Below are 72,089 nucleotides of genomic sequence, written 5' to 3'. Positions count from 1 at the left end.
AGACTTTTAACTTATTTCTTATTTATTCTGTGGTTTGATTTGTCTAGTTGTGAGAGAGCAAAGGAGATCTCCACTATTATAGTTTTGCTGTTATTTCTTCTTTTCAACTCTCTTAATTCTCCTTTAGAATTTGATGTAAACTTGGGAATATATGTTTAATTTTGATATTTTTATTATTTGCCAAGACACCTTAGCAAGATAGTTTCCTTCCTTTCTCTTTAATTACATCAATTTTTGCTTTTGCTTTATCTGAGTTCAGGATGGTTACCCCTGCTTTTTTTTTACCACCGAAACATAGTTCTGTTCCAGCCTTTTTACTCAGTATGTATCCTCGTTTAAATGTTTTTTAAAACAACACATTGTAGGATTCTGGCTTTTAATCATTCATCTGCTTATGTTTATGGGAGAGTTCACCCATTCCCAACATTAAAACTACTTATTCTATATTTCCTCCATTTTATTAACCCCAAATTATACCTTTTCCTTTTTCTCCTTTCCCCTCCCAGTATTTTATTATAAATATTTGCCTCAGCATTCTCCCTTTAGAGACCCTCCCTTTTTTTACCTTTCCCCATTATTTCTTTTTCCTTCTATTTAGTCTTTCCTTTCCTTTTCCTTTTCCTCCCACTTTTCTATAGGATGAAAAAGTTTCTAAGTATTATCAAATATTCTTTATTTGAATCAAATCTGATAGAGCGATTCAACAATATTTTACCTCCTTTTTCCCCTCAATTATGTTAGATTTTCTTTGTGTCTTCCTTAGATGTAATTTCCATCATTTTACTTCAAGTTTTCCCTTTTTTTCTGTTACAATCCCTTTCCTTCTAGTTTCTTTTTTTATATTATAATAGTAAAATAAGATTATATATGTACTTATGTATACCTATAATAGAAATACAACCTTCAATATTTGCCTTTTGTGCTTCTTTGAGTTTTATATTTGAGGTTAAATATTTTGTTTAGCTCTGATCTTTTCATCCAAAATAAGTGAAATTACCTGTATGAAAAAAAAAAGATCCTAGACACTATTTTTTAAGGAAATCATCGAAGAGAATAGCCTAGATGTCATATAATCAGAAGGTAAAATAACCATTGAAAGAATTCACATAATATCCTGAAAGAGATCCCAAAATTAAAATACCAAGGAATATCATGGCTAAATTTCAGAACTATCAGAAAAAGGAAAAAATATTATAAGCAGTCAGAAAGAAGCAATTCAAATACCAAGGAGCCACAATAAAAATTACTAGTGATTTAGCAGCTTCCACTTTAAAGGACTGAAGGGCCTGGAATCTGATATTCTGAAGGCAAAGGAACTTGGAATGCAAGCCAAGAATAAACTACCCTGCTAAACTGAACTTTTTTTCAGCAAAGATGATGGACATTCAATGAAATTGGTGAATTTCCATTTATTTTTGATGAAAAGACTAGAGCTAAACATGTATAATTTTATAAACATATTTTCATATTTGTCATTCTGCACAAGAAAAAAAAAGATTACACATTGAAGGGGAAAAACACTAGAAAGAAATAAACAAACAAACAACAAAAATTAAAATACTATGCTTCTGTCCACATTCAGTGTTATAGTTCTCTCTCTGATGCCAATGTTTCTTTCCATCCCATGTCTATAACTTCAGTAGGCATTCAGCAGGCTGAAATTGCCTTGAATCAGCTCATTCCTGAAAAGAGCAAAGTCCATCATCTTGATCTTCACATAACACTGTGTATAATGTTCTTTTGGTTCTACTCACTTCACTTAGCACCAATTCATGTAAATCTTTCCAAGTTTTCTGAAAAAAGCCTGTTCTTGACTTAGAACATATAATAATGTAATATAATAACACAACATATAGAAGAAGAATATTCCATTACATTCATATACCATTATTTATTCAACCATACATGAACTGATGGGCATCCACTCAATTTTGAGGTGAAAGGGCAATTTTTCAAACAGAAAACTTGAACTTTACTTTAACTAACTTTAACTTACTGAGAAAAAAGAGGGAAGAAACAATTTTTAAGATGGCATAGTGGGCCCTAAGTGTCAGAGGAGATCATACATCAGGAAAATAAACTCAGAGACAAGTTTCTAGTAGGTCACAAATCTGACTCAAGTAGTCACTCAATATGGAATCTTTCTTATAAAACCTAAGCAGAATAGTAATGGCTTTTTCAAAACTCAAGCCATTGATTATGCTCAATGTATGCAAGAATTCAAGATCTTTATTCCATGCTGTGATAGTGTGTACAATAGTGCATTATGCACTGTATGAATTGGTCATTCTGGGATACAGTATCCTTACTTCTCAAGCTACAGGCAGAGTTCTCCTTAGGGTCTTTGTGAGGAATATTTTATAGCTATTAAGTAAAATCCATTCCTACAAATACTTGGGTTCTCCTAACGAAGTCTAATCCAGGAGACTATGGGGGAAAATTGAATGCAGATGGGAAATACCATATAGCAACTGAATAGAAGTAATTAGTGAAAAACCACTGTGACCAGATCCTACTTAAAGATCCTCTTTGTCCTTTAACCTTAGAATTACAGGGACACAGTGAGAAAACAGAGATATCATCTAAATATCTCTAGCTAATATCCCTAGTTAAAGCTGGTGCTGGACTATGGTGATTTCTATTGCAATGCACCATTGGGAGGGATCACGTGACCTGTCCCTGTCTTAAACAAAGTTAGAATATACAATGATCAGAAGAAGGATCATGAAATACAAGAGAAATCCCATTAGAATCTTATCATGACACAAAACCTGTCACCTCTGAGTAGTGAAGAAGAGAATTTTAAGTGTCATTCTTCACTATCCAGATCCTAGGCAGAAATAAATCTACTTCATCCTTCCAGCCTCCACAGAACTAAAGATGAAAAGGTTTGTATTTCCTTTATGGCTGTTAGATTCTCAGATCAGCTATTTGCAGATAGCAGATTGGATTAAAAGCCAGAACCCTACAATATATTGTTTACAAGAAGCACATTTAAAGTAGAGTGATATATACGGAATAAAAGTAAAAGGCTAGAGCAGAATCCATTATGCTTCAGGTGAAGTTAAAAAAAAATAAAAAGGCAGGAGACTATCCTGGTCTCAGATCAAGCAAAAACAAAAATTGATCTAATTAAAATAGATAAGGAAGGAAACTATATCTTGCTGAAGAGTACCATAGATAATGAAGCAATATCAATACTAAACAAATATGCACCAAATGGTATAGCATCTAAATTCCTAAAGGAGAAGTTAAGAGAGCTGCAAAAAGAAATAGACAGCAAAACTATGATAGTGGGAGATATAAACCTTGCTCTCTCAGAACTAGGTAAACCAAACCACAAAATAAATAAGAAGTTAAGGAGGTAAATAGAATACTAGAAAAGTTAGGTATGATATGTCTTTGGAAAAAATTGAAAGGTGACAGAAAGGAGTACACTGTTTTCTCAGCATTTCATGTAACTGTACAAAAATTGACCATATATTACAGCATAACAACTTAAAATCAAATGAAGAAAGGCAGAAATTGTGAATGCATTTTTTCAGATCACAATGCAATAAAAAATTGTATTCAATAAAAGCCAGGTGAAAATAGACCAAAAATAAATTGGAAATTAAATATTAAGCATTTAATAAATCCTAGTTGACAGATTATCTAATAAATTAATAAAGTAGTACATTGCATAATATACAAATGTGGTTGTATGTCTGGAGTGCATACTCATTTTTTTATAGATGGAAGTGAAAGATTAAATGATTTAGGAGATCACAATCTTAGACAATATGGGGAGAAGCAATGAAATGTCACTCTTCCTTCATCACTTGTCTCATTGCTATATAGCAAGTTTTTGTCTGATGTTATTTTTAATGCTTCCATTCTCTATGGGTACTGGCCCCACAGCTACCTTTTTTAAATCTTTTGCCCAAATTGATTACAATAGAGATTCATTAATGACTTTTAAACTTGAGTTTCTCAAGGGGCTTTTTGTTTGTGAGTTCAGTGGGTCCCCAGGCACCTGAAACACATTAGATGGATGAAACAAATATCCACTGCCATTAGTGTACACCTTGGAAGGAATCCTGTCTCTCTGCCCAGACAGGTCAAATCAAGGATGGAAAAAAAACCAGCATGTGAAAAGCCATTCTCTTTCCAATGGTTCTATGTTGTTGTTGTTTTTCAGCAATATACATCATGTCAAGATAACTGCTTTTAAAAGAGAATAAAATCTCTGATGTTGCATGATTTTATATTTGCTAAAGAGAAAGAGAGAAGACTGTTATATTCTAGATAGATAAGGAAACTCCATTCTTCCTGTTAGGGTAACATCATGGAATTGTGAGATTATGTGGCCAAAGGTGAGTATAGGCTTTTTCACTAATTGCAATGAGTCTTTCCAGGGTTTTTAGGCTAACATTGTTCACCGAGACCAGTAGTATGGACAGGAAAGTAAGACAATGGCTTGCTATAACACTACTTTTCCCTATTTTTAGGGATACAGGAACCCAGAAATCAGATCTTTGAAAGAAACCCCCCAAAAAAGAGGAGAAAATTTATCAATTACAATATATTTTAAGACAGAAAATAATAACTATTTCTGAGAAGATATTTTTACGTTCTATCATATGATTCTTGATGAGTACTCTTAGATGAAAGTAATTTCAGAAGGCCAGCTTCATGCATACATGGATTACATATTGGTCTTTGAAATTTGAGGGTTCCATGATAGCATCCCACCAAAAGTTATCTAGCCACTGTCATGCTGCACATTTCCTAAAATCTCACAATTTCATGTAAATGAGCTATCTTAGTCACTAAATACATATGCATTCCTGATTTTCTTAATTGCACAAATCTATAAATTAGTTAAAATATCCTTTCTATTCAATATCTAGCTTGTAAAAGGGCTCAAAGAGGAAAGTGTAGGGCAGATGTTAATTCACTTTGTAATTGGGACATCACTATTCAGGGAGGGAAGAAATACAATAGAGTCCACAGAGTACAATATAAAATTACTAACATCTTTCAGATGAGGCTTACAAAAAGATGGGGTAAGCAGATCAAGAAATACGTCTCTTGGTGGTGACAGTTTGGGCAAACATGCTCTCTAATGATATTTTATTGAAGCTCTGGTGATGGGGGAAATATTTCATTTTTCATCTAATCATGGGTCGTCAACCTGGATCAAAGAACCTTTCTTGTGAATGAGCTTTTAACATTGTATCCTGCATTATGTGACAAGGCCACAAGGTGACCCAAACCACTTTGGCTGTCACAGTCTATCTCCATTTCTCCAGACTCAAGGGAAAAACTCCTCAGAGTTATTGATGCATCATATATTACAAAAATGAAGAAAAATGTATCTCTATAATTAATTGGGGGTTGCTTGAGGAAACCTATTAGAATACAGAATGGAAAAATTTTAGATGGGAAATGTTTGTTTAGCTACTGAATATCATTAATTAATAATAATTGAAAAAACATTGTGGGAGCAAAGAACACAGGTGGCCCTAAAATCATGAGGATCTGAGTTAAAACCCAATCTCAGACCCTTACTGGCTGCATGATCATAGGCAAATCACTTTACCACATTTACCTCCAAAAAAATAGAAAGAAAAATAATTGTGATCAGGTGCTACTCCAATCTGAGGAAAGTTTTCTATCCTCTCGTCTTAGAATCACATATATAGATAGACTGAATGGAGCAACATCAACAAATAGACAAAATGCTCAGTAAAGGATGCTACCTAACTATCTCTGTAGCCAATTGAAATGTTGAGAGAAATGAGATGCTCCTAGAAGGTGATGATGCCTGAAAACAGAGTATGTGACAGAATGATCAGATAAAATGACCAAACCTCAGGAGTTAGAGCACTATTCCAAAATCTCCTTTAGTGTATTATCACTCAGATATATACCCAATTTCAAAAGGAAAACAAATGGGGAATTGTGTGATTAACACTTTAAAAAAACCTATATTTTGAAAATCCAACAAGTCCCATGGATTGTCCAGAATGGAATCTAGCATCGCTTTCTGAGATGATCTTCTGAATTTCATGACTATTGACTTCTTCCCATTGATGGAAGTGGAGACAGGATCAGAACTTCATATATATGTGAGTTATCTATGTGATCTCAGGGAACTTTCTCTTTTACCATGTGCTGCATATTGTTTCAGCCTCCTTTTATGCTTCTTTTCCTTTGAATGAAAGTTTCCTTACTGAAAATGAAAGCAACCCTAAGAAAACTGAAACATGAAAAAACAATTTTTCAAGCTTGGCAATGTAAATTTATGATAGGAATGGCCTACTGATGAAGGAAGTAGAAGAGTAAATATTTCATAGGGAAGAAAGAATTGTTTAGGTTGGCACAGTGGGTTCTAGGTGTCAGCAGTAGGAGTTTACAAAATTACAATTCTGGCTCAAGATCACTCTCTATGGAATCTTTTCTACAAAATCTAAACATAGGAGGATTCATGTATGCAGGAAATGAAGACCATTCTTTAATGCCTCTAATGATGTCTGCAACATTAGATTCTGCACTGTGTGAATTGGTCATCCTGACATGCAGCATCCTCACTTCCCAAGACCAAGGCAGAATTCATCTTAGGGATCTTTTTGGAAAATATTTTATAGTAATTAAAGAAAATCCATTCTTATAATTGAGCTCTTCTAAGACAGCATAGATGAAAATTGAATGTAGATGGGAAACATTTGTGTAAATACTAAACAGAATTAACTAGTGATTAGTGGGAGGAAAATGTAACCAGATTCTGCTCAGAGCAAGTTAGTTTGCCTGTCTTTTATAACCTTAGAATCACAGAGATGGAGTGAATAGAAGAGATGACATTTACAAAGATGCAAAGTATCCTTGACAATAGCTGGACTATGGTGACTTCTCATGGCAGTGCACCAGTAAAATGGAGTATATGATCTCTTCCTGTCTGAAATTAAGGATATATAATGATCAGAACAAGGATCCTGAAATATAAGGGAAACCCCATCATGTAACATGACACTATGGACCAGCTGTTAGCAGAGCCTTTGCATAAATAATCCCACCTCGAGAGAAACTAACTACACAGACTGGATGCAGATAGAAAAATATTATTTCCCTTTCTCTTTTTTTGTTGGGGTTTTTTTTTTTTATCTCATGGATTTTCCCTTTTGTTCATATTTTTCTTTCACAACATGAACAATATGGAAATATGTTTATAATGATTATACATGTATAAACAACATCATATTGCTTGCTGGTTGGGGTGGGGAAAGACAAGGGCCAAAAAGGAGAAATATTTTGAACTAAAAATCTTACAAAAATGAATGTGGGAAAAACATAATTGGGGGGAGATTATCAAATGGGTGGTAATGAGGAAACTCCACTATACCAAAAAGCACCCTAGATAATGACCAAAACCAATTAGATATTTAAAAAAAGAATGAAAGAGAGAGAAAAAATAAGAAATCCATCTCAACTTCCCTGCCTTCTTGAACTAATGGACCAAAGAGCATTACATTTCCTATGTGGCTATTCCTACTTCTGAATATGACCACCATCATTTCATAGAAATTGTTAAACATTTTGTTACGTTAAAAGATATGGGAGAAATGTCAGTTAATCAATCTTCAGGTCAATCTTCTTCAGAAGCAAAGTAGATGGTAGCATTCAGGGTGCAATTATACATACCCCACTTTCAGTTTCAAAAATTCTTCTGCCACTGCGAATAATAATAATATATTCCTTTCTAAAAGTTAGTCTTCTTTTGAAGGGAATGTTATCAGCTCTTCATTGCTTATTATATATTCCTTTATTAGGACTCCTCTTATTTCATGGCAGAAAGAAGTAATAAAATAGGGAATCCAGTGCGAGGATGTAGTGTGGGTCCTAGGAAGAATGAAAAGATGAAAAACATTAGAAGCAAGAGGAAAGCATTATGAGCCAGTTTGAAGAATGGAAAAGAACCCCCTAAAAAGTCTAATGACAATCTTTTTCTAACAGGAATTTTTCTCAGGCAACATCCTTCCATCTGTTCTTTGAAATATCTCACAGATAAAATGACCAGAGGACTTCCAGGAAGGAAAGAAGAGGGCAACTCATAAGCTCAGGTAATAGATTTGTTGTTCAGTCTTCAGCTTTTTTTCATGAACCAATGGGCAATATTATTGATGTATTTCTTATAAAAGAAACTGGAATGATTTCTCACTTCCTTCCCTAGTGGATCTTTTTGTCTAGCAAAGACAGGTTAAGCAACTTTTCAAGGTCACATAGCTAAGAAGTGTGTGAGGCTGAATTTAAACTCCTGATTCCATCTATCCACAGTGGTGGGAGCTGGCTCTAAAATAAGAGAGAAAGAAGCAGAAAAGTTGATTCACATTAAAAAATATATATGGCAATTACAAATGAGGAAAAAGAACAAGGTGTTAAAGCTGAGGATTTGCAACTGTGGGTGGAGATGACATGGCCTTACTGTTGTCCAGAAAAGAGTAAGTTTCTTTTCTCCCAATAGAAGTTGGAACAAACATGACTAGCAAACCATCAAAGTGGTAATGCAGGCCTTGTGAATTCAATTGGGATTGAAGAAATGCCTTCTGGCTACAGTTTAGTTATAAGGAATGGGCTGTGAGCAAATGGGCCTGAACCCTTAGATGTGTTCATCTGGAAGGGATGTGGGAGGAACAGGTATGCTCCCTTCCTGGCTGTGGCTATCTCCTCTCTAGGAAATTATGCTTCCTCCCTGCACAATTGCTGTCCCCGGACATCACTTGGTACTCCTCCAGCAACATATTGCTCATCTGCTCCCCTCCTTCCTAAGTCCTATTGAAGCTGTCCACCTCTGCTAAATGTTCTCTCACCTAATCATCAATGACCTAAAGTCCAAAAGTTATTGGAGCTCTAACCTTGTATAAGATTCCCCACCTCCCTTCACATCAGTACTTATGGTTATACTGTCCCTTGCTCCATCACTGTCCTTTCCTATAAGAAATTTATATCCAAATCCTTTATAGTTCTGCTTCTGCTTCCCACTACGGACCCAGAGTTGCAGATGGGATCAAGTAGAGATTCCTGATGGCCTTCAGCTTCTTTATCTACATTACTGGAGCTTGTAAATACTGATGTTTTCCATGAAGTATTCAATCTCTACATATATTACTGCTCTAAAGCTCAATTTTGATTTCTCCTTCCAACACCTACTTTCCCCCTATCAATTTCAGTATTGTCTTAATAATCACAGACCATTCACAGAAAAGGTGTCCTTGATGCTCTATTTCAAGCTCTGTCATCTTATCAGAAGATAGAATTTGCTCAACAAGAAGCCACAAGGATCTAGAGCAATGTAAAGTGTATGTGGCCTAATTACGTAGAAGCCTGGGTTTATGATGAAAAAAAGAGACAAGGGATAATGGAAATTAAAGAGAAGAAATTGGGTTTTTAGAAGAAATGCATGAAAGCAAAGAATTTCCTGTGGAACTAGTAGGTTAATTTCAAAGACAATTATGCAAATATATAACACCAAAAACCATTTCCCCTGTTTATCGAATAATTCACAAGATAATAATTACAAATTGACAACAGCAATAAAAATCTAATATTAAATAAAAGATAATAAAATTCAAACAACTCATTAAAACTCAGATGAAACTACAAAATCTGGAGGATATCTAGAAAAACAAGCACAACAATGTGCAATTGTTAGAAATAAGGAATGATCACATTGATCCAAAATATAATTTCAAATTTTCTGAGAAAAGAAACAAAACTATTCATAATCTTTGATTCACTAATGTCACTACTGAGTATGTATCTCAAGGAGGTCAGAGAGAGAAATACAGACAACATATGTACAAAAAATCAGTGGTTATTTCCATAGTCACAATAATGTGAATATGAAGTGAGAGTCTAATAATTAGAGAATGGCAGAAAACTTTAGTTAGATGAACATAAGTGTATTTGGCATATGTTATCATATATGGTCACTTTATTCCTCTTGCTTACTTTTTCCAGGTTACAAAGAGATTCAGCAAAAAAAGTTTTATCTGAAAATGACAATGGTGAAAAAGAAAATGAATCATCACAAACTTTAAAAATATTCACATTAAAAATGATTTATTTATTTGCTGAGATAATTGCGATTAAGTATTAAGTGTCTGAATCTAGATTTGAACTCAGGTCATTCTGACTTCAGGGCTGGTGTTTTATCCACTGCACCATCTAACCGTCCCAAAATTTATTATTAAGGAATGAGAGAGTAGCAAGGAACTCTGGGGGAGAAAGGAAGAAAAAATTGAAGACAAAATCCTTTTTTAAAAAATACTCAATCACTGAGGATAACACAATATTGGCATGATTTTTTTTATTTAGCCAGTGAAATTAAAAAAAAAATGGCTCGAGTACCTTCTAATCATTTATACCTAGACTGTATATCTTCTAAATGCCAACCCCATTTTTTCTCCCTCTCTTCCTCCCTTCCTCACTCCATCCATCTCTCTCTCTCTCTCTCCTCTCTCTCTCTCTCTCTCTCTCTCTGTCTCCTCTCTCTCTCTCTCTCTCTTTCCTCTCTCTTTCTCTCTCTCTCTCTTCTTCTCTCTCTCTCTCTCTCTCTCTCTCTCTCTCTCTTTTTCCTCTCTCTCTCTCTCTTCTCTCTCAGGTCCATTGAGAAACAGAATTCAGAAATGAACAACCACACAAGCATAACATTATTCATTCTTCGGGGATTGACAGATGATCCACAGATGCAGGTTCTGCTTTTTATCTTTCTGTTTCTGACCTATATCCTGAGTGTAACTGGGAACTTGACCATCATCACCCTCACTCTGGTGAATCCTCATCTTAAAACCCCCATGTACTTTTTCCTCAGGAACTTTTCCTTCTTAGAATTATCATTCACAACTGTCTGCATTCCCAGATTCCTGTACAACATGTCTACTGGGGACTATACTGTGACCTATAATGCATGTTTCACTCAATTATTTTTTGGAATCCTCCTTGGAGCCTCAGAATTTTTCCTCTTGGCTGCCATGTCTTATGATCGCTATGTGGCTATCTGCAAACCCCTGCACTATGCAGCCATCATAAACAACAGAGTCTGTAACCAGCTTCTCCTGGGTTGTTGGGTGTCTGGTTTAATGATCATCCTTCCACCACTTGGTGTAGGTCTTCAGCTAGAATTCTGTGACTCCAACATCATTGACCATTTTGTCTGTGATGCATCACCACTGCTGGAAATCACATGTTCTGATACTCATTTCATAGAGAGAATGGTTTTAGCCTCTGCTGTGTTGACACTCATCATCACCTTAGTGTTAGTGGTTCTATCTTATGCCTATATTGTCAGGACTATTCTGAGATTCCCCTCAGCTGAGCAAAGAAAAAAAGCCTTTTCTACTTGTTCCTCCCACATGATTGTTGTCTCTATGACTTATGGGACCTGCATCTTCATCTATATCAAACCTTCTGCAAAAGAAGGGGTGGCTTTGAATAAGGTCGTGTCCATACTTGCAACCTCAGTTGCACCAGTGATGAACCCATTTATTTATACCCTGAGGAATAAACAAGTGATACAAGCTTTTAGAGACACATTGAAAAAGATTGCATTGATTTCAAAGTTATGAGGCAATTGATGTTCATGAGTAAAATTAGTAAAGGAAAATCTGAATAGCTTTGAACTCTTTGCTCTCTTCTTATGACACAATTTTATTCTCTTACTAATACTCCCTTAATCACAGACCCAAATTTTACAGTTATTTTTTCTCTCCTATCCAAAAATCCTCACTGATTAAAGCTTTCTCTTCCAGACTCCATCAGTTTTATCCAAGGATTTCATTTGCTTTCAACCCCTTCACTCACACACTACATTTCTATAAAATCCAATGAACATTTAGAACCAACTATGTATAAAACATCTACTCTCAAAGATTTTTCTAGGCCCCTACTTAGTATGCAATATGCATTTATTAAATGCCTGTTGTGTACCAGTCACTGTACATTCTCACACAAATCCTGCATGAGGATATGGTGTAGAAGACTGTCAGAAAAGTCCAAAAGTAATGCATAATAAGAAATAAGGGAATGTTTGAACTGGACTATCTCTTTAACTGGAGACTTCACCAATGACTTCATCATCCAGTCAGAGGCAGAAGGTAATGATGGAGTACCAAAGTAGATGAGATTAACAAGATGATTAAATCTCTCCAACAATATGCTTCCTGGGCATAGTATAGATGTCAGATACATAATACTCAAAATGGAGTGGAAAGTATCAATTGATCTATGTTGTAAAATATGTATGTTCCAATACTGAGATTTTTGGTGTGAATTGTTATATTGGACGTGTGGCTTGAAACCTTGGAAAGTAAAAGCCAAAGTCTCAAAATAAAACATATCTTCAAGATTCAATGTCTGAATGATTCTCTGAAATAAGTCATCAGATATTATTACCTTCTATCTTTTACTAATATATCTATTTATCCTCACTGGCAACCTATGGATTTTTCTCTCTTTTTAAAAAAATATCTCCCCCTTGCATTCCAGACCCAATCCATTCTAGAACCATATTTTACAGTTGTGTAAAAAAGAAATTATTGTTAATTGGCCCAAAAAGTATTGATTATTTTCAAGCTTTTGAGTATTTCATTGCTTTTTTCCTTCCCTCTAAGATAATTACTTGAGGGCAAAGTTAACTAGATTCTTGACATTATATATATGACATATATATGATCCCCCTGAAAAAGCTGTATGATTTTAAAGGGGAAAATATTTAATTTTTACCTTTCTTTCTATTCTAACTCATCAAATTTCTCTGTATTGGACTAATTGTGTTTTTATCCTGACTAATAAAGTAAAACAGTGGCAGAACTCATATTCTATATTTGAATAAAGATATATCCACTGTGAATACGCCTGGAGACAGCTTTCTGCAACTCACAATATAGATTTCAAAACCAGGCCAATTTAGATTTGAGGTACTCTCTAGGTTTGCAACCACCCAAAATCATTATTCTTTAGATTCCATCTATATATTTAGATTTATTATTTAACCAGGTAGTACAATTAGTCTAAATCAAAAATATTTTAAAGGATGGCCTATTAATAAAATTATTAATAAAATTTTTGTATCATAAAATTGGATAATATAAGAAAGGAGCTAGAGAAACAGTCTTCATATGATTATATGTGAAGAGAGAGAAAACTTCAGAAAAATGAGTATTTCTAAGAGAAGATGATCAACTATGTCAAATGCTAAAATAAAGAAGGATAAAGATGGAGATAAGGCCAGCAGTTTTAGCATTAGAAAGATAATTAAGAGAGCTTCCCTAGATGTCACAGGATTACAGTTCTCCCATTTTTCTCCAGCAATAACAAAGAAGGAGATCAGAGTAAATAATGATTAAGAAATTAAAAGAAAAATCTCATTGGGATCATTCTTCCCATCTAGAACTGAGGAAAAAGTTATAGAATTTTCATAAAGAGGCAAAAGTAAAGAAGCAAATTTGAAAGCTATATTTTAAAAATATTCGAGTTCTAAATAATAAAATCATAATTCCATCTATGGAGATTGTTCCATATTTCTGTGAACATGGAAATGTTGATGTTGGTGGTTTAATTATAAATAACAAAAATTAAATTTGAAAATAATGTAAATATCATTGGTAAACTTGAAGAAAGCAATTTCAGTTGAACAATGAAGCCTAAAGCAAGAATGTAAGGTGCTGAAAGATGAATGGAAAGAGAGGAAGTACCAGTGACTGCAAATAGCTTAGTATATACCCATTAAGAATGGCTGTGAAAAAATGGAAAGTCATTAGTAATATTAAGACACCAGGAAAGGAGAGAGTGGATAGAGAGGGATTCAAAATTAGAAAGTCTTGGGATTAGTAGAGGGACAGTTATCAAAAGGGTTAATTTCAAAAATAAATTATGGAAAAAGATGGGCATGGAGCTAACATGGCAGAGTAAAGGTAGGGGCTTACTTGAGTGGTCCCCCAAACTCCTGCAAATAACATTAAATAATTATTCAAAACAAATTTCAGAACAACAGTACCCACAAAAAGTTTGTGAAATAACTGTCTATACCAGGACATCTTGTAGGGGAAGCATGAAAGATCTCTCACATCAGGGGAGAATGGAATGCAGTCCCATGTAGTTTCTATGCTTGGGTTCTTTTGTGCCTATTCTTTATTTTATTTTAATTTATTTTATTTAACAAGAACATTAAGGTAAGGACTCCTAACCAGGGTTTGGGGGAATTATGCCTCTACCTTCATTTCAACTCTTCCTTCAGATCAGGTACCCTAAACCAAAAGCTCCATGCTCCTTCAAGTGCCTGCAGTCAGATATGTCCCTCCTCAACTGCTTTTGCACTTTGAAGTGAAGGTAGAGGCATAATTCCCCCAAACCCTGATTTATTTATTATTATTTAACCAGATAGTACAATTAGTCTAAATCAAAAATATTTTAAAGGATGACCCATTAATAAAATTATTAATAAAATTTTTGTATCATAAAATTGGATAATATAGGAAGAGGTGGAGAAACAGTCTTCATATGATTATATGTGAAGAGAGAGAAAACTTCAGAAAAATGAGTATTTCTAAGAGATGATGATCAACTATGTCAAATGCTAAAATAAAGAAGGATAAAGATGGAGATAAGGCCAGCAGTTTTAGCATTAGAAAGATAATTGAGAGAGTTTCCCTAGATGATACAGGATTACAGTTCTCCCATTTTTCTCTAGCAATAACAAAGAAGGAGATCAGGGTAAATAAAACTCATCCTGAGGCATGTCTTAGCAACACACCTGGGCCTGCTGTTCCTAATTTGTTCCCTCACTCTTCCAGGACTGAGACTACCTCACTCGGTCCTGTCCCAAAAAGAACCATGTTCCATCTTCATTTTTCACCAGGCTATGTTCACTTTGAGGCACAAATGTATTCTGTCTGTGGGGGAAATCTGGAAAGTTAAAATTTTTCTGACCTACTTAACCATCTTCTCAGAATCCTACTCTTATTTTAAAAATTATTTTAGTCATTTATTTATTTATTATGAGGTAGTTAGGGTTAAGTGACTAGCCCAGGATTACACAGCTAGTAAGTATTAAGTGTCTGAGGCTGATTTGAACTAGATTCTCCTAACTCCAGGGCTGGTGATCTATTCCCTGAGCCATCTAGCTTTTTCTTTCTCATGGTTTTTCCCTTTTTTCTTATTTTAATTTCACAATATTAGTACTATGGAAATATGTTTAATGTGATTGTACATATATAACCTATATCACATATTTTTCTGTCTGAGAAATGGGGGCAGTAAAGGAGGCAGGAAAAACTATTGGAACTCAGAATCTCACAAAATGAACTTTGAACTTTTACATATAATTGGAAAAATAAAATACAGAATGGAAAATCTGACATTCAAATACTAGATTCTAGAGAATTCTATGATACAAGATTCTAGGAAAAGATAATCAAAAGGGAATTTATAAGGTTAAACTGCTTACATTTCTAATTAGGAAGATTATACTTGTATTTCAAAAGAACTTTCTCATTATTAGGACAGTTATAAGGTAGGATCTGAATGTTATCCATATCCCAATTCTGTGAGTTTGCATTAAGATTTCCCCTAGACTAAAACACAGTACCCCTCTGACCTCCATCTTTTAAATTCTCCACATAATTCTCAAATCCCACTTTCAACAAGAAGCTTTTTCTGGTCCTGTCTCTACCCTCTTAGATTGCCTTCCATCTCCTCTACATATATGTTATAGCTACAATTATTTACATGTTATCTCCTCCATCCAAATGTAGATTAGGATGATGTTTTTGTCCTTCTAGTTAACTACAGCACTCAGCCTATTATTTGATATATATTAAGCATTTAATAAATCATGCCTTACTAACTGATTACCTAATACATAAATAAAGTAGTACATTGAATAATTTATAAATGTGTGTGTTTGCATGGAAGGCATACCCATTATTTTAAGTGATGGAGGATTAAAAGGATAAAAGATGATATACAGCTGTTGATAACAGAAAGGTTTGGAGTCTGAAGGAATAAAGGTGAATACTCAGAAATTGTCAAGTGTGTGGATTGTAGATTTAAAATGCATTTGGACAAAATACGAGTGAAAACAAAGAACTTTGAAAAAAACTTAACTGTAGTTTGGAAATAAAAGTCTTTATGACAAAAATGTTAAGTAAATCCTATGTCTATAACCTGATATTAGATCAATTATAATGGTCAATAGAATATTTGTAGAATTTGAGGGGGATTTTTTTCTTAATTGTTTTTTAGGTTGTTCTAATTTTCAAATTTTCAAAAATATCATTCTCCCACTATGCCATCATTTGTTTAATTTTAAAGATAAAGAGGTAAGCAGTTCAGCAAAATTAAGTAAAATATCAACTGAATCCAACAGTGATAGAAGCACACTCATAGTTCCACACCCACCTGTGCAAAGGGAAAGGAATGTATGTTCTCAACTGTTCTTTAAAGATAAGTTTGTTCATCATTTTTACATAGCATTTTGTTTATGGTTGGGAGAGTATGCTTTCTATCTTGATACACATTACATATATGTGTGTGTATACATACATACATGCATATATATATATTACTGCTCTTTATATCATTTTTCCATGATTCTCTAAATTCTTCATATTCATCATTTCAATTATATCGCATTATATTCTTATATATTGTGACTGGTTAAGTCATTCTCTACTTTCTTTGTTATCAAAAATTGCTTATATGGATATTTTTTATGTATATATACTATTCCTTGACCTCCTTTGAGCATATGATGAGAATTGATTGGATCTGTTAGTTGTGGATATTGTTTTTTAAAACACAATTCCAAATTGCTTCCCAGAATAGTTGCACCAATTCATAGTTGTGAAGATCGTGTATTTTAAAATCAGCAGGAGACAGGAATTCAGGTTAGGGGAAAATCGTCAGTCTTTATTCTCAGTGAAGAAGGATCGGAGGTGGAAGAGAATCAGCGATAGCAATATGTGCAGCTGAGTCAAGAAGCTAGCTCGACCAGCAGCCACACAACCAGCAGCTCGGAGTCTCAAACCCAGCCCAATCTTTCCCAGCTTCTCTTCCTGTCTCTCTCTCTGCCTCCACCCACCAAAATCGTCATTTCCTATACAACACATCAGGACTTGCACGGAGAGTGGGCAGGGACCATTCTTTATCCAATCATGTATATTAATAGAGTACAGCCCAATTACTATCTAGCCTCATGTACTTGGGACCTCAGTGCATCAGCTCAAACCTCAGCCCATTACACATAGTCTCATTGACTGTCCCCATCTTTTATCATTTTTGGTAACTTTCTAAGCATGAAGTAAAAAAACAAAGTTGTTTTCATTTGCATTTTTCTTATTATTATAGGTTTAGGGCAATCTTATGATTGTTAATAGAAAACAACTCTTATGTTGACTGTGTCCAGTACCAATAATCTATTAGGGAATGGCTTTTGGTATTATGTATTTTGTATTACTTCCTTAAGTATATTAAACCTTTATGTAAGATCTTTGATGTTTAAAAAAAATCTCCATTTCACTGCTTTCCTTCTTATTCTAATTACAATATTTTTTGTCAAAACAAAAGTTTTTCAGTTTGATATAATTGAGACTATTTATTTTATCCTTTGTGATTTCCTCCATTCCAGTTTTAATTAAAAACTCTTTTTGTCCACAGCTTTGAAGGTATCTGGTCACTGGATGGATTTTCGATCAAGTTAAAGAAGAAAGGGTACCTAAGTTACTTGGATTTTCCATCAAAATTCCATTGTTAACTAATTTTGTTATCTTTTTTTTCAGTTCTAATCTTTTTATTTTTATACATAGATCCATCAAAAGTCAGAAATCAGGGATGCGAAACCATTCAGGTGTAACATTATTCATACTTCGGGGATTGACAGATGACCCACAACTGCAGATTCTGCTTTTTAGCTTTCTTTTTTTTTACCTATATGCTGAGTGTAACTGGGAACTTGACTATCATCACCCTAACTCTGATTGATCCCCACCTTAAAACCCCTATGTATTTTTTCCTCAGAAATTTTTCCTTTTTGGAATTGTCATTTACAACTGCCTGTATTCCCAGATTTCTATACAGCATGTCCACTGGGGACAATACCATTATTTATAATGGATGTGCCACCCAAATATTTTTTGTCATCCTTTTTGGGTCAACAGAATTTTTTCTCTTGGCTGCCATGTCCTATGATCGTTATGCAGCCATATGCAAACCTCTGCACTATACAACTATTATGAACAGCAAACTCTGTAACCAGCTCATTCTGAGTTGTTGGGTGGCTGGACTGATGATTATCCTTCCACCACTTAGTTTGGGCCTCCAGTTGGAATTCTGTGACTCTAATGTCATTGATCATTTTGGCTGTGATGCATCATCAATGCTAGAGATCACATGCTCTGATACAGAATTTATAGAAAAGATGATTTTAGCTTTCACTATATTGACACTTATCATCACTTTAGTGTTAGTAATTCTTTCCTATGGATATATCATTAGGACTATTCTAAGATTTCCCTCTGCCCAGCAAAGGAAAAAGTCTTTTTCTACTTGTTCCTCCCACATGATTGTTGTCTCCATCTCTTATGGCAGCTGCATTTTTATATACATTAAACCTTCTGTAAAGGAAGGGGTGGCTTTGAACAAGGTGGTGTCAGTGCTCACTACCTCAGTTGCTCCTGTCATGAACCCCTTTATTTACACCCTGAGGAACAAGCAAGTTGTACAAGCCTTTAAAGATTCAGTTAAAAGAATTGCATTTCTCTCAAAGCAATAGCCAACCAAAAGCTGAATACTTATTAGGGAAGGATTCAGTAACTTGTTTCTTTTCTCTTGATAATCAACCTTTATATATTGTCTAGTCAACATAGTCTTCTCGTAGTTTCTTTGCTTTTACTTGGAAACCAAGAATGACTTTCCATCTCTTCCTCACCACATCCCTTTAGTTAATATCAGTCTAATTCTCTGGTATCTACCACTTTAGCCCATTGCTCTTAAAAGTAAACTTAAGTTCATTCTATCATCACTTCTTGTCCATGGCAGAACTGAGAGAGAGGAAGAGAGACAAAGAGACAGAAAGACACACATACACATAGAGAAAGAGAGAGACAGAGACAGAGACAGAGAGAGACAGAGAGAGAGAGAGAGAGAGAGAGAGAGAGAGAGAGAGAGAGACATAGAGAGAGAAAGGACAGAGAGACAGAGAGACAAGGGTGCAAACCTGTTAACAAAGTGGGTAAATGGATTAGTCCAATTACCCAAAGGAGAAAGCACAGATTCTTTTTATAAGCATAGTCCAAAGAACAAAACTTGTTAGGTAGAAAATAATAGTTGATTGATTACAGGACTAGCACATCATGGGAGTGGTTATGTCAAAAAGAGCAGGCTAGTATTCATTTAAGGCTAGTAACCACACTACTCTGTCTTAGAGAAATGATTGGTTGATTTATGGAGTCCATTTTCATTCTATGGTTATTGATAGTAGTTCAGGGATAGCAGACTCCCAGGCTCTTAAGAGGGATAAGACCCTCCTAAATTGTTCAAGGCGAAACAAGGATAAACAATATATCTTATGGAAATATTTCCAGTCACTTTGTAGGACTACAAAAAATAGAAAACAAATGACTCCTTTTGGAATTTTCCAAAGAGCTAAAGGCATGAAGGATAATCATTTTTCTTTTAATTATACCTTTAAATTGACTGAGATAGAATGTTATATTTCTGAGCTCAACTCAAAGACCTAGAAAGGTAACTTTAGTTATCAAAGTAGTATTAATTTAATTTTCTTCAGAGAGCACTTGGTTGAAATAATAATAGAAAAATTATCATTCACAGAGTTCACAGGATTTTGAGAAATCTTCTTTAACCTCTTTGTCACCATTTTAATGTATTTTGATGCCCACATCTGTAGCAATATTTCTTGCCTAGATTCTGAACCCTTGAGTCTGTAGAATATTTTTAGGGACTCTTAGGGAAGGGATTTCAAAGGGTAGAGAATGAGGATATCATCATTGCACCCTGCCTCCACCAGTATAAACAGATCCTGGAATCAAGATCAACCAAAGCTAGCTAAGTTTTGAAACTCTTCTAATATGTTGTAGAGAACCTGATGACCTTCATTGGCAAAGTGATTTTCCTCTCTGGCAGTTCTTTATGTTAAAGAAATCATAAGGCCAGTCCCTATTCCTATTCATTTGGGTAGAAAAGAGCATTTGTGATTGTGTGAGTCTTTGATGCTTGCTTAAATTACTGTACTCCCAACAAACAGCTGGCTCTATTCTGTAAGTTAAAAATTCTTCCTTTTTGGACTTTGTATTGATCCCAGCTCCTCTAGGTGGCCACTGAACACTAGGTCTCTAGTCAGCCTGCTCCATATTTGCCCCTCCTTACCAATCTCAGACTCTGATTTCCTGGATAAATTTTTCCTAATCGATGCAATGGCTTACCCCAAGTCCTGAAAGGGATCATTATAAACCTTACCCTGTTTGTGTCATTTGCTAACCTGCCTACTCTTGGAACAGACTTATAATCGTGGTAAGGAGGTGGGAAGGGAGGTAGCTTGGGTGAAGAATCTTTAACTGACACCAACTACTTTATTATGGGCCAGCTATCTTTTAGGCTTGACTTTGTTAAGCCTAGGCATCCCACAAAAACTACATGGCCCCAGCTTATTGAAATTTCTTGGGAAAGAGGATCCGGGTATCTGCTAAATATGATCCTTTTCTAACACTTAATCTTTGGGCATCTCATCAGAGTTTCCTGAATCCTAGAAGCCTAGATTTTGAAAATCCCAAAGACAGTTGTATCCATGTCTATCACTCTTCTTCTACTGAGATAGAATCTTAGCCAATTCCCCACAGATCAGGATGTTTTATTGTCACTAGAGTTATGAGAGCAATCCCTTGACCAGCAGAAATCTGTCTCAGGGTCAAGGTAGCCTCAGCAACCTGTCACTGGCAGTTTCCTTGACTTCAAAAAGCCTATTGTCTATTCTCTCTGAATCATTAACAGCTGTCCTTTGATTTACCAAAGACTGAGCCAGGATTTCTTGAACCATAGAAATTGGCTTCTGTCACTTTTGAGTGGTACTTTTACTGGTATTGCCCCAGAACCTCCCAGAGTTTCCTTTCTTGTTTACATAAACTACAAAAAACTGTTCCTGCTCCTCTTATAGATCAACTCTAACTTACTTTGAGTCTCTTGGTTGCAAATGTGACTCTTGTTCTGGCAAAGCCCCAGAAATTTCTCCCTGTGCAGAATCATCTAGTCCAAATTTAGTCAGTTCCTCTAATACATTCCCTCTAACTTCAAGACCTGTCACTGAATCTTAAAACTTGTCTCATCAAAATCATGAAAATTAGATCTAAATGAATTCTCTAAATCAGCTACAATTCCTAAAAAAAAAAAAAAAAGTCCCATAGATATTGAATAGAAGATAGCCTGAGCCCTTGTCAGAACATTCTTTTACTAGAATTCTAACAGAATTCTCTAATGCAGAGTGAGCATCTACATAAGCAAAGGATATCTGAGGGAAAAAAAAGGCCCACTTCCTTTTGGAGTCAATAAGAGGATAAAATTAGGCAAGATATGGTGGGTACACATCTATAATTTCTTATGCTGGGGAAAGCTGAAGCTGATAGAACATTAGAGTCCACAAGTTCTGAGATGAACTAGGGCTGGAGGAAGACTAACAGACTGCAAGAGAACCGGAAAACTGATCTAACCTAGAAAACTGAACAAGTAAAAGTCTCCATGCCAATCAGTATTTGGAATCAGCCACATGGCTCGGGGCTTTAGCACTTCTAGTCTAGGCAAAATAAATTGACATTCCTAGATTGACAGGGGGTAAATAGATATAGATAGATAGATAGATAGACAGAAAGACAAACAAGTAAATAAGTACAAAGCTAACCTAAAATAAATAGATATAGGTTATGAATTAATTAAATATCTATAAATAGGCAATAGAGATGTATAAATAAATGGATACTAAATATATAAGTAAAGATTAAATAAACATATAGATAGATAGATAGATAGATAGATGAATAGGTGAATAAATAGATTGATCCACAGATAGAACAACTGAAATTAGACATGAAAACATGAAATTAGATTCTAAACCTATTCTTAACCCCTTATATATTGTCAAATTCAATAAAAAAGAGCCATCTATGATTTCTGGTGAAGTATCCAACAACACCCAAAAAGAAGAGATTCCTAGACAGAACTTTGAAATTTTTGCATGTCTATTAAATCAGTATGAAATGTCTTATGTTGAAAAAACAAACAGAACATTATATCTAAACAAAAAAAAATATCCAGAAATGATATAGATGTTGGTCCCATCTTCTTCCCATCTAATTTCCCCTTCCCCATGCATTCTTCAGATTTTAGACTTTTTCATGGGACATTTGTGAACCTTGAAAGGAGGAGCACAAACTTCAAATTTCCAAGTTCCTAGAGATTTGTCCCTGACCTTGAGGTTAAATAACCTTATGGGAAGGGGGAGAAGATATCAGGAATCTGTAGTAAGAATGAGGCTGGAGAGGGAATTGAAATGTGGCTGTTGGTGGGGAGAAGGCAGCAAAGTGGCCAGAAGTCAGGTCAGAGTGAGACAAATCATAACCTGGGGTATAAGATGAGGGAGGTTCTTATAAGAATGAAGTATGAGTTCAAACGATCTTGCATTGGTAACTGGTTTCACTCTTTCACTCTTTTGGAAGAAGTTAAATTTCCTTGTCCCTAGAGGGATTGAGAAACTTAATGCTTTTTCCCCCAATATATTTAATTACTGTGTTTAAGTCATTAAACTATGATAAAGTTTGTCAGCCAGTGAAATCCAAGCTGCTTATTGTATAATTAACTATATAAATAAAATAAAAAGAGATTGAATTTCTACTTCCAGAGACAAAAAATGATTACTCCTTAAGACTGGCCTAAGCAAAGGAACGGGGCCACATTAGTCATATCAAAGAATATAAGAACAAATATGTATATATATATATATATATGTGATTTTTTTATTATTGAAGCTTTTTATTTTCAAAATATTTGCATGGATAATTTTTCAACATTAACACTTGCAAAACCTTATGTTCCAATTTTCCCAACCTTTCCCCCATCTCCTCCCCTAGATGGCAAGTAGTCCAACATATGTTAAATATGATAGAAATATATGTTAAATCTAATATATGCATATATATTTATGCAATTATCTTGCTGCACAAGATAAATCAAACAGGAAAAAATGAGAAAAAAAGGAAGCAAATAACAACAGAAAGAATGAAAATGCTATTTTGTGAACTACACTCAGTTCCTACACTCCTCTCTCTGGATGCAGATGGCCTTCTCATTATAAGATCACTGAAACTGGTCTGAATCACATCATTGTTGAAGAGACCTATATTTGTCAGAATTGATCATCATATAATCTTGGTGTTACCTTCTATAATGATTTCTTGTTCTTCTCATCTCTCTTAGGCATTATTTCATGTAAATCTCTCCAGGCCTCTCTGAAATCATCCTGCTAATCATTTCTTATAGAACAATAATATTCCATGACATTCATATACCATAACATATTCAGCCATTCTCCAACTGATAACCATCTGTTCAGTTTCCAGTTTCTTTCCAGTACAAAAAGGGCTGTCATAAACATTTTTGCATATGTAGGTCCCTTTTCCTCCTTGAAGCTATCTCTGGGATATAAGCCCATAGAAACACTGCTGATCAAAGAGTATGCACAATTGGATAATTCTCTGGACATAATTCAAGTTGCTCTCCAGAATGGTTGGATCCATTCACAATTACACCAACAATGTATCAGTGTCCCAGTTTTTCCACATCACCTCCAGAACTCATTATTATTTTTTCCTGTCATCTTAGCCAACCTGAGAGGTATGTAGTGGTATCTTAGAGTTGTCTTAATTTGAATTTCTCTGATCAATAGTGATTTATAGCACCTTTTCATATGACTAGAAATGGTATCAATTTCTTTGTCTGAAAATTATCTGTTAATATCTTGAGTATTTATTAATTGGAGAATGACTCAAATTCTTATAAATTTGAGTCAATTCTTTATATATTTTGGAAATGTAAATTTCTGATGAAGGTATTTTATCAGAACCCTTAAATGTAAACATGTTTTCCCAGTTTATTGTTTCCCTTCTAATCTTGTCTGCATTAGTTTTCTTTGTACAAATTATTTTTTAACTTAATATAATCAAAATTATCTATTTGGTATTCAATGAGTTCCAGTTCTTCTTTGGTCACAAATTCCTTCCTTCTACAAAGATCTGAGAGAAAAACTATCCTATGTTCTTCTAATTTGCTTATATCACTCTTTGTTTCTAAATTATGACCCATTTTAACATTATCTTGGTAAATGGTGTTATTGGTTAACACCTAGTTTCTGCCATACCAGTTTGCAACTTTCCCATGTCAAATAGTAAGTTCTTATCCCAAAAGCTGGGGTCTTTGGGTTTGTCAAACACTAGATTGCTAGTTGTTGACTATTTTGTCCTATATACCTAACTTTTCTACTGATTGACTACTCTATTCCTTAGCCAATTCCAAACGGTTTTGATGACTGCTGCTTTATAATATAGTTTTAAGTCTGTCATAGCTAGGCTACCTTCACTGGCATCATTAATTCCCTTGAAATTCTTGACCTTTTGCACTTCCAGCTGAACTTTGTTATTCTTTTTAGATTTGTAAAATAATTTCTTGGGAGTTTGATTGGTATGGCACTAAATAAGCAGATGAATTTAGGTAGTATTGTCATTTTTATTATATTCACTTGGCCTACTCAGAAGCACTTGATATTTTTCCAACTGATTAGATCTGACTTTATTTGTGTGGAGAGTGTTTCGTAGTTGTATTTATATAGTCACTGATTTTCCCTTGGCAGACAGATTTCCAAATATTTTATCCTTTCAACAGTTATTTTAACTGGAATTTCTCTTTGTATCTCTTGCTGCTGGAATTTGTTGGTAATATATTAAAATGCTGATGATTTCGATAGATTTATTTTGTATCCTGCAACTTTGCTAAAGTTGTACATTGTGTCTAGTAGTATTTTAATTGATTCTCTAGGATTCTTTAAAAATACCATCATATCATCTGCAAAGAATGATAATTTGTTTTCCTTATTATCTGTTCTAAGTTCTTTAATCTCTTTTCCTTCTCTTATTGTCAAAGCTAACATTTCTAATATAATATTGAATAGTAATGTTGATAGTGGGCAACATTGTTTCATTCTTGATATTATTGGAAATGGTTCTAGTTTATCTCCATTGCATTTTATGCTTGCTGATGGTTTTAAATAGATGCTACTAATCATTTTTAGGAAACATCCATTTATTTTTTTACTTTCTAGTGTTTTTAATAGGAATGAGTGTTAGATTTTACCAAATGCTATTTTTGATTTTATTGAGATAATCATATGACTTTTGTTAGTCTGGTTATTGATATAATCAATTATGTTAATAGCTTTCCTAATATTGCACCAGCCCTGCATTTCTAGTATAAATACTACTTGGTCATAATGAATTATCCTGGAGATAAATTTCTGTAATCTCTTTGCTAATATTTTATTTAAGATTTTTTGCATCAATATTCAGTAGGGAAATTGATCTATAATTTTCTTTCTCTGTTTTCACCCTACCTGATTTAGGTATCAGTACCATATCTGTGTCATAAAAAAGAATTTGGTAGGACTCCTTATTTGCCTATTTTTTCAAATAATTTGCATAGTATTGAAATTAATTGTTCATTAAATGTTTAGCAGAATTTACATGTAAATCCAACTGGTTCTGGAGAATTTTTCTTAGGGAACATATTAATAGCTTGTTCTTTTTCCTTTTCTAAAATGGGACTGTTTAAATAATTTATTTCCCCTTCCTTTATTCTGGGCAATCTATATTTTTGTATGTATTCCTCATTTCACGTAGGTCATCGAATTTATTGACATAAAAGTGGGCAAAATAACTCATAATTATAGCTTACTTTCCTCTTTATTGATAGAATATTCTCCCTTTTCATTTTTGAGACTAACAATTTAATTGTCCTCTTTCCTTTTTCTAATCAAATTAACTAAAGGCTTATCTATTTTGTTAGCATTTTTGTAAAACCAACTCAATTTTATTTATTAATTCATTTTCTTATTTTCAGTTTTATTAATCTCCCCTGTAAAACATTTTTAGAATTTCAAATTTAGTACTTAATTGGGGATTTTAATTTGTTCTTATTCTAATTTTTTTAGTTGCAAGTCTAATTTATTGATCTCCTCTTTCTCTATTTTATGCAAGTAATGATCTAAAGATATAAAATTTCCCCTAATAACTGCTTTGGCTGCATCCCACAAATTTTGGAATGTTATCTCATTATTGTAATTCCCTTGGATGAAATTATTGGGTCTATGATTTGCTATTTCACCCATTCGTTTTTTAGGATTAGGTTATTTGTTTTCCAATTGATTTTTATTATGTTTTCCTTTTATTGAATGTAATTTTTATTGCATCATGATCTGAAAAAGATACATTTACTATTTCTGCCTTTCTGTATTTGATTTTGAGGTTTCTATGCTCTAATATATGGTCAATTCTTGTTGACCTCCCGAGATGGTTCCCCATGAATCCCGGAGAAAAAAGTAAACTTTTCTGTCTCTATTCAACTTTCTCAAAATATTTATCATACCTAGCTTTTCTAAGATTCTATTTCCCTCCTTAACTTATTTCTTATTTGTTTTGTGGTTTCAGTTATCTTGTTCTGAGAGAGGAAGGTTGAGATTTCCCACTACTATAGTATTGCTATCTATTTCTTCTTTCAGATTTCTTAAACTTTCTAGGAATTTGGATGCTATACCACTTGGTGCATGTATGGCTTCATTATCTATAGTACCCTTTAGTAAGATATAGTTTCCTTCCTTATCTCTTTTAATCAGAACCATTTTTGCTTTTGCTTGCTCTAAGATCAGGATTGGTATCCTTGCTTTTTTTTTTTTTTTTTTTTTTTTTTTACTTCACTTGAAGCACAATAAATTCTGCTCCTGCCTTTTACCTTTACTCTGTATGTATCACCCTGCTTTACATGTGTTTCATGCAAACAATATATTGTAGGATTCTGGCTTTTAATCCAGCCTTCTATCCACTTCTGTTTTATGGGAGAATTCATCTCATTCACATTCACAGTTAAAATAACTAATTCTGTATTTGCTGGCATATTATTTACTCCAAATTATACTTTTCTCTTTCCTTTCTCCCTTTGCTCCCCCCAGTATTTTGCTTCTCAACATGACCTCACTCAAACAGCCCTTCCCCTTCACAGCTCCTCCCACTTTCTTACACTTTTCCCCTACTACTTCTGTTTTACTTTCTATTAGCCTTCCCCTTTCCTTTCCTTTTCCTCTCCCACTTCCCTATAAGGTGAGACAAGTTTTTCTGTGAAACCAAATATGCCTAATATTCTCTATTTGAGCCAAGTTTGATGAGAATAAGATTCACACAATGTTCATTCCCCTCCCTTCTTTCTCTCAATTATAATAGGTCTGCTTTGCCCCTTCATGAGATGTGATTTCCCTCATTTTACCTCCATTTTCCTCTTTTTTCAGTACAATTCTCTTTTTCCCTTTGTAGTGTTCTCTTCTGTATAATATAATATTCTCTGGGAGCAGGTTTCTTGCAGGGCTTCTAAGGGCAGCCTTAGTTTCAGTTCACAGTAATAATCACCTCAAATACAGCCAGCTGTTAAAAGTTCAGATCCTTTATTGTCTCTTCCAAAATAGCCTAGTTAGTTTTCTTAGAGGCCTATCTCTCTCCTTAGTTCCAAGAGCTCTTGTTGTTAATCCTTTAGCCCTTCCAGCTTCTGCCTCTAGCTCAACTCTTGTAATGGGCTGAGGCTTGAGTTGATGCACTGAGATCCCAAGCACGTGAGGCTAAATAGTAATTGGACTATATTCTATTAATATACATGCTTGGATAAAGAATGGCCCCCGCCCACTCTTTGTGCAAGTCCTGATGTGTTGTATAGGAAATGACGATTTTGGTGGGTGGAGGCAGAAAGACAGGAAGAGAGACTGGGAGAGATTGGGCCTGGGTTCTATGCTGGTAGCTGCTGGTCGTGTGGCTTCTGGTCTAGTTAGCTTCTTGACTCAGCTGCACACATTGCTATTGCCGATTCTCTTCTACCTCCGATCTTTCTCAAATTGACAATAAGAGAATAAAGATTGACAATTTCCCCCTAACCTGAATTCCTGACTCCGGCTGATTTTAAAATGCATGGTCATCACAAATTCTGACTCCTTCATTCTGCCCAATTGAATCCTTGTTTCTCAATCTCCCAAAAGTCTCTAGTGCTTGTCCTTTTATATGCTCTTTTAGAGGTATGAATTCAAAGATTGACTCCTCCTCCGAGAGTGGGATTGTGGGAGCTCTGACTTGTGAATCTCACGGACTTGTGAATCTTCCAGACTTGTGAATCTCCTGTACTTGTGAATCTCGTGGACTTGTGAGTCTCCTGGAGTTGTGAATCTTGTAGAACTCCAATGAGTAATAAACACATTAGTGAACCAGAGAATTGCTAAGCATGATGCTAAAATTAGACAACCAACTCATTACCTTGTAAGAATCCTAACACCCCTCTACTTTCTTTTTCATGTTATCACAATAAAATCAAATTATGCATGTATTCTCTATGTATACTCATAACAGAGATGTAGTTCTCAAGAATTCTTTCCTTTTAATCTTTTTATGCTTCTCTTGAGTTCTGTATTTAAAGTTCAATCCCTATGTTTTAAAATTGTTTATATAGCATTTATATAGCATTAATTGTTTTTTAAATGTTTGGTAGAATTCACATGTAAATCCATCTGGTCTTGGCGATTTTTTCTTAGGGAGTTGGTTAATAGCTTGTTCTATTTCTTTTTCTAAAATGGGACTGTTTAGGAAATTTACTTCTTCCTCTGTTAATCTGGGCAAGCTATATTTTTGAAGGTATTCTTCCATTTAATTTAAATTGTCAAATTTATTGGCATAAAGTTGGGCAAAGTAACTCCTAATTATTGCTCTAATTTCATCTTTGTTAGTGGCGAGTTCTCCCTTTTCATTTTTAAGACTAAGAATTTGATTTTCCTCTTTCCTTTTTTTAATCAGCTTTACTAAGGGTTTGTCTATTTTGGTTTTTTCATAGAACAAAGTCTTAGTTTTATTAATTAATTCAATAGTTTTTTTTTACTTTCAATTTTATTGATCTCTCCTTTTATTTTTAGAATTTCAAGTTTAGTGTTTTACTGGGGGGTTTTAATTTCTTCCTTTTCTAGCATTTTTAGTTGCAAGCCCAATTCATTTACCTTCTCTTTCTCTATTTTATGCAAGTAGGCCTCTAGAGATATGAAATTTCCCCTTATTACCGCTTTGGCTGCATCCTACACATTTTGGTATGATGTCTCATTATTGTCATTTTCTTGGATGAAGTTATTAATTATGTCTATGATTTGCTGTTTCACCCAATCATTCTTTAGTATGAGATTATTTAGTTTCCAATTTTTTTTTTGGTCTATTTTCCCCTGGCTTTTTGTTGAATGTAATTTTCATTGCATCATGATCTGAAAAGGATGCATTTACTATTTCTGCCTTCCTGCATTTGAGTTTGAGGTTTTTATGTCCTAATATATGGTCTATTTTTGTATAGGTTCCATGAACTGCTGAAAAGAAAGTGTACTCCTTTCTGTCTCCATTTACTTTTCTCCAGAGATCTATCATATCTAACTTTTCTAGCATTCTATTTACCTCTTTGACTTCTTTCTTATTTATTTTGTAGTTTGATTTATCTAATTCTGAGAATGTAAGGTTGAGATCTCCCACTATTATAGTTTTGCTGTCTATTTCTTCTTGCAGCTCTCTTAATTTGTCTTTTAAGAATTTAGATGCTTGTTGGTGGAGTTGTGAACGAATCCAACCATTTTGGAGAGTAGTTTGGAACTATGCTCAAAAAGTTATCAAACTGTGCATACCCTTTGATCCAGCAGTGTTACTACTGGGATTATATCCCAAAGAGATTATAAAGAAAGGAAAGGGACCTGTATGTGCACGAATGTTTGTGGCAGCCCCTTTTCGTAGTGGCTAAAACTGGAAACTGAATGGATGTCCATCAGTTGGAGAATGGCTGAATAAATTGTGGTATATGAATATTATGGAATATTACTGTTCTGTAAGAAATGACCAACGGATAATTTCAAGAAAGGCCTGGGGAGACTTACAGAACTGATGATGAGTGAAATGAGCAGGACCAGGAGATCATTTATACTTCAACAACAATCATATGATGACCAGTTCTGATGGACCAGGCCATCCTCAGCAAGGAGATCAACCAAATCATTTCTAATGGAGCAGTAATGAACTGAACTAGCTATGCCCAGAAAAAAAACTCTGGGAGATGACTTAAAAACCATTACATTGAATTCCCAATCCCTATATTTATGCACACCTGCATTTTTAATTTCCTTCACAAGTTAATTGTACAATATTTCAGAGTCTGATTCTTTTCGACAGCAAAATAACTTTTGGTCATGTTATACTTATTGTGTATCTAATTTATATTTTAATATATTTAACATCTATTGGTCATCCTGCCATCTAGGGGAGGGGGTGGGGGGGTAAGAGGTGAAAAATTGGAACAAGAGGTTTGGCAATTATTAATGCTGTAAAGTTACCCATGTATATATCCTGTAAATAAAAGGCTATTAAATAAAAAAAAAATAATAAAGTCAAAAAACAAAAAAAAAAAAAAAAAGAATTTAGATGCTACACCACTTGGTGTATATATGTTTACTATTGATATTGCTTCATTATCTATGTTACCCTTTAGCAAGATATAGTGCCCTTCCTTATCTCTTTAATTAGATCAATTTTGCTTTTTCTTGATCTGAGATCAGGATGGCTAGCCCTGCTTTTTTGACTTCACCTGAAGCATAGTAGATTCTGCTTCAATCTTTTACCTTTACTCTGTATGTATCTCCCTGCTTCAAGTATGTTTCCTGTAAACAACATATTGTAGGATTCTGGCTTTTAATCCATTCTGCTAACCTCTTCCTCTTTATGGGGGAGTTTACCCCATTCACATTTATGGTTAAAATTACCAATTCTATATTACTTGCCATCTTGTTAACCCCTGTTTATGCTTTTCTCCCTTCTTTCCCCCTTACCCCCCTCCTCAGTATTAAACTTGTGAGCACCACTTGCTTCTCACAGCCGTCCCTTTTTAGTATCCCTCCCCCTGCCTTAGAGTTCCTCCCCCTATCTTACTCCTCACAGTTTCCATATTCCCTTCCACTTAGCTTATTCCTTCTCTTTTCACTCTTCCCTTCCCATTTTTCAATGAGGTGGGAGAAGTTTCACTATAAATTGAATATGTCTAAAATTTTTCTCTTAAAGCCAATTCTGATGGCAGTAAGATATCCATTATATTCATCCCCCTCCATTCTTTCTCTCAGATATAATAAGTTTCCTTTGCCTCTTTGTGTGATGTAGTACCCCCACTTTACCCTTTTCCAGGTACAATGTCCTTTCTACCTCTACTTCTAGAACAAGGTATACATGTATTCTTTATACATCTTTATAGTGGAAATATAGTTCCCATGATTTCTTTTTACCTTTTTAGGTTTCTCTTGTGTTCTATATTTGTAAATCAAACTTTTTGTTAAGTTCTGGTTTTTTCATCAAAAATAGGTGAAATTTGCTTATTTTGTTGAATGTCCATCTTCTTCACTGGAAAAAGATGCTCATTCTGGCTGGGTAAGTTATTTTGGGCTGCATACCAAGTTCCTTAGCCTTTCAGAATATCATATTCCAGGCCCTTCGATCCTTTAATGTGGATACTGCTAGATCCTGGGTAATCCTTATTGTGGCTCCTCTATATTTGAATTGGGTTTTTCTAGCTGCTTGCAGTATTTTTTCCTTTGTCTGAGGGTTCTGGCATTTGGCCACTATATTTCTTGGTGTTTTGATTTTAGGATCCCTTTCAGTAGATGATTGATGAATTCTTTCAATGTGTATTTTACCCTCTGTTTCTATGACTTTGGGGCAGTTCTCTTTGATAATTTCTTGGAAAATAGTGTCCAGGCTATTTTTTCCATCATATTTTTCTGGGAGTCCAGATTGTCTCTCCTAGATCTATTTTCTAGGTCTGTTGCTTTCCCAAGGGAGGTATTTCACATTTTTTTCCATTGTTTGATTTTTTTGGTTTTGCTTGACTGATTCCTATTGTCTCCTTGAGTCATTCAATTCCATTTGTTTGACTCTGATTTTCAATGAAGTATTTTCTTCACTCGCTTTTTTTATATCTTTTTCTAATTGTCCAATTGAGTTTTTAAGTGAGTTGTTTTGTTCTATGGAATTTTTTTCCATTTCACCAATTTTATTTTTTAAAGAGCTATTTTCTATTTCCAGTTCACTAATTCTATTTTTCAATGATTTGATTTCTTTATCCACTCTGTCTTTAAATGCGTGAGATGACTTCTCCAGCCTCTCTTCCCAAGCCTCCCTTTCCTTTTCCCATTTTTCTTCTAGCTCTCTTGTGAGAGCCTTTTTAATTTCTTCTATGAGATTCATCTGTGCTGAGGAACAGATGATCTCCTCCTTTGGGGATTCACCTGGAGACAGACTGTTTTTAGTCTCCTCAGGGTTTAGAGTCTGCTCTCTATCTGTATAGAGGCTGTCAATGGTTAAGGTCCTTTTCAATTTTTTGCTCATTTTGTCAGAGAAGAATCAAAGACAAACTAGCAAAGAAAAAAAAGAAAAAACCCAAATGGAATCTGCTTTCTTTTGGGGGCTGGGTAGTGTTACTGAGCTTCCTCTACAGACTCCAGGGGGCAACAGCAAGGCACTAGCAGGACAGCGATGGCTGTGCTGCGCCTGCGCTCTGAGATTCTGAGAGCGTGCTGAGACAGTGTGGGGGAGGGGTGGCCAGGTCCGGAGCGACTCCAGCTGTTCAGGGGTTGTATTTTTCACCCTCTGTATTTACAGCTTCTCTGCTTGTCTGTTGGCTTGCTGGCAGGGCAAAGTATCCAATCCTGTAGCAAAGTTCTCCCTGCAGAGATGGCTGAGATCACATCCCACCCTGCTCTGGTCTGCTCGGCTGTGGGCTACCTGCCGGTCTCTCACTCCCGTTGCCTGATCTCTGGCCTTTGTCCCCAGAATTCCATCTCCCCAAAAGGAAGAAGGGAGAGGGAGATGATGAATCTGAGCTGAGATCTACTCAGAACTCTGTACCTATCTAAGGAATGGGAAACATATTGTTTATTATCCTCTTATTTGGACCAAGTTTATTGTACTCTGTAGAAGCCAGCAACAAACAGATCTCCTAAAAAGCTATGCAGGGATTAACATACTCTCTGTGCAATTGTGGATTAATTTGCAACAGGCTCATCACACTTCCATAACTAAGGTTGAGAATAGGACATTGTCACTGCTACCTAGCTGCTAGCACAAGAATATAATAAATTGGAAATCACCTATGGAACATGTATGCATCATGCACAGGAAAACTTTTTTCCTTTTTATTATTATCATTATAGCTTTTTATTGACAAAACATATGCCTGAGTAATTTTTCCAACATTGACCTGCAAAACCTTCTGTTCCAACTTTTCCCTCCTTCCTTTAACCCTTCCTCTAGATGGCAGGTAGTCCCATACATTTAAATATGTTAAAGTATATGTATTGTATTTATATATTGTATTTATACAATATGTATACATATTTATACAGTTGTCTTGCTACAGAAAAATTGGATTTAGAAAGAAGGTAAAATAACCTGGGAAGAAAACAAAAATGCAAGCAAACAATAACAAAGCATCTAATTGGTATCTTGTTGTCCCATTCATTTCCCAGTGTTCTTTTGCTGGGTATACCTTGTTCTGTTCATTTACTAATCAATTTGAATTGATTTGGATCCTCTCACTGTTGAATGAAGATAGCCACTTCCATCAGAATTGATCCTCATATAGTATTGTTGTTGAAGTGTAAATGATCTCCTGTTCTGCTCATTTCCACTTAGCGTCAGTTCATGTAAAGTCTCTCAAGCCTCTCTGAAATCATCCTGTTGGTCATTTCTTACAGAACAATAATATTCTATAACATTCATATATCACAATTTACCAGCCATTCTCAGTTGATGGCATCCATTCAGTTTCAGTTTCTAGCCACTATAAAAAGAGCTGCCACAAATATTTTGGCACATACAGGGCCCTTTCCCTTCTTTAGTATCTCTTTGGGGTATAAGCCCAGTAGTAGTACTGCTGGATCAAAGGGTATGCACAGTTTGATAACTTTTGGGCATAATTCCAGATTGCTCTCCAAAATGGTTGGATTCGTTCACAACTCCACCAACAATGCATCAGTGTCCCAGTTTTCCCACATCCCCTCCAACATTCATCATTATTTTTTCCTGTGATCTTAGCCAATCTGGGAGGTATGTAGTGGTATCTCAGAGTTGTCTTAATTTGCATTTCTGTGATCAATAGTGATTTGGAACACTCTTTCATATGAGTGGTAATAGTTTCAATTTCATCATCTGAAACTTGTCTGTTCATATCCTTTGACCATTTATCAATTGGAGAATGGCTTGATTTCTTATAAATTAGAATCAATTCTCTATATATTTTAGAAATGAGGCCTTTATCAGAACCTTTAACTATAAAGATGAGGAAAACATGTTTTAAGATAATCTGGGTGATGAATACCTGTAACAGGAACAAGGCATCATAAGCTAAACAATTTATGACTATATTGCAGTAAACAGATTGTTGTTGCTGGTTATTGCTTAATGTTAGTGTCTAGCAACAATGTACCATAGAATATACACTAAGTAACTTAGACATCTGATGTTATTGCAACACTAACATAAAAAGCATATAAACCCTGGCTCTCAGATCAGTAAATGACCTTCATTGCCAAAGTATCCACCTGTTCTACAACATACTTTCTCCTAGGTCAGGCCTTTGAGCTGATCTCAGTATTCCTTTGTTAGTCTTATTCCTTTCAGGTTACAAGTTTTTAGTTTAAAAAGAAATGTTAAATGAAAATGGCTACTTTTGAGGAAGATCAAAATATAGATGAGGAATGAGAGATGGTGTTAAAAAGAATTGAAGAGGCAATAGAAAAGATGCAAAAACCAAATCCTTATTTAAAAAAGGAAATGGGGAAATTGTGAGAAATGCTGACAAGTTGGATTTCCACAGTGTTAAAAGATTTGAGGTAGTGTGGGATAGTGGGTACAACTGAACAAGAGTTGTAATGTCCAGACTAGCTCTCCGGAAGATCTCTGGACAAGCCTTGGTCTGAGGTGGATAAGTGATGAAGGCAGAAGAGCCACCAGGAGGATTTCTGTTCTTCTGTCTTCTGTCTCCTTCTTCTGTGTCTGAGTCCTCTGTGTTTTCTCTGTGTCTGTGTTTATGACTGAGTCTGACCAGACTCCCAGTGTGCAGATAACAGCAAATGCACAAACTTACTGACCATGCTGGGGGGGGTGGGGAATATCCATAAACAAAAAATGGGAAATTGTTAAGGACCATGCCTTGATGAAGGAGCAGGCCAATTCTCCAAGAGCCTCCACAACTGTGAATCATAACATCTGAAGGAGTTGCAAAGCAGTCGTTACTGAAACAGGTGTTTCTTGTGGACTGGAAATGAAATAAATTGGAGGCAGAGGGAAGAGGAGAGAAGTCAGACAACACAACTGCCTCTCAGGAGGTCAGAGAACAGCCACTGCCTCTCAGTTTCTTTATATCATCATCCTGCTCTCACATGAAAAGATCCGTTCTACAGGTTTCTGAGTTAGACCTCCAGCAATCACTGGTGGCTCCTATATTGCAACAAAGAAGTTTTCAGAATGTGAAAGGTTCAGGAAGGTTAAGATTCCATAGAACAAATAAGTGATCAATAGAAGCTTTCAGCAAACAAGGAACTGGGGAATCAGGAAGGCACAAGTGGATTGAGCCAATCAGCAAGAATCTTGTGTGTTTGAGAACTTAAGATAATAGCCAATCCAGCTCAAACTGTTTGGGGTCAATGACCTGACTTGGCCAAATCAATGTGAGACATTGTTAATAGGCTAATTGGATATTAAATAACATACCCTGTTGGAGAAGTTTTCCACCATTTTTGAACATAGGATGTATGATGAGGGAGGGGGACATATTTAGGGGAAATCATGTAGTGGGCATATCAGAAAGAATGTAACCTTGAAGAAATAGACCAATCTGTTTTCTGAAGGGAGGGACTGTGCCAGACTAGCAACAATAAAGCTTTTCTCACTTCTGGGCTCAGATGTCTCTCTTCCCAAAGAGGAGTAGAGACTACATCTAACCAGAAATGTTAAGACAATTCCTTAAGAATCTTCCTTAACAAATTTTCCTTGATATCTAATTTTCTGTGTTGATTATATTTCTAACAACATGTCAGGGGAATTCCCTTTCAGAAGAGATTATGATCATTCAGAACCTTTCTTTGCATCTATGGTTACCTAGAGAAATGATTGATCATTAATTTATTAGCTAGCCTAATAAATAAATTGATTATAAATTACCCAGAAACTGTAGGTTTGGGGTTTTCAAATCATAGAAGATGAGGGGGCATGGGAAAGGTCACTGTTTGTACTATGTGGAATGAGTTAGAGATGCATTGAAATATATGCATTGTAGCATTAAGTGGTCTTTAGGGAGAAAGACTGTCTACAACAGAACATAATGACATATCCCAGAATCTCATGAGACATAGAAGGATTAAGGTTCCTCTGAAATCTGTCCTGCTCCAGGGAATTCCCAACAGCTTTTCATGTACTTTTAGACTAAGAACACCCAAAAACATATGGAAGAATGATGAAATCAAAAGACTGCATGACTATATACCCATTGTGGTTGAGCACTGTATCTGATGTATTATGTCACCCTCTGGTATTTGTGAGCATCCACCTAGGCTGATTATATAGGAAATTCATTATTGCTGTTTAAATCCAAGTCCCTAGAGATCATTTTGTTTATACAGTCATGTTATCCTCATGAGCCTATAAAGATTAAACAGATAAAACAAATGTTATTGGTTGTCATTCACATTAAATTTATATAGAAACCAGTTTCTCACCCAAACAAATCAGACTTTCTATTCAGAAATACCAAAAAAAAAAAAAAAAAAAAAAAAAGGATTATATTATTACCATTTTCTGTGTATGCTTGACCTATCTTCCTTTCAGGTATAAAGAGTGCAGAGAAATATGATTCTCTATTAAAGAGGAAGAGAATATAGGTGTAGAATCAGTAAGGGAAGAGATTGGACTAAGAATCTTGGTTGTCCTGGGAAACGGATTATAGTGTCAGAGTTATCTTGAATGTAACATTCTGAGTTCTAGAAAAAAAGCAAGGTCAGAAGTTTACATGACATTGGATTTTAGGATTAATAAAAATTTATGAATAGAATGTAGAGATTATCTCATCTAAATCTTTCAATTATAGGCAAGGAAACGGGTTCATTGAAACTAAACTCAAAGTAATACATCATAAATAGCAGAACTGGGACTCAAAGATTGCAAAACTACTCATTTTCTCATTACACCATGCTTACACACCATTACTCAGCATTGAGTCATACCAGAAATCTTTGGGGCTATTCTACCTAATGAAGTTCAAGGATTGTCAAAAAAAAAAAAAAAAGTAAGTATGGAAATGGTTTTACATGTCACAAATTTTCATTTCAGATTTGTAAAGATGGAAAGTGTGGAACTGTGTTTGAAGAAATCCCAAGATTTAGACAAAAATTATGAATGTTTCAGAGAAAGATTCAACAGTCATTTATGAGATTCTACTTTTCCACTGAATAGTAAGTAAGACCTTTGAATTTCACCATCTAATCAAGGGGAGTGGGCCAGCTTTAAGGGGATAATGTATTATATTGCATTATATACTTCTATTAAGTAGAAACAACATATAAAATTAAATATAAATTAAAAAATAATTTTTGAGGGCAAGGCCCTAGTAACTGAGAGATAGAGAAATTTTCTATAGGAGCTGGCAGTGGAGCTGAACTTTGAAAGAATTCAGGGATACCACAGAGTGGAGGAGAGGAGGGAAGGAATTACAGTCAATCTATTCAAAGTAAAACAAAAAAAAAAAATAGCAGCTTGAAATCCATGTATAAGCAAGAGCAAACAGACCCATTTTTCTGAAAAAGAGAGAATATGAAGAATAATATACAGTAAGCAACTGAGGCCAGATTGGGAAGGACTTTAAAAGCCACATAGAAGAGGCAATATTTTATCCTAAAAGCAAAAAAAGAGTTACTATATCTTCTTAAGCAGCAAAGTGAGATGGCTCAATGTTTGTTTGATAAATGTTATTTGGTAGCTGCATAGAGAATGGATTGAAAATTTGAAGCAATTAAGCCCAAATAGGCTATTGCAATATTCAATGTCAAAAATGGGAATCTGAATTGGTATAGTTAGGTGGGTGAAATAAAGGGAATAACTATGGCATATAATGGTGGTGAAATAACTAAGTGTTAGAAATCTTTTTTTGGTGTATTGAGGATTGGAATTCATTGTGAGGAGTTGATTTCTGGATCAAAGAATAGACCAAAAGACCCTCCATAGACAACATCCATGCAAACTCAAACAATTATATATCAATAAAACAATATCAAACAAAGGACTAAAACATTTGTTTAGAGAAAGAGTAATTCATTGATATGAAATAAAATTATATCATTGCAACTAAAAGCAACAAAAAATACTTTTTCTTAATAAATTCAGACTAACTGATCAACACAGACTTTGCAAAAAAAAAAATAAATGGTAGAAACTATATAACTTCAGGTTGCAAAAATGGAATACCCATTGAATATCCAAATACAAATTTTCATATGACCAAAATTGTACATCTGTCTAAGCTTCACTGAAAATGGATCTAAGAATAAAACGATAATAATAAATACAAGACCCTGCATTTATTCAGGGTAACTCAAAAGCCTGAGTGCAGTTTTAATCTATTAAATGTTGTGGGGTCCTTTAAATTATGATTGTTATGATTCATCTCATAATGTTTGGTTTATAGTTTCTATCTCTCTTTTTTCCCCTGAGGCAATTGGGGTTAAATTAAGCCCAGGGTCACACAGCTAGGAAGTGTTAAATGTCTGAGACCAGATTTGAAGTCAAATCCTCCTGACTTCAGAGCTGATGCTCTATCCACTGCACCAACTAGCTGCCCCTATCTCTCTTTCTTTTGATGCACATGATATATTTGCTGCTTAGCATTTTTCAATGTTTCAAGAGTGGATGAAACATTGAGTCTGAATCATGGGGATCTGAATTCAAATTTGATTTCAGACACTTGCTAGCTGCATTACCCTGGGAAAGCCAGCCTCTGTTTATCTCAGTTTCTTCACCTGTAAAATTAGGAAAATAATAGCAATCAAATGAGATAACATTTGTATATATTTGTTAAAAGTGCTTAAAACAGTGCCTGGCATATAGTAAGTCCTGTGTAGATGTTAATTTATACACACATGTACACATACTGGGAAATTTGAATGAATTTATATTGCTAGAAAATGTATACGTGCAGATATACATTTATACATGGATAAATTAAGACCTCTCCTCTTTTTAGGATCTTGGCATCACTATTGTGAAATCTTAATGGGAAAAGCCATTAACACCTTCATAAACCCTTTGGTCCTCACTTTCTTAGCACTAGCCACAAAATTTAAGACAAAGAACTCCCTGGAAAGACAGACCCATGTCCACATTAACTGCTATTGTAATTTATGTTTATATCATTTAAATTGCTTATTGCTTCCTTTTTGTTTTACCCCTGGGAACTAACCAAGAAGATATCCTGATGTTTTCCCAATTAAAACTGCATAAGTCGGTTTGTCCTATAATATATGAAATCATAGATAAAAGCCTCTAGTTCCTTCTTAAGTTATCTTGAGTAAACTAGGAAACATTCCAATCTCATTCTATTTCATGCCCCTCAATGAATACTATCCCAAACATCTTAAAACATATTGTGTATTTAGAGGAAGCAGATCATACCTTTTGTCCCATTAGGCATCCTCCTGAAATCCCCACAAAAAAAGGGGAACATATCTAACCCAAGTCAAAGATGGGATTTTTTTCCTGTACAGAAAGGAAATGATAGGAAACCTTCTTTGATGTAAGATGCCACACCATTACATTGAATTATCATCTGGAAACAGTGGACTCATTTCTCATACATATGTATATGGTATACACATATGTGTATATAAACATATGTACATGTACATGTATGTATGTGCTATATAGAATATTTTTCATATACACACACATATATATGTATATCCATTAATACATCTCTTTTCCAAAAGAAAATTAATTTTTGTGCATTAATATCCATTCTCCCTTCTCTAATGTAGATGCTGAGTTACCACATAATCCATCATTTGGAATTATATTTACCACTAAGTATAATAATAATCTAAATAAGTGAGAGAAAGTGACCATGTTACCTCTTCTTAAAATTCCTTGAACTGATCCAGTGAGCATGGCTTTCAACTGTATAATGAGTGACTTTTTTGAGTTTTACAAAGTATTTTATTCATAATAACTCCAGGAAGTAAACAATTTAAATATCACTAACCTCATTTTGCAGATAAGAAAAAGTAAGCTCCAAGATTGTCCACAATCACAAGAAATAAGCATTTGAACCAGGAATGGTGCCCTGACCCCATGGGTATGTAGTTAAGGAAAAGGAGGGGTGATTAGGTTTTGAATGAAAGTTAATTAAGATATTTTAAAAGGGGATTGAAATGCAAAGATAGTATATATATGGTGGTATAGAACACTACTTAAAGAAAACAAACTCCTTATTCTCCCTAAAACATAGCTAAGATATGCTCAGCTCAACATTTCAGTGATATTGTTCCTGATCAAGTAAAATGAAGGTCCAATAACAACTTGTTTGGTTTTTTCCTTCAGATTCCCAGGGATAATACATTTCATCACTCTCCTCCTCAAATCTAATATTTCTTTTTACACACAGGTCCATCAGAAATCAGGGATGAGAAACTATACAGGGATAACATTATTTATCCTTCGAGGACTAACAGATGATCCCCAACTAAAGATTCTGATTTTCATCTTTCTCTTTTTCACATATCTTTCAAGTATAATTGGGAACCTGATCATAATCAGCCTTACTTTGATGGATGCACAACTTAAGACACCCATGTATTTTTTCCTCCGAAATTTTTCTGTTTTAGAAGTGGCATTCACAACTGCCTATGTTCCCAGATATCTCTACACCTTGTCAACTGGGGATGATACTATCACTTATAATGCTTGTGTTGCACAAATATTTTTTGTCATCCTTCTTGGAGCAACAGAATTTTTTCTTCTGGCCACCATGTCCTTTGATCGTTATGTGGCTATCTGCAAACCTCTGCATTACACTACTACCATGAACAGCAAAGTCTGTAACCAGCTGCTACTGAGTTCTTGGTTGACTGGGTTTATGATCATCCTCCCACCAATTAGTCTGGGCCTTCAGCTGGAATTTTGTGACTCAAATGTCATTGATCATTTTGGCTGTGATGCATTTCCCATGTTAAAGATTGCATGTTCTGACACACAATTCATAGAGAAGATTGTTTTGATCTTTGCTGTATTGACACTCATTATCACCCTATTCTTAGTATTTTTGTCCTATGCATATATTATCAAGACAGTTCTCAGATTCCCCTCAGTTCAGCAAAGGAAAAAAGCTTTTTCTACTTGTTCCTCCCACCTGATTGTTGTTTCAATTACTTATGGAAGCTGCATCTTCATCTATATCAAACCATCTGCAAAAGAAGGAGTGGCTTTGAATAAGATAGTATCAGTGCTCACAACTTCAGTTGCCCCTGTTATGAACCCCTTAATTTATGCCCTAAGAAATAAGCAAGTGATACAAGCTTTTAAGAATTCAGTCAAAAAGATTTTCTTTCTCTCAAAGCAATAAACAATTATTTACTTAAAGATGTCAAATGGCAAGAGAAATTTTAAATAAAACTTTAATAATCTATCCTGGATTCATTACTCTTTCATTTTTCTTGCTAATCACCTTATAACACATATATATGTACATCCATTAATACATCTCTTTTCCAAAAGAAAATTAATTTTTGTACATTAATATCCATTCTCCCTTCTCTAATGTAGATGCTGAATTACCACATAATCCATCATTTGGAATTATATTTACCACTAAGTATAATAATAATCTAAATAAGTGAGAGAAAGTGACCATGTTACCTCTTCTTAAAATTCCTTGAACTGGAATTTGAACTTGAACCTTGAACTGGACCTTAGTCCAGTCATTGAAACCTTCTCAAAATTCCTTTCATTTGAATTGAGAATACTCCCAAACTCCAAATAATAAAGGTTTCTTTTGCTCCACATCCTCCATTGTCAGATTCTTTTCTAAAATATCACCAGACTCTTTATTCCAACATACAAAACACCATCCTCTCCCCCTGTCTGCAGAGACTAAAACCAATGATTTCCCTTTTCCAATATCAAATATTGGGAGCTCTTGTTTGGTAAAATTGTGAAATTATTAATTCTCCTCATTTGAAAGAACTTTATTAGTATCTTGTATCATCCCTTTGGCACTGTATCAACCTTCATTCTTCTTGCTATTATATACACCTATTGCCAATATTCCTTAGGTCTCTTCTGTTTCTTCATTTTTTGCCCTAATACATAATTCTATGTTTCTCATTCTCTATATATTTTCTTCCTGATCATATCTAGCCAGTTTTCTGGACAGAAAGGAGGCAAACATGAGTTTCCAAAATGATAATTAACCAATTAGAAATTGCTCTTCTGGGGCAGCTAGGTGGTACAGGGGATAGAGCACCAGCCCTGAAGTCAGGAAGACCTGAGTTCAAATCTGGCCTCAGACACTTAATACTTCCTAGCTGGGTGACCCTGGGCAAGTCACTTAACCCCAAATGCCTCAGCGAAAAAGAGAAATTGCTCTTCAGATCTCCTATAATTCTGCAATTGTACCTTTCTTTGCAATAAGTACTCGTTTTGTTCTGCCCTTTTCTCCACAGTATGATTGGAACCTTGTGAAGGGCAAGGACTAGGTATTATTCATCTGCAACACAGTGCTTTGTACATAGTAAGTGAATTGTTGAATTTTATTGGTCAGTGGGAGAAAAGGCACTCATTTTCATGGATTGGGTAGAATATAAAACATTCAGAAACTAGGAAAGATTAAATGAATAAAAAGTAATATGCAGGAGGTGATACTAGAAAAAGAAATCTATTCAGTCAGAGAATTTCAATTTCCATACTTCAAAAGCATAAAACCAAATTCTGACTTAAAGAAAAATTAAGGAGGAGGATACTTAAAACAAAAGTGTTATATTACTGAAAAGACAAATTTAAAAGCTATAACTTTATATGTGAGTGGATTAAACTTGTGAAACTGAGAAATTTACAAAAAAAAAATTAGAACCCAGAAATTTAATGCATATAATAAATATTAAAAATAAAGAAAGAGAATCAGAAAAAACGTTTTCTCAATCCAATGCAATTCCAAAATTGCAGCACTTACATTTATGACCAGGTTAGATGGCAATAAAAATTCGGGAGGTCAAAAGAGATGAACTAGAAACAAGTTATGTCTTAAAACATCTCAATGAAAAAATTTGGTTAAATATATGTACCAAGTGGCATGGCATTGACTTCATTAATTAAAATATAACTCAATTGAAAAAAAGATACAATTTGTAACACCATAATTATAGATGTTAATATGTTAATTTTTTCTTTAAGAATTGGATAACTAAAAAAAAGAAGAAAATAGCTAAATAAAAATATATTTGAAAGACTTTTTTTCTGAAAAGAATATTAATGATGCCTATTAATGAGTAGCACATATGAAATTTCATCAAATAAAAATAATTCTCATAAAAAACAGAATGTATTTTTATACCAAAGTAAATTAAAATAATAATGAATTCATACAACAAATAATAAAGATTTCACAATATCCTAAATGTCATCCTAAGTGGATGATAGAAACGAAATCCATTATGCTTTTATAAAAAGAATTATAACAATAAAAAATGAAAAATTAGAATTTGTAACTAAACTGGATCTCAAAAGAAAATTAACTTCATCAATAAATCAATCAGTAAGAATTTATTGAACCCAATAGCCATTTATTAATCAACTATAACTTATCAGGTAGCATAGGAGGTCCTGGGGACAGAAAGACAAAAATGGAACACTCACTATTCTCAAGAAGCTGACATTCCACATGGGCAAAAAACATTTTCACAGAAAAGCAAATGCAAAATATTTCTTTTAAAAGTATAATTTAGTGGGGTATTAGGGAGTTCTAACAATTGAGGGAATCAGAAAAGGCCTCTTTCAAGGAAGTAAGCTAAGGTTGAATGGACTATAGAGCCTCAGGAGTCAGACGTAAAAGCAGAGAGCCTTCCAGACATAGGTTTCAGTTTGTATAAAGGTATGAAGTTAGACAATAGAATGTCATGTATAGAGAAGAAAATGCAGGTAAGTTTGACTCTTACATAGAATAGATGGGGGGAAATATGTTTACTCATGATAGAAAGATAGTTGGAGCTAGATTATACAATACTTTATATGCCAAAAAGAGAAGTTTCTTTTTTACCTTGGCAGTAATAGGGAAACACGGAATTCCCTGCATTAAGGGACTAATATGGTTAAACCTGTGGAATTTTAATTTGTCAGCTATGTATAATGGATTGGTAAGTAAGAAGGCAGCATACAGGGAAACCAATGAGTGGACTATTGAAATAGTCAGGTGAGAGGTAAGGAGGATCTGAATGTGCAGCAATGTGATATAAATTTATAGAAAAAAAGAGGAAGTAAAAAATGACAAGAATTGACAACTGAGTCAATATGAGGAATGAGTGAAAGTGGAAAAGTGAACAGTTAAGGATGCCTCCTAGACTATAAAACTGGGTTAAAAAAAAAAAAAGTGAAGTTGGAAGGAGTGGCTTTGTAATGAAAATTAATAACATCTATTTTGGAGTTTGTGGTATCTTTAGAACATCCAACTGGAATGTGAAGCATGCATTTGGACATGTAGAATTCCAAGGTCAAATGAAACATAATGGCTAGATGTGTGTAGAGGTAAGAACTTGGAAATCATCTACATATACATCTATAGCTGATGAGATTACCAGAAGACATACTACAGTATTTTAAAAGAAGAGATTTGGGGGGAACATGGGGTACACTTTGACATTAAGTATAAAATTTGGATGATAATCTTCATAAAGAAAACTAAAAACTAGACATAAACTCAGTGATCATTTCTATGCAGCTAATTTATTCAGTCCTAACTGCTCTCCTGAGCTCCTTTCTCATTTGACTAAAAGTCTCACAGACATCTTAATTTCAACATTTCCAGAATTAAACATGACTTTGTCCACCAAACTCTTCCCTCTTCCTAACTTTCCTATTATTGGTGAAGACACTATCATCCTCCCAATCAACCAGTCTTACATCCCAGATTTCATCCTCCTATACTCACTCTTTCCCACCCATTTAACCTATTCCTAAATCTTGTCCTACTTTCACATTTCCCCTATACTTCTCTCCTCTGATACGACCAACACCCTGGTGCAGGTCTTCATCATCTAGACTACTGCAATAACTGTGGGGTAAGTGTTGTCAGGGATGACTAGTACCTCTGTTAAGAACTACTGAGCCCTTTTAAAGGGTACTATCCACAATTTACCAAGAAAACACAGATTCTTCACTAGCCAGCACTACACCATCCGTAAGTATAATAGCAAATGGAGAAATTTTGAGTACTATGGATAAGTTCACTTACCTTGACAACATACTTTCCACTTCCATCCATTAACTAAGGGATGTTCACTTAGATGATGAAATTGACAAATGCACACATTGCCAGCGATAGCTCAGTGTTTGAGAGGCTTTGTAGGAAAGTGTGGGAGAGAAGAGGCATTAGACTGCCTACCAAACTGAGTATCTGTAAGCCATTGTGCTTACCTCTTAACTATATGCCTATGAAACCTGAGAAGTTGACCAGCACCATGCCAGGAAACTGCATTGCTTCCATTTGAACTGTCTTAGGAAGATTCTGAAGATCTCCCATCAAAATAAGGTGCTAGATACTAAGTCTTTTCTTGAGCTAAAATGCTAAGCATTCAAACTACTGCATAGTATACAACTCTGATGGGCTGTCCATATTTAAACAATATAGTCTCTTAGGTAAAAGTACATTTGGTATTTAAACAATACCAAATGTACTTTTACCTAAGAGACTATTTTATGGAAAACTCATATAAGGCAGGTATTCACATGGTTGTCAGAAGTGATACAAGGGCACTCTCAAGGTCTCTCTGAAGAACTTTGGAATCAATTTCATGTCATGGGAGACAGTGGCAAATGATGACTAAGCATGACATGCCCAAATAAAAGAAGATGTTGTGCTCTATGAGTGAAGCAGAATTTTAACAGCTCATAAGAAACATAAGATGAACCAATTTAAAGGCCTCTTTATTTCAAATATTCACATGGCCTCTTTATGCCAGGATGCTCTCAAAGGTTATGAAGATAGAATATATTTTCTTTAATGAATTCATTGGCCTTTTATTCATCATGATTTATTGTAGTGCTTCCATGGCAGTGAAATTATCATACACAAAGCTGCCCTATCTTAACATTTTCTCTTCCCCATTATCAACCAAATCCTTAATTTTAGCATGCCTCCAATTTTGACACCCTTGAGGAGGATTAACTGAAATTACATTCATGCCAGTCAAATACACACAAATACACACTCAACCTTCTAGTTGGGCTCATGTAAATCCCAATGCAGAGGGTTTTTTTTTTCCCAGTTTCTGTACTTGACCCTCATTTCAGCTGTCCATAAAGCTTTTACTGCCTTGCTGCTCTGTCTTTACATCAAACATAATCAAATAAAATTCAATGTTACATTTTCCCCATGTAATAGGAGTTGTAGATCCAACAAATTTGTCACATCCTATTATTCTATTTTTTCTTTTCTTTTCTTTTTTTTTTCTTTTTGCTGAGGCAATTGGCGTTAAGTGACTTGCCCAGGGTCACACAGCTAGGAAGTGTTAAGTGATCATATTTGAACTCAGGTCCTCTTGACTTCAAGGCTGGTGCTCTATCTACTGCACTCCTAGCTGCCCCTTACATCCTGTCCTTCTATCCAATTTATGAAATAAATGCTAATTTTTTTCTAAATAGAATACTTTCCAGAAAAACAATTTAGTTTCTAGTTTTGAAACTTTTCATTTATTTCTCTTTTTTAAAATTTGGAGTTCTAATAAAATGTTGTTTTTTTTTAATTTGCCTTACTTTAGTTTCCCATATGAGTCATCTCCACTCACATGAATGTAATGATTTAAATTCATAAAATGATTATATGTACATACTGTTATGTGTTATATACAATATTGGTATCCATTGATTATCTATGGGTCCTTTTTCAATTTTTTGATTCTTTCAAAAAACATTTCTTGTTGCTCCATTTGTCTTTGATTTTGTGTTGAATTGTTTCATTTTTGTGTTTGGCCCATTGAATATGGTTTCTCACTTTATTATCTATTTGAGATCTTTATTTTCTAAAGTTGCCAATTCTCTTTGCCATTCTTTCCTCATTAGATATTTCATTTGATATCTCTTGCTAGGATCCTATAGGAAATTATTGTGATGGCTTTAATAAGTATCCTTAAAACATTACACTTAAAATACAACATAAAGATCTGATACAAGAAATGTATGATCATAAATGGAAGTCAGAGAATTATGAAGAAAAATGTGGGAGTACAAGTTGGACAATCCAAATCTTGTTCTGGGTACTTGAAATGTTGAAGGACCTAGGAAAGACCTCCAATTCATTTTGATAAATATTTCATGAAGGATTTGTGGAAGAATCACACAATATGAGAGGATACAGAAGGATGGCAATCTCTCTCAAATGTAGTTATAAAAAATAATCATAGATGGAGGATTCTGAGAAAATGGCATAATAGATCAAAAAATTCCAAGTTATCCAGATTTTCCACACAAACAAAACAAACTGAAGGTTTGGCCATTGTAAAGTAAAAATAACTCTAGGCTAGTTCTGCTGAACCCATAAGTCAAGAGTCCTAGAGTTGGCTGGGTTCAGAAGAAACCTCAGCTCGAACCATAGGAACTTTTATCTCCCAGATTAGTATGAAGAGTTTAAGCACTGAGTCTAGGAAGATTAAGGTAACCTCTGTAAATAAGAAATGCCAGGCCTACCTGTGCTGCTGAAGCCCTTTGATTCAGCAGTCTCTGTAGCCCAAAGAGAACATAGAAGAGGGGAAAAGGGCCCACCCACATGTGCAAAAGATTCTCACAGCACTTTTTTTAGTGAGAAGGAATGGAAATTGAGTGGATGCCCATCAGTTGGGGAAGGGCTGAATAAGTTATGGTATATTATCATAATGGAGTATTATTGTTATGTAAGAAATGACAAGCAGACTGATGTCAGAAAAGCCTGGAAAGACTTACACAACCTGATGCTAAGTGAAGTCAGCAGAACCAAGAGAACATTGTACACAGTAACAACAAGATTGTGTGATGATCAACTGTAATGGACTTCACTCTTTTTTTTACAATAATTCAAAGTAGTTATTCAATGCAGTAGCAATAGACTTTTGATAGAAAGTGCCATCCTCATTCAGAGAAAGAACTATGGAGACTGAATTTGGAGCAAAGTACATTATTTTCACCATTTTTGTTGTTGTTTTTTTGGTTTTTTCTTTCTTGTTTTTATCCTTTTTATATGATTTTTCCTACATAGCATGACAAACATTGAAATATGTTATAGGTAGCAGGGAACAACCTAGAATAGGTAGAAATATTGAAGATTAAAGAAAGTGAAAAGATACAGGGAGTAATATGCTGGAAAAGATGAGAAGAAATGGAGGGTACATGTGAAAGGACTGACCTTAAGAAAGGTTTTATGTTTAACCTATATCAGATTGTTTCCTGTCTTGGGAAGAAGGAAAGAGGAGAAGAGGCCAAAAAAATTTGGAATACAAGATTTGCAAAGGTGAATGTTGAAAACTATCTTTGCATGTATTTGGAAAAATAAAATAGTATTTAAAAATAAAGTTATGTTAGGTTTGAAAAAGAAATAGGTTGGGAGGCATAAGTCATAGGGAAATTAAATTATTATGAACAGATAAATTAATTTTATAGTTTATAAACATAGAAGTGGAATACTTATGGCTAATGACAGGATCATGGGTATGTTCATTACAATGTATGGCTAAGATGGAGGAGGGGAGTAAATCATAAAAATTATATATATTAAAGGACTGAGAGATTAAGATATTTGAGAGAATAACATTGTATATATTGAAATTGTCTAGCATGAGGACAGGAGTGATAGTAAACAGAAAGACTCTAAGACAGGTACTGAACTCATTGAGGAAGGAAGCTTCATGCTCTGGACATCAATTAAACATGACCACCAATAACTAGATTGGGTGACAAATTTAATTAGCATGAATCTCAAAGGAAAAGCTTCTAAGTGATAGTACTGATGGAAGAGTCTAGGAATGGTGATTAAGAGAAAAAAGTATTTCAAATTTCTCACCATGAGTCAAGGACTTTTCTTGATGAGAAAATCTGTCAGTAGAGATGAGGGGGGGTTTCTGAAAGTAAAACTAACACTTCCCAGTATAGTCAAACAAATATATGAAAATAAAGAGTAAAGGTTCAGTGAGGGCCAGAAAATAAAGAGTTAAAAAGAAAATGACTTAAGATAAACACAAATATGTGATGCTGAGCAAATATTACAGACAAAACAGCAGAAGAGAGAGGTAGATTCTGACTGGGAGATTGGGCATGAGGGAAGCAGGATTGAAGAGGGTTGAGGGAAATAGGAATAAGGGAATAGGAAACTGAGGGGCAGAGAATGAAGTTTGTACATTGGTTTGCAATTATTCAGAATCAATGTGATAGGGAAAGTCTTAGGGAGTGAGAATATGCTATTATTATAATATGAAGTTATATATGGGAATCATGCAAAGCATATTTTATATTAGCAATGTTGTAAAAGGAAGGAAGGAAGGAAGGAAGGAAGGAAGGAAGGAAGGAAGGAAGGAAGGAAGGAAGGAAGGAAGGAAGGAAGGAAGGAAGGAAAGAAGGAAGGAAGGAAAGAAGGAAGAAAAATTAGGCAAAAAAAAAATTATACTTCAACCTTTCCTCAAAGTTTATCAGTTGTTTACTTTCAGATATATGGCATTTTTATTACAAATCCTTTCTAATTTTCTTTGATCATGGTATTAATCAGAGTAGCTTAATCTGCTGCAAGTGATAATCATTACAATATTGCTACTGCTGTGTACTGCTCATTGCTTCTGCTCATTTCACTTTGCATCAGTTCATATAAGTAGATTTTTCTGAAACTATTCTGCTTATTATTTCTTATAGCACAATAGTAATCCATCACAAGCATTTACCACAACTTATTTAGTAACTCATCAATCGATAGGCATCCTCCAATTTCCAATTCTTTGACACCATAAAAAGGAACCACTTGAAATCTTTTGGTACATATGAGTCATTTTCCTTTTTCTTTAAATTTGTTGGGAAACAAACCTAGTACTGATATTAAATGTTTTAAAGCCCATTGAGTATTGTTCCAAATTGTTCTCCAGAATGGTTAAGCCAATTCATACTTTCACCAACAGTGCATTAGTTTCCTGATTTTCCCATATTACCTCCAATATTTGTCACTTTCCTCTCTGTCATATTATCCAATCTGATATACATAAGGTGGTATTTCAGAGTTGTTTTAATTTGCATTTTTTCTAATCAATAGTGATTCAAAACGTGTTTCATTATAGATAGCTTTGATTTCTTCTGAAAACTGTCCCATTATATCCTTTAATTAAAGCAAATCTTATCAATTAAGGCAAAGCTTCCTAAACTGTGGCTTATAACCTCTTGTGGGGTCATGTAACTGAATATGTTGGTCATTGAAACTGTGATTTATTATCAATAAATGCTTGATTTGTATACCTATTTTATATATCTGTATCCACAGGGTTACATAAAAAATTCTTGAGTAAAATGGGCTCATGATCCCTGAATTTTTTAAATGGCTCTTATTTTTATAAATTTGATCCAGTTACCTATATGCTTAAGAAATGAGATTTTTATCAAAAAAAAATCTACTGTAAAATTATTTCCTCAGGGTTTTTTTTTTTGCTTTTTTTCCTAATCTTAGCTACATTAGCTTTATTTGTGCAAAAACTCTTTTATTTCATGCAATTAAATTTTTTTTTACATTTTATGATCATTTCTATATTTTAGTCACTCTTAATAGATCTGAAAATTAAAATTTTATATGCTCCTATAATTTACTCATACTGTCACTATTTATGTCTAAATCATATACCTATTTTGACCTTATCTTTGCAAACAGTATGAGATGTTAGTCTAATTTTTATCAAAGAGTTTTTCTGTCTTCCCAGCAATTTTTGTCAAATAACATGAACACTTGTCCAAAATTTCAGATTCTTGTGTTTATCAGATATTAAATTGCTATGATCAAATATTATTGTAAATTTTGTACATAATCTATTCCATTGATTCACACTATATTAACCAATATCAAACTGTTGGATTGGCTTTTTGTTGGTTGGGGGTTTTTTTGGGGGGGGGATAAAAAAAGAAATGGAAATTTAATGGAGTAAAACAAATACTTACTTGTTATAATCTTACATGTGAACAGATTAAGCTCCTCAGTACAAGGAAAGACAATGACAAAATGAATCAAAAAACAAAATCTATTTCTTTGCTGCATACAAGAAATAAATTTAAATCATAATGACACCGAAGTACAAAAATTACTTTCATAACGATGAACAATATCATCATTAACTATCATTAACTATATGTTCATAGAATGGCATAGCAGATAGCATGTAAAACACCAAATTACAAAATACACTAATATTGTTGACATTTCATTCTTCCAGGTGAATTTTTATTATTTTTAACTCTATAAAATAATTTTTATTAGATTAAGTAGATTAATTTAGATAGAATTATTGTCTCAATTATATGGACTTCACCTACTCATGAACAACTTATATTTCTCTAGTTATTTAGATCTCTATTTGTATGAAAATGCTTTTGTGGTTGTGTTTTTCTTGTATCTGGGTAGTATCTGGGTTTTTCTTGGCAGATAAACTTCCAAATGTTTTATATTGTCTGCAAGTATTTTACATAGAATTTTTCTTGCTATCTCTTCCTACTGGATTTTTTATATAACACATAGAAATGTTAATGGTTTATTTGGATTTAATGTATATCCTGCAGCTTTTTCAAAGTTGTTCATTGTTTTAACTAATTTTGGGGAAAGCTTCTATTTTATTCCAACTACAGATAATACTGATGTTAATTTTAGCTATCTACTACTTATCATTTCAAGGAGAGTTCCATTTTGTCCTAAAACTTCTAAGTTTTAGTAGAAATGGTTGTTGTATTTTGTCAAAAACATTTTCATCATCTCCTGTTATAACTATGATTTTTGTTATTTTTTTAATTCATCTGGTCAATTATGCCAACAATTTTCCTAATATTAAACCAGTCCTGTATTCCTGGTATAAATCCTACCTAATCATATGTAATATTCTCTTCTCTAAAACATGATGTTCTCTGGGAGCAGGTTTCTTGGGGAGCTTCTGGAGGCAGCCTTAGTTTCAGTTCAGTGAAACAATCACCTCAAATGCAGCCAGCTGTTAAAGTCCAATCCTTTATTGTCTTTTCCAAAATAGCCCAGTTAGCTTTCCTTGGTTCCGAGAGCTCTTGTTGCTAGTCCTTTGCCTCTGCCAGCTTCAGCCTCCAGCTCCCTCTGAATCCAAAGCCTCCAGCCAGCACAATGGTGGAATATTGAATGAATTTGACTCTTCCTCCAAGAAAGTGGGCTTGTGGGAGCTGTGATTTGTGAATCTCCTCCACTGAATCCTGACTTGTGAATCTCCCGAAGTCTCTCAAGGGTTTGTGGGAGCTCCTCCTTATATATCCTCTCTTAAAGGTGTGAACTCTAATGTATGAACCAATGTGTGAACTCTCCCAAAGGTGTGAACTCTAAAGGTGTGAACTAAGTACATAAGCATTGTCTCTATCCATTCCAGTGACTTAGCACCTTGTTTCAAGTTCTGGCCCACAACAGTCATAGTATATAATCTTCCTGGTATATTGCTGTAATCTCCTTTATTTTATATATACAATTTATTTATATTGTATGTGCATTTTACTTAATATTTTTGCTTCAATATTCATTAGGGAAATTGGTTTTTAGTTTTCTTTCTTTTTAATTTTTCATGATGCATGCCTCAAATCCACATTTTTGTTATAGAAGCAATTTGGTAGGGCTCTATTTTTGCTTATTTTTCTAAATAGTTTGTAGAATATTGAAATCATTTGTTCTTTAAATATGTAATAGAATTCAATTGTATATCCATTTGTATTCCATCCTAGAGGGGTTTTCTTAAAAAAAAAAAAAAACTATTTCTTGCTTCTTCAATTTCTTTTTCTGAAAAATGTATTATTTAAGTATTCAGTAATTAGGTTTTGAGGGAAATTTAGTGATAAGATTTTTAAGGTGATTGAAATGCAAATGATATTAGTTATAAAGAAAGATGAAATGAATGAATGTAGATAAAGTTCAGACAAGAATGGGACAGAACACTGCTAAAAAAAATCTATCTACAAACCCACTACTATATCTCCCCAATTTATAGCTGAGAGATGTTCAAGTCAACACATCAGGGATATTGTTTTTTCTCAAGCAAAATTAAGGTACAGTGATAATTTGCATGGATTTTCCATCTAGTTCTTAGAGCTAATACATTTTGTCACCCTCCTCTTCAGATCTAATCTTTCTCTTCTTTTATATACAGAACCATCAGATTTCAGCAATGAGAAATCATACAGGGATAACATTATTTATCCTTCAAGGACTAACAGATGATCCCCAACTAAAGATTCTGATTTTCATCTTTCTCTTTCTCACATGTCTTTCAAGTATAATTGGGAACCTGATCATCATCATTCTTACCTTGATGGATATACAACTTAAGGCACCCATGTGGTTTTTCCTCTGAAATTTTTCTTTTTTAGAAGTGGTATTCACAGCTGCCTATATTCCAAGCTATTTCTAGTTTGTCAACTGGAGATGATACTATTACCTATCGTGCTTGCTTTGCCCAAATTTTTTTGTTATCCTTCTTGGGGCAACAGAATTTTTTCTTCTAGCCACTATGTCCTATGATTGCCATGTGGGTATCTGCAAACCTCTGCACTACACAACCATCATGAACGGCAAAGTCTGTAACCAGCTGCTACTGAGTTCTTAATTGACTAGGATTATGATCATCCTCTTATCAATTAGTCTGGGTCTTCAAGTGGAATTTTGGGGCTCCAGTCATTGATCATTTTGGCTGTGATACATTTCCCATGTTAAAGATTGCATGCTCAGACACAATTTATAGAGAGAATGGTTTTGATCTTTGTTGTGGTGACACTCATTATCTCTTTATTCTTATAATTTTTGTCCTATACATTCATTATCAGCACAGTTCTTAGATTCCCCTCAGCTCAGAAAAGAAAAAAAGTCTTTTTCCACATGTTCCTCCCACCTGATTGTTAGCTTCATTACTTATAGAAACTGCATCTTTATATCAAATCATCTGCAAAAGAAGGAGTGACTTTGAATAAGGTGGTGTCAGTACTCACAACTTTAGTTGTTCCTGTTATAAACCCCTTAATTTATGCCCTAAGAAACAAGTAAGTGATATAATCTCTTAAAGACTCAGGAAAAAAGATTTTCTTTCTCTCCAAGCAATAAAGAACTAAAAACAAAATAAAACAAAACCTAATTCCAAATGATTAAAAAAAAAAAAATCTGAGTAACCTTTAACCATCTGTCCTGGATTTCATTATCCTTTTTTATTTCCCTTGCTAATTAATTCTTTATCCACAGTCTAATCACTATCACCTTTTCACATTTCCTTTCTCTTTGAATGAGAATTGATCTAACACCCAAGTAATAAAAATTTATTTTTCCTTTCTTCCCCCATTCTTTGATTGTCAGATTCTGTCATGATGTAGCATCTTACTAAATACTCCCACTTGAAAAACCCTCATGATCACACCTGGAAACACTAAAACAAATTCTTTCACCCTCCCAACGTTATATATAAGGAATTCCTATATGAGATAGCATGGAATAATCAGTTCTACAACTTTAAAATAACCATAGAAGTCAATTAGTCCAACAAGCCTCATTCTTGCTGCTGATACCCCAAACTGTTGTCTATATTTCTTACCTCTCCTTATTCTTCTTCCTTGTCTGTTCTCTGTATAGAATCTCTTTATTCATACTGCCTCATCATATCTGACTAATTTCCTGCCTATGAAGACACCAACATGATTTTCTAAAATGATCACTGTTCCCTAATAAAATAGAAGTAAGCTGCATCTCTTTAAGTCTTTTATAATACTGTATTTTTACCTCTTCAGTACATTTAAACACTTATTTTATTCAAGTTTGTATTAGGATTATGGTATATCTGCCTTTTTCTCCCAACTTTATTGGAAGCTGCTGGGTGATAGGGAAAAGGTATCATTTATCTTCAGTATAATGCTTCATACATAACAATGCTTTCCACATATAAAAGAGTTTGTTGAATTTCATTAGTGGGAGGAAAGACATAATTTAAAGACTGTCAATCACAAGTAGGAACACAAGACATTCAGAAGCTGAGAGAAATTAAATAAAAATAGTTGCATGGAAATGCTGACTTTGGAAAAACAAATCTAAAAGCTCTATTCAATAAAAGAAATTAAATTACCTCTGGTATACAACAATGCTCAGAAGACTACAACCAAATTCTGACTTAAAGGAAAATAAATAAAGGGGATGGGCAATTAATACAAAATTATTTTATTGAAGGAAACACAAATCAGATAATTATAATTTTATATGTGAATGGATCAAACTCATAATTGAAATGAAAGATAATGAGAAAAAGCGTAAGAAAATAAAATCCAGCTATTTGTTGCATGCAAAGAAAAAAAGAAAAAAAATAAGGAACTGGAGAAAAATATCTCAAGATAATAAAACTCAAAAATTTCTGCAGTTGTATAGATAACAACAAAAACTCATGAGGTCAAGATCATAAAAAAGAAAAATAGATTATGTTTTAAGGCATCACGAAGAATTTTATTAAATATATATTGCTAAGTGGCATAGCACTAACACCATAAATGAAAACTAACTCAGTGGAAAAACTATATAGATTTTAAAGATAATAATTGTACATTTTAATATTTTTCTCTGAGAGAAAAATGAATCTAGATAATGAGAAAGAAAACATCTAAATAAAAATAGTCTGGAAAAATGTTTATTTTCTGAAGAGGAATACTAAAAATGATGCCTATTATTAAGTACCATTTACAGAAATTGATCAGTTAAAAGAAACTATTAATGTAAAAAGCCAGAACAATAAACATTTACATTGTATACAAAAATGCCATAAAAATATCTAAGAAATGTAAGCAGTAAAAACCTCATAACTTCCTAAAGAATGTATTATAAAAACAAAATTTATTTTTTAATTATAAAAAGAAAAAATTGGGGCATAAGTAAACTGGATCTCTGAAGAAAATTAAATTCACTAATCTATCACTAAGCATTTATTTAATATTTTTATTTTCCCCAGTTACATGTAAAGCCATTTTTACTTTTGCTTTTAAAACTTTGAACTCCAGGGGGGCGGAGCCAAGATGGCAGAGAAAGCACACGCGACTTTCTAAGCTCCTCTCATTCCCCTCATAACCAACTATTTTATCCAGCCTCAGAAATAGCTCTTCACTGCTTAAATTCATGAAGATCAGAAGCATACAACTTACCTGCTGAAGTCAATCTGGAAGATCGCCAGGAAAGGTTTGCCTTGAGGGGCCAGAAACAGACCAGGACAGGCAGGGAGAGGCTAGCATCCTGAGCAGACCAGGGGCGGGGGTGATCTCTGTGGCTAGAGAAGTTATAGAGACCACTCTGCTATAGGCTAACTGCTCTGCCTTGATTACAAAGCAGTAAACTGGCAGAGAAATTAAAGCCTGGAACAGAGGGGACTCTAAAAAAACGCCAGAACCTAACACTGGCTGTACCTACTCAAACCCGGGAAGTGACTCAGGAGACTGAAACACAGCCCTGCAGCCACATCCTGCAGTTCGGGGCTTTTGCGGGGGCAGTTACAAACCCACATGGCAGGGGGGCACAGCCTGGGCAGCCTCTAATCAGCACAGTGCGGGGCTCGGCCTGGGGCAATAGAACTTCCCCAACAGGACTATGCTTCCCAAAGCAGAGACACTTGCGGTCCTGCAAATCCATTCACTACTCAACTGCTAATACCCACAGCCCCAGAGCAGGATTTGGCTTGGGATAGTGAAACTCTCAGTGCTCAGTGTCTAGCCCCAGGGCAGTCGTTATCTCACACAGTTGGGGTTCTTTGCAGGGCACTTTCCCAGCTCTGCCCTGCAGGCCTGAGTTACTTCCCAGGGGTGAACTCTTTCCCAGAGCACTCCAGTACCTCGCTGCTTTTTGCAGCCGGCTAAGAGGACAGCTACCCGTCCATACACCTCTGGCTGCCCTGTAGAGGAAGCTGGTAACCTCCTGGCCCTGAAGGCAGACTCTAAAGGCTTTCACAAAATGAGTAAGAAAATCAAAAGGGCAATTGATAGTTTCTACTCAGAAAGAGAACAGCTTTTCAACCCTGAAGAGACTAATAGCAGACAGTCTCCAGACAATTGTTGCTCCCCAATACAAAAGGCTCTCCTAGAAGAGACTATTAAAAACCTTAAAAGAGAACTAGAAGAAAAATGGGGAAAGAAAGAGAAGCTATGCAAGAGAGTACAGAAAAGATATATAACTCACTAAAAGAAAAATTTGACAAAGTGGAAAACAACTCCCTGAAATGTGAACTGGAAAAGGTAAAAAACTCCCAAGAAGTGCAGGGAAAACAGAATTTGTGAATTGGAGAAAGAAAATAACTCACTAAAAAAAAAAAAAAAAATTAGTGAAATGGAAAAAAATTCCATAGAGCAAAATGACTCATTTAAAAACTCAATCGGACATATACAAAAAGAAGTAAAAAAAGCTAATGAAGAAAATAACAAGCTAAAAATTAGAACTGAACAAATAGAAATAACTGATTCATTGAGACAGGAAAACCAAAAAACTGAAAGATTGGAAAAAAATGTCAAATATTTACTTGAAAAAACAACGGACCTGGAAAATAGATCAAGGAGAGAAAACCTAAGGATCATCGGACTACCCGAAAAAATATGATGAAAAAAAGAGCCTAGATACTATTTTACAGGAAATTATTAAAGAAAACTGCCCAGCAGCCCTTTTTGTAGTGGCTAGAAACTGGAAACTGAAAGGATGTCCATCAGTTGGAGAATGGCTGAATAAATTGTGGTATATGAAAATTATGGAATATTATTTCTTGAAATAAAAGGATGATTTAAAAGGCCTGGAGAACTTAACGAACTGATGCTGAGTGAAATGAGCAGGACCAGGAGATCATTATATACTTCAACAACAATACTGATGATGACCAGTTCTGATGGATGGCCATCCTCAGCAACAGATCAACCAAACATTTCAATGGAGGAATGAAAGAACTATCTATGCCCAGAAAAATAACTCTGGGAGATGACTAAAACCATTACTTAAATTCCCAATCCCTTTATTTTAGCACCCATGCATTTTTGATTTCCTTCACAAGCTAATTGTACAATAATTCAAGTCTGATTCTTTTTGTAAGCAAAATAATGTTTTGGTCATGTATATTTTTTGTGTATCTAAGTTATTTTTTAATATATTTAACATCTACTGGTCATCCTGCCATGTGGGGGGGGGGGGGGGGTAAGAGGTGAAAAATTGGAACAAGAGGTTTGGCAATTGTTAATGCTGTAAAGTTACCCATGTATATATCCTGTAAATAAAAGGCTTTAAATTAAAAAAAAAAGAACTGCCAGAAGTAATAGAACCAAAAGGTAAAATAAGGGAAAGAATTCATCAACACCTTCAAAAAGACCCTAAAATAAAGCTCCGGAATATTGGGCAAACTTCAGAATTTTCAGTTAAAGAAAAATTTACAAGCATCCAGGAAAAAACATTAAATACCAAGGTCCCAAATAAGGGTCACACAAGATCTGGCTGCCCAACATTAAAGGATCAAGGGCCTGGTTTGATATCCTGGGAAAAGAACTTGGAATGCAGCAAGAAAATTACCAGCAAGCTGAGCATTTTTTTTTCCATGGAAGAAGATGGACATTTAATGAAACAGAGCAATTCCATCTTTGTTTCTAAAGAAAAAAAGACTTAAACAAAAAATTTGATCTCCAAAAACAGGACTCAAGACAAGCAGAAAAAGGTAAAAGGAACTCTTGACAACGTATTTTGTTGGGATATACATAAAATCACATGTAAATTTGATTTTACTGGGAATAGAAAAAAAAAGGGAAGAGAAATGGAAAAGGGATAGGCGAAAAAGGGGAGATAAAAAGGGGAAACTTATGCGCCGATGAACAAAAACCACTATCTGAGGAACAAGAGAAGGAGGAACATTGTGGAACTTACTCCACGAGTTGGCTCAAAGAAGAAATAATTGAACATTTGTTTTAAAGAATCTTCTTCACCTCATTAAAAGTGGGGAGGAAAAGGAAAAGGAAAAAAGTAATAAGTGAAGGGACAAGAAAGGGAAGGATTCAAAGGGAGGAGGGGGGATATAAAGAGGGAGGCTGGGTGACGCAAAAAATAATTTTCAAGGAAGGGAAGGAAGGCAACAAAAAAAAAGCATAATCTGGGGATATTGGGAAAAAAATAAAATTAGTAATTTAACCATAAATGGAATGGGAGAATCCCCCAAAAGGAGGGGATAGCAGACTGGATCAAAGTCAGAACCCTACAATATGTTGTTTACAAAAAACCTTAAAACAGGGAGATACATAAAGAAGGTAAAGGCTGGGCAGAATCTATTAGTTGGTGAATCAAAAAGAGGGGTAGCCATCCTTACCCTCAGATCAATAAAGCAAAATTGATCTAATTAAAAGAGATAAGGAAGGAAACTATATCTTTAAAAGGATATAGACAATGAAGCAAATCAGTATTAAACATATATACCAAGTAGTAAGCATCTAACTTCCAAAGGAAAAGTTAAGAGTTTGGAAGAAATAGACAGCAAAACATATGCGGAGACCCCTTCTTGCACTCCAGATCAGAAAACAAATCACAAAACAAAAAGAAAGAAATTAAAATAAAAGAATATTAGAAAGGTAGGTAGAAGATTCCGGGAGAAAACGAATGGTGATAGAAAAGGAGAATACTTTCCTTTCCAGCCTGGCCACATAAAAATTGACTAATTAGGACATAAAGACCCAAATTAAATGCAGGAAGGCAGAAAAGTAAATCTTTTTTTCAGATCACAATGCAACAAAAAACTACATTCAACAAAAAAGTTGGTTAAACAAATCAAAAAAAGTAATTGGAAACTAAATAATTCCCCATCTTAAAGAATGATTGGGTGAAACAGCAAATTATGACACAATTAATAACTTCACTCAAGATAATGAAATGGTGGACATAAAAATTTTGGGATGGTCAAAGTGGTAAGGGGAAACTTTAATCTTTAGAGGCATTGAACAAAAATAGAGAAAGAGAAGGTCAAGAATTTCAACTTAAAAAGCAGAAAAAAAAATTAAAAACCCCCAATAATTACTAAACTTAAATTTAAAATTAAAAGGAGAAATTAATATTGAAATAAAAAAAACTTTGAACAATAAATAAAACTAAGAGTTGGTTTTATGCCAATAAAATTGATAAACCTTTTAAAATCACAAAAAAGGGAGAGGAAAATCAAATTAGTAGTCTTAAAATGAAAGGAGAACTTTCCCCTGAAAGGAAAAAAAAATAATTCGCCCAACTTTACGCCAATAAATTTGATAACCTAAATGAAATGGATGACTCCCAAAATATAACCCCGGGATTATCAAGGAGGAAGAAATTTTAAATAGTCCCATTTCAGAAAAGAAATAGAAAAGTATTAATCAACTCCCCAAAAAAAAATCTCCAGGGACCAGATGGATTTTTGGGAATTCTACCCAAATTCAAAAGAACAATTAGTCCCAATGCTTTATAAACTATTTGAAAAAGTAGGGAATGAAGGGTCCTACCAAATTCCTTTTATGACACAGACTGGTATGATACCTAAACCAGGTGGCTGAAAAAGAAAGAAAACTATAAACCAATCTCTAATGAATTGTCTAAAAATCAAATAAAATATTAGCAAAAGACACAGAAAATCATCCCGGATAATTCACCATGATCAATAGGATTTATAAGGAATCAGGGTTGGTCAATATTAGGAAAATATACAAATTGGCCATATTAATAACCAAACTAAAAAAACCAATGATCATTCAATAGATGCAGAAAAGCATTTTGATAAAATCCAACTTTTCTTCCTTTAAAAACACAATATAAGAATAAATGGATTTTCCTTAAATAACATGCATCTATTGAAAACCAGCAAAAGCATCATCTGTAATGGGGACAAACTGCAACCATTCCCAATAAATCAAAGTGAAACAAGGTTGCCCACTATCACCATTACTATTTAATATTTATAGAAATGCTAGCTTTGGCAATAAAGCTGGAAAGAGATTAAAGGAATAAGAATAGGCAATGAGGAAACCAAATTATCCTCTTTCTGTGATAGATGGTATCCAAGATCCCCAGAGATTCTATAAAAGTTTTAGAAATAATCCACAATTTTAAAAGTTTGGTTATAAAATAAACCCACAAAGTCATCACATTCTTATATATCACTAAAAAATCCAATAGTCAGAGTTACAAAGAGAAATCCCATTTAAAGTAATACTGATAGTATAAAATATTTAGGAATCTATCTGAAGGGAAAATCAAAACTTTTGCCCTAAAAAACACTTTCCACACAAATTAAGTCTGATCTTAATGGAAAAATATTAAATGTCTTGGTTGGGCAAAATATTATAAAGATGAAAATACCTAAACTAATCTATTTATTTAGCACTATACCAATCAGATTCCAAAAAATATTTTGATGACCCCGAAAAAAAAACAAAATTATATGGAAAATAAAGGTCAAAATTTCAAGGGAATTAATGAAAAAAAAATCAAATGAAGGTGGCCTAGCTGTACCAGATCTAAAATTATATTATAAGGCGGGTTACTAAAACTATCTGGTATTGGCTAAGAAATAGACTAGTTGATCAATGGAATAGGTTAGGTTAAAGGACAAAAACCAATAACTTTAATTATCTAGGTTTGAAAACCCAAAGACCCCGTTTTGGGGGAAAGAATGCATTATTTGACAAAAATTGCTGGGAAAATTGAAAATTGGGAGGAAACTAGGCATTGACTCAAATTAAACCCGTACACCAAGATAAGGTCAAAATGGGTTTGCTCTAAGCATAAAGAAAGGAGATCATAAATAAATTGGAAGAATAGGATATTTACCTCTTGACCTGTGGAAAGGAAGGAATTTATGACCAAAGAAGAACTAAGATCATTAACCAAAAGCAAATTTTGATTATATCAAATTGAAAAGTTTTGACAAACAAAACTAATGCGGGAAGATTAGAAGGGAAACAATAAACTGGGAAAAACATTTTTACAGTCAAAGGTTCTGATAAAGGATCACAAAAATATAGAGAATTCTAATTTATAAGAAATCAAGCCATTCTCCAATTGATAAATGGTCAAAGGATATGAACAGACAATTTTCAGATGATGAAATTAAAACTATTACTACTCAATGAAAATATTCCAAATCACTATTGATCAAGAAAGAAATTAAGACAACTCTGAGATAACCACCCCGTCAGATTGGCTAGAATGAAGGAATGATAACCGGAATGTTGAGGGATGCAGGAAAACAGGGACACTGATACATTGTTGGTGGTTGGAATCATCCAGCCATTCTGGAAGCAATTTGGAACTATGCCCAAAAGTTATCAAATGTGCTCCTTTGATCCAGCAGTGTTCTACTGGGCTTTCCCAAAAGATAGGGAAAAAAGAAAGGAAAGGGATCTGTATGTGCCAAAATGTTTGTGGCAGCCTTGTTTGGTGGTGGTGAAAATGAATGGATGTCCACGAATGGTTGAGTAAATTGTGGTATATGAATGTTATGGAAATTATTGTTCTGTGAAATGGGGACAAAACAGAGAGGATTGGGGGAGACTTACATGAACTGATTTGAGCGAAATGAGAAACGGAGATCATTTTATACCTCAACAACGATAGTGTATGAGGATGTATTCTGAAGGAAGTGGATTTCTTCAACAAAGACAAGATCTAACTTAGTTTCAATTGATCAAGGATGGACAGAAGCAGTATACCCAAAGAAAGAACACTAGGAAATGAATGTAAACTGCTTGCATTTTTGTTCTTCTTCCCAAGTTATTTATACCTTCTAAATCCAATTCTCCCTGAGCAAAAGAAAACGTTCGGTTCTGCACACATATTGTATCCAAGATCTACTGTTCTATTTAAATGTATAGGACGCCATCTTGAGGAAGGGTGGAGGAGGAGGGGAAAATCGGAAAGAAGTGAGGAGGGATAATGTTGTAAAAAATTACCCTGGCATGGGTTCTGTCAATAAAAAGTTATTTAATAAAAAAATAAATAAATAAATAAATAAATAAAACAAAAAAACAAAAAAAATAATCTTAATTAAATATAAGGTGTATAGTTAAAATTCCCTTCAACATATATAATTTATCATTTATGGAAAACCAAGCTATTTACAGAGATATTGATAATAAATCTCAGAAAATAAAATTTTTAATTTGAAAAAAAAAAACTTTGAACTCCAGGTTCTCTTCCCTCTTCCTTACCCAAATCCCCATTAAGAAGGCTATGAAAAGTTATACAAAACATTTTTATAAAAGTCATGTTGCAAAAGAAAATATAAATCTTCCCCCCTCAAAAAAAATGTCAAGAAAAATAAAGTTTATAAAAGTATGCTTTAATCTTTATTCAGACACAATTAGTTCTCTGGGTATGGATAGGATCATAAGTCATCATAAGAGTAGCATTGGATCATGTACTGTTGAGAATAGCAAAATCATTTAGTTGATCATCCCACAACATTGCTATTACTTTGTGCACAGTACATTTCACTTTGCTTGAATTCATGGAGGATTTACCAGGTTTTTCCGATAGCATCCTGCTCATCATTTCACATAAAACAATAATACTCCATCATAGTCACATGCTACAATTTATTTAGCCATTCTCCAAATAATGGACATCCCCTAAATTTCTAATTATTTGCCCTGATAAAAGAGCTGCTATAAATATTTTTACATATAGATCCTTTTCTTTTTTTAAACCTATTTTGGGGGGTTATGTCTAGTATCAAAATATATTCATGACTTATTGATGAGAATGTACAGTATGGTTATTAAAAAGGAGAGACCCTAAGAAAGCACCAAAGGGAACATTTGGACATGAGGACAGGATTTAGGTCATAATCTTAAAAAGGAAATTGAGGGGCTGCTAGTTGGTGCAGTGGATAGAGCACCAACCCTGAAGTCAGGAGGAACGGAGTTCAAATCTGGCCTCAGACACTTAACGCTTAATTAGGCAAGTTACTTAACCCCAATTGTCTCAGAAAGAAAAAAAGGAAACTGAAAATTAGACAGGGATTCAATGCATGCTGATTTGTTCAGTCCAAACTTCTCTTCTGAATTCCATTCTCATATCTCCAACTATCTAATGAATACCTCAAACTGAGTGTCCTATGGGCATGTTAAAATCAACATGTCCAAATCTGAATTTATCATTCTGCTCCCCAAATGATTCACTCTTACAAATTTTTCTATTAATGATAAATTCTCCAAGTCAACCAAGTGTGTAACCTGGATGCCATCTTCATTTCTCTCTTCTATGTGATGTGTTGCTAAATCCTGTCTATGTCTATCTACCTTCCCACAATACTTCTATTATCCCTTCTCTCCTCTGACACTATCAACACCTAGATGCAAAGCATCATTCCATGCACTATTACAATTGTTATTTTCTGAAGAAGAATACTAAAAATGATACCTATTATTAAGTACCATTTACAGAAATTGATCAGTTAAAAGAAACCATTAATGTAAAAAGCCAGAATCAAAAGGCAAAATCAAAAATTTTCCCTACTTCAAGACTCTGGTTCCATGGCTCCTTATAACCCCAGGATCAAATATAAACCCTCTGTTTGAATTTTAAATCTCTTCACTTTAACCTTTCTAACTTTCTATTGTTCTTATACCTTATTCCCCACTACTGACTCTTAGATCCAGTGACACTGGTTTCCATGCTGTTTCTCCCACGAAGTATTTATTCCATCTCCCAACTCCATTTTCACTGACTGTCTTTTTGAGAGCAGGCAATATTTTTGTCTTTTTTTTGTGTCCTCAGAGCTTATCAGTCCCTGGCACATGTTAAGTTCTTAATAAGTGCATGTTGACTTGAAAAGCAATGACTAGGTACCAAGCATTGTACTGCTGAGAATTCAAAGAAAAGAAAACAATCCTTACTCTTCAGCTTTAATTCTTATTCTAATAAGGCAACATGTAAATAATGGGTACAAATAAGATATATGTAGGAGAGACTAAAGCTAATCTTAAACAGAAAGGCTCTGGTATCTAAAAGAACTAGAAAAGTTTTCCTTAAAAACATTACATTTGAGGAATCCTAAAGAAAGCCAGAGATTCTAAAGAGGCAGTAAAAAGAATACTCCAGGCATGAGAGGTAATTTAGCTAGTTCTAGCCAAAAGACCTTCAGCACAAGTATACTAAATAAAGAGATTGTTCTTCGCTATTTGTTACCTTTGAGAAGTCATAGAAGAGCTATCTCAAGTAAAAACAAAAACAAAAAACTAAGGTCTTTCCTAAATATAACTTTCTGGTGAATTCTATCTTAACAGAAATATTTGAAGGTTTAGATCAGAAAATTTCCCACTTTTGAAAGATAATGATTGTTCAGTGGGTAGACTACTCAGAATGGAATTGGGGAGATGTGTTGAAATCTAGACTCAGGAAATTTCTAGCTGTGTGTTACTGCAAGCAAGTTATTTTGACCTCTCTCAGCTCAGCTTACTCAATTGCAAAGCGATAATTCTAACAGGATTTAGCAAGCTTGCTGTGATGCTCCAATGAAATAATTATGTAAAATCAGAAGTCATATAAAGGCTTATTCCTTTCCTCTCCCCCTTTTGATCGATACAAATATATTCCATTAGGTTTGCTTTGGGGGTGTTGTTTAGTTTTATTTATTTCTTTTTTCATTTGTCAGCATTTTTATGATTTTAATTGGGGTCATGAGCTAATGGCACAAGGAGAGAGAGAAGGAAGGAGAGAAATGAGGGGAAAGGAAAAAGAAGAGGGAAGGGGAGAAAAAAGAGGGAAGGGAGGAACAGAGGGATACATAATCAAGACTAGAAGATGACTCTTAGGTCCAATGCCTGTGTGTTCCTCCCCTATTATGGTCAAGGTAATGTTTATAGCTCTGGTGCTATACCTTTTCCTTGATGGCTGTAATTTACTACATCACTTTTTGTATAAAAAGCATGATTGCTCAAATGCTACAAAGACATATGTTATATTCCAAGCTCTAATAAAATAGGTGGCCTGTTGATTTTATTTTTCAAAAACAAAAATGTAATGACTTTTCAATCATCCATGCTAATGTAGGTGAGCAGAGCAATGGCTAATCCAAAACAATAGATAATTAACTTGCATTTGCTTTGAAATGTTTTTAGGGACCTGGCTAGACCCACATTCTGAGAAACTCCCCAACTTAGAATATACAAAAATAGAAAATACAAAAATATTCTTCTTATTTGTCACAAGGATATTGTTGGTTACTGAGCAGTACTCTGGATATCCCAAAGAGGCAATTACTACTCTTCAAGCCTTTGTCTTGCTGGTCTTGAAATACTCCAGCTTGAGAGCATTGGTGTGAGGATGCCCTTCCCTCCACTAGTTCACAAGCCACATGCTATCACATTTTTTGAGGCAAAACAGGCATCCACTGTCTGTGATAAGGTTGCCTCCTCTTTTTAATTTCTTGTATATAGGCCTCACAAAATCATGAAAGACAACTAATACAAAGAAAACACCACTTTCATGAGCATACCTGTGGTGGGATGTTAGCTCCTTTCACAGTTGCTGCAGAAACATGTTTGGTGTCAGACCAGCCACAAGACAAATTGAAGGAAAAGAAAATGCCTTCTTGGCTTTGATTAGGCTCTACTCTGTGAGGGTGAAATACCTAACAAGAAGTCCTGCTACAACTGACTCAATAAGACATCTCACGTGCTAACAATCCTTACATAATTCTTTGTTGCTTAGCATTGCCCTATAAGTAAAAGAGTAAAACTGTTTCTTGCTTCATTCATGTCTATTTTTAGGTACCCTTTTTTCCTCCCCTACCTCCGTCCTTCTGGATAACTAACCAGGAGGGTCCTTTAGATAGAGCCCATCATAAAATTGTTCATCATGAATATCAGACAGGTGTAAAATTATGACAATAGGAGCCTGGTTTCCCTATAGTACAAACAGGCAACCTCTGAAGAATGAAAAATTCCCCAAATATATGATGTTTCCTGTGCTTTGTATACTCAGTATTTATAGACAATACAGGTATCAATGGCTCCTATTTCATGAACAGTTTAAATTTTTCAGTGTAGAATTATTTTCTTGAAATGATGGACCATTTTATAGTTTCATTAATATGTCATGTTAGTGTATCTGTTTTCACAAGATTTCCCTCACACTAATTTATTATCTTTGTTAACTTGTTAGATATGACATGACTTCACAGTCATATGAAATTACATTTGTTTTATTATTTGTGCACTGGAGACTTTTGTTCAATGACTTTTGTTCAGCTGCATTTCTATTCCTCATCCTAGGGTTTCTATTGGCAACCTCAGAATTTGGTTCTTTTTTTGTCATTTACAGAAAAAGAAAAGGAATCCCTATTCTATCATGCAAGTACAAACAAGTTAAATACATTTTTTTAAAAGAGAGAGTTTCTATTCTATTACACAGAAAACATGGGTCAATAAAAAAGCAAGATAATTCCCATGTCCACTCTACTTTTCTCAGATAAAGGAAATGCATTTAAGATGTATGGAAAGATAAAGTCTCATTCTTCAGATAATACTATATCCCTGCAGAAAACAGGTACAAAATGATAGATTTGAAGCTTCATAGATTAAGAAGTAGAAGAAACATTACAAGCCAATTAGTCCACCCATTTCCATTTTGCAGGTAGTAAAGATCTTCCAAAAGAATGACATATTCAGGATTGCTATCAAAGTCCTAAATAGACTGCATAACTCCCTATAAAGTCTACTCCCTGTAAAGTACTATGTACTGCTGTGGTGAGAATTGAACTACTAATAGAAAAAACAAAAAACCAGGATAGATTCTGCTCTCAAAGAGCTTATATTCTAACAGCAAAGAAATAACACATATAGAGGGATGGTAGCCACAGAGAAATGTTTTTTTATGTAGAAAATATAAGGGATAAAGAGTGCATCTCCAAGACTATAGGTGGACAGAATTTTTCCTTCTGCAATGGCAAAGTTGGCTTGATTATGATTCCAGGGAAAGATAGTTTACAACAGTGAAAAAGAAAATTGGCTTTGGAGTCAGAGGCCTTGATTGAAATGCCATCTCTGCCATTTATTACCTTGGATAACCTTGGACAAGTCACTTGCCCATCAAATGAAAGAGAAAGACTAAATATCACCGAAAGTCTCTTACTCATCTAAATCTATAATTCTGTGACTTGTCAAGGTCCCAGAGATAGTAAATTTCTGAAGAAGAATTTTAATCTGGAATTTCCTAATTCTAAATCCAGCTCTTCGTCCATCATATCAATCTGTCTGAGAGTGTGGGTGAGCTTGAGCCAGTGAGTTAGAGGAGTAGCATAGACTAGAGGAAAAGTGAATGAGATACAGAAAGCAATATAAATTCCAACAAAATGGGAGACAGTGAGATGATTATCAGCAGGGGAGAAGGAAGCTACTGGCTGCATGGCAAAATGAGTTAGCATAAAATTAAACTTTGCTGATTATAGCAAAGGATAATAAGCAAGAAAAATTATAATGGATTGTAGAATAATAGACTAACTTTCTTTTAACATTTGACAATCTTCAGTCTTTTAGTGCTTTATGAAAATTGCAATCTTTTTAACTAATTCCCTAAAGGCTTGTTTGACCTGTTTATTCCTCAAAGTATAAATAAAGGGGTTCATCACAGGGGCAACAGATGTCATGAGAACTGATACTACCTTGTTCAAAGCTACCATTTCATTTGCAGAAGATTTGACATACATGAAGATGCAGCTTCCATAAGAGATAGAGACAACAATCATGTGGGATGAACAAGTGGAAAAGGCCTTTTGCCTTTGCTGGGCAGAGGGAAATTTCAGAATGGTTCTGACAATGGAGGCATAAGACCAAATCACAAACAATAAGGTGATGATGAGTGTTAATATAGCGTCGATCAAAGCTATCTTCTCTATGAACTTTGTATCTGTGCATGAAATCTCTAGCACAGGAAATGCATCACAAGTAAAATGGTCAATAATATTCGAGTCACAGAAATCCAACTGGAGACCCAGGCTTAATGGAGGGAGAATAATCATTAGTCCAGACAGCCAAGAAATCAGTAGGAGCCGATTACAGACTTTGTTATTCATGATAGTAGTATAATGTAAAGGTTTACAGATGGCCACATAACGGTCATAGGACATGGTAGCTAAAAGGAAGAACTCTGCTGCTCCAAGAAAGACTACAGCAAATAGTTGCATGGCACAAGCATTATAAGAAATTGTATTGTCCCCAGTTGATATGCTGTAGAGGTATCTGGGAATACAGGAAGTTGTGAATGAGACTTCTAAAAAGGAAAAGTTTCTAAGGAAAAAATACATAGGAGTTTTCAGGTGAGGATCCACCAAGGTGAGGGTGATGATAGTCAGGTTCCCAATTATACTCAACATATAATTGAAAAACAGAAATATAAAAAACAAAATCTGTAGTTGTGGATCATCTGTCAGTCCTCGCAGGATGAATAAAGTTATTGCTGTGTGATTTCTCATTCCTTATTTCTGAATTCTTGTGGATCTGCACATGAAAAAGAAGAATGTTGGCACAAAATGAGGATAGTGATGGAAAATGGTGAGAAAAGAAAGATAAATAATTTCTACCCTTCTAGCAAATCTCTCTGCCAGCCTTTCAATATCTCTTGGGAATTAATATTTTTTTGCACTCCCTTATATGGTCCTCTGTCAAAATTTTCTATTTTATCTGTATTCACACAAAGCCCTTCCTTCAGTCTTTCTTTCCTTGGCGATTCTAGAGCGCTGAACATGGAGTCAGGATAATAATGAATAATGGTTATAATAATAATCATTAACAAAATAATAGCTAACATTTATGTAGTACTTGTAGCTATGTGGCGAAGGGGAAGTCATTCAACTCCTCTTCTGCTAAATGAAGCATTTTCAAGACTTACTGCCTACCCCTGCTGTGAAGAAAGTACTTCCTGCATTCTATATGTTAGCCATGCTTATTTCAATTGATTCAATACTAATTGGAATTCCCTTGTCTGCTTCCCATATCTCGACTTTGCCCATCCATCTATGCTCTCCAACACTTATTTTCCCCAGTTATCTTTTTCTAGAAGACTACTTCAAGGAAGAGTTAGGAACATCTGATTTCAGAGGACTGATTTCAGGGCTGGCCACATGAGAAATATTGGGCAGAAGACACAAATTGTCTTTAGCATCCTTCTGCTTCCCTTTCCATGTACTTCTCACTGTTGTTTTGTGTCTCTAATTCTTTCAGTCACCCTGGCTCCTGAATTTTTCTCCTTTCTGTCCTAGTTCTCAAAAGATCATGGATGTGGAGAGATCTTTGTCCAATTTTTCTGACAAAATTTTTGGAAGCTGAGTTCCTGAAGGAATCTACTCTCTGCGAGCTGTTATTTCTGGAAAGATCTCCATTAGAAACCAGAAAACTGTTTCAAAATCAGCCTCTGCTCTTTAAACATTATTACCTTATACAAGTCATTGCATCTGGAACAGTCTCAGTTTCTTTGTCTATTAAATAGTGTGATTGTTCTCTAGATGATTACTAAATTCCTTTCTAACATTAAACTCTTTAATCTTTTGACAAGTGAACTGACAATAAGGTCTGAATAGCTGAATGGTAGGTTCTTTCTCAGGTTGGCTTGTGAATGACATGATATCTTCATAGAAGATATCTTCATGGCTAACATATAGAATTCAGTAAGTACTTTCTTCACAGCAGGGCTAGGCAGTAAGTCTTAAAAATACTTCATTTAGCAGAAGAGGAGTTGAATGACTTCCCCTTCGCCACATAGCTACAAGTACTACATAAATGTTAGCTATTATTTTGTTAATTATTATTATTATAACCATTATTCATTATTATCCTGACTCCATGTTCAGCGCTCTAGAATCGCCAAGGAAAGAAAGACTGAAGGAAGGGCTTTGTGTGAATACAGATAAAATAGAAAATTTTGACAGAACTCTTTCTCTCAACACATGGATGTGTTGAGTTATTTTATGGTATACTGAACATATTTTCAGAAATTGTCTTGCTCTTGTGATTTAAGTCACTTATTATGTTTCCATTTTTCCCTCTCTTGAATAGTCACATGAGTTCTTTTTTTTCTCAGACACAAGTTTTACAATGAGGTCATTTTGTTTTGTAATTTGCTTCAAAATAGGAGTTCTCAAAATTTTTGTGTCTTGTACATCTTTGGAAGTCTGGTGAAAGTTATGGAACCCATCTCAGAGT

At 34.5% G+C, this 72,089-nt stretch overlaps 3 protein-coding genes and 2 pseudogenes across 3 annotated transcripts; 4 read left to right on the top strand and 1 right to left on the bottom strand.

Annotated features, from left to right (window-relative positions):
- Window positions 1–10,628: 10,628 nt before the first annotated feature.
- LOC100917271 (olfactory receptor 6C2-like) lies at window positions 10,629–11,606 on the top strand. Its single transcript, XM_003772149.4, has one exon. It carries the CDS (start codon window positions 10,668–10,670, stop codon window positions 11,604–11,606), a length of 939 nt encoding a protein of 312 aa, XP_003772197.3. The 5' UTR covers window positions 10,629–10,667.
- A 6,256-nt stretch (window positions 11,607–17,862) lies between these two features.
- Window positions 17,863–18,808, top strand: LOC100917528 (annotated as a pseudogene).
- Window positions 18,809–40,999: 22,191 nt separating this feature from the next.
- LOC100916224 (olfactory receptor 6C2-like) lies at window positions 41,000–42,078 on the top strand. Its single transcript, XM_003772146.3, has one exon. The coding sequence runs from the start codon at window positions 41,119–41,121 to the stop codon at window positions 42,055–42,057; it is 939 nt and encodes a 312-aa protein (XP_003772194.1). The 5' UTR covers window positions 41,000–41,118; the 3' UTR covers window positions 42,058–42,078.
- An 11,992-nt stretch (window positions 42,079–54,070) lies between these two features.
- Window positions 54,071–54,942, top strand: LOC100916487 (annotated as a pseudogene).
- A 14,482-nt stretch (window positions 54,943–69,424) lies between these two features.
- Window positions 69,425–70,372, bottom strand: LOC100916745 (olfactory receptor 6C2-like). Its single transcript, XM_003772147.3, has one exon. It carries the CDS (start codon window positions 70,361–70,363, stop codon window positions 69,425–69,427), a length of 939 nt encoding a protein of 312 aa, XP_003772195.2. The 5' UTR covers window positions 70,364–70,372.
- Window positions 70,373–72,089: the final 1,717 nt, after the last annotated feature.

This window comes from Sarcophilus harrisii, chromosome 5 (assembly GCF_902635505.1).
Source record: "Sarcophilus harrisii chromosome 5, mSarHar1.11, whole genome shotgun sequence".
In the NCBI taxonomy this organism is placed as follows: domain Eukaryota; kingdom Metazoa; phylum Chordata; class Mammalia; order Dasyuromorphia; family Dasyuridae; genus Sarcophilus; species Sarcophilus harrisii.
Note: the sequence above shows the minus strand (reverse complement) of the source record. Positions and strands in the feature narration are given on the sequence as shown.

Coding starts and splice junctions, on each gene's coding strand:
- LOC100916745 (XM_003772147.3), bottom strand. CDS start 70,363: ATGAGAAATCACACAGCAATAACTTTATTCATCCTGCGAGGACTGACA.
- LOC100917271 (XM_003772149.4), top strand. CDS start 10,668: ATGAACAACCACACAAGCATAACATTATTCATTCTTCGGGGATTGACA.
- LOC100916224 (XM_003772146.3), top strand. CDS start 41,119: ATGAGAAACTATACAGGGATAACATTATTTATCCTTCGAGGACTAACA.